Here is a 72,089-nt window from a genome sequence, read left to right on the forward strand (position 1 = left end):
ATATAAACTTTTAACAATATCATGACATTCATTAGATGAAGTCACAAAGTATATCGGTTTTTAGATATTCTAAAAATAACCGTGCAATATCACTTTTCTATCCGCCGTTTTCATTCGACTTTTGAAAATATAGTTTAACATGTGAATATTCTTGAACGAATCAAATTAGTCAAAATATACAAATTAATAATATAAACCTTTATAATTAGGTAATATTTGTATTTCAATATGAAATATTATATAAATATAAGAAGATGTGGTATGAGTGCCAATATGTCTGATTTGTACTTTTATTACCATAAATTGAAACTGATCTTAAACTGTTTCTTCAATAAGTCCCGATCAACGGACCCATACTACTCATGCTTTTTGTCTATACTTCTCAGTCCAACGGACCCACACTACTCTGGGTTTTTACCCATACTTCTCAGATAGACGGACCTATATAACTCTGGGTTTTTATCCATGCTTCTCAGCTTAACGGACCCATACTAATCACATCAATGTACTCAACCTACTAAGACCAAAGAACCTATACTACTCAGACCAACGGACCCATACTACTCAGTGTTTAACCAATACTTCTCAGACCAAAGGACCCATACTACTCAGACCAACGGACCCATACTACTCAGACCAACGGACCCATACTACTCAGACCAACGGACCCATACTACTCAGTGTTTTAACCCATACTTCTCAGACCAAAGGACCCATACTAATGATACTACTCAGTGTTTTAACCTTTTTTACCTATACCTCTCAGATCAACATACCCATACTATTCATATCAATGGACCCAAACTACTAAGACCAACGGAACCATAACTACACATCTTAACGGGCATATACTCATCTCAAAGGACATCTACTCAGATCATTGGACCCATGCTACATATATCAACGGACCCAAATTACTTAGATAAACGGACACATATTACTAAGATCAACGGACCATTCTACTCAGATCATTGGATCCATAATACTCAGATCATTGGACCCATACTACACAGATCAACGAACCAAAACTACTCAGATCATTGGACCCATGCTACATATATCAACGGACCCAAATTACTTAGATAAACGGACACATATTACTAAGATCAACGGACCATTCTACTCAGATCATTGGATCCATAATACTCAGATCATTGGACCCATACTACACAGATCAACGAACCAAAACTACTCAGATCATTCGACCCATGCTATTCAGATCATTAGACTCATGCTACACAGATCGACAGATCCAAACTACTTGGATTATTAGACCCATGCTACTCAGATCATTGAGACCATGCTACACATATCAACTTACCCATAAATGTACTACTCAGATCAACGGACCCATATTACTCAAATCAACGGATCAATACTACTCAGATCAACGGACCCATACTACTACTCGAATCAACGGACTCATACTACTAAAATAATTGGACCAGTACTACTCAGACTAACAAACCCATACAACTCAGATCAACATACCCATACTACTCAGATTTATAGACACATACTACTCAGATCAACGGACCACTCAGACTAAAGAAACGATACTACTAGAGCAACGGGTCCATACTTCTCAGATCATCGGACCCACACTACTAAGAGCAGCAGACCCATGCTACTCAGATCAACGGGCCTTTACTACTGAGATCAACGGACCCATATTACCCTATTCAATAGACCATCTACTTCGATCAACGGACCCATACTACTCCGATCAACGGACCCATACTGCTCAAATCAACGGACCCATACTACTTAGTTCAACGACCCATACTTCTCAGATCAACGGACCCATACTACCAAGACCAACGGACCCATACTTCTCAGATCAAAGGACCCATACTACTCAATGTTTTAATCTATACTTCTCATACCAAAGGACCCATACTACTCAATGTTTTAATCTATACTTCTCAGACCAAAGGACCTATACTACTCAGACCAAAGGACCCATACTACTCAGTGTTTTAACCCATACTTCTCAGATCAAAGGACCCATATTACTCAGTGTTTTAACCCATACTTTTCAGACCAAAGGACCCATACTAATGATACTACTCAGGGTTTTAACCTATACTTCTCAGACCAAAGGACCCATACTACTCAGGGTTTTTACCCATACTTCTCAGACCAAAGGACCCATACTACTCAGTGTTTTAACCCATACTTCTCAGACCAAAGGACCCATACCAATCAGTGTTTAAACCTATACTTCTCAGACCAAAGGACCCATACTACTCAGTGTTTAAACCTATACTTTACAGACCAAAGGACCCATACTACTCAGTGTTTTAACCTATACTTCTGAGACCAAAGAACCCATACTACTCAGTGTTTAACCCATACTTCTCAGACCAAAGGACCCATACTACTCAGAGTTTTTTTACCTATACCTCTCAGATCAACATACATATACTATTCACATCAATGGACCCAAACTACTAAGACCAACGGACCCATAACTACACATCTTAACGGGCATATAATCATCTCAAAGGACATCTACTCAGATCAACGGACCCATATTACTCAAATCAACGGACCAATACTACTCAGATCAACGGACCCATATTACTCAAATCAACGGACCAATGTTGAATATATGCCTCAACATTTCTATATGTTAAATATATATACATATCTGGGGTTTTGCTTTTTCTTTTGTGTTTATTTTTTCTCTATTCTATATTTTGTCATATATCATTAAGAATTAATAATAATCATTGTAATAAATTATTTGTAATTATACTGCTCTCTTAGGGCGTCCTTGATTGACAATAAAAATATTGTATTGTATTGTATTGTATAATACTACTCAGATCAACGGACCCATACTACTACTCGAATCAACGGACTCATACTACTAAAATAATTGGACCAGTACTACTCAGACTAACAAACCCATATAACTCAGATCAACATACCCATACTATTCAGATTTACAGACACATACTTCTCAGATCAACGGACCCACACTTCTCAGATCAACGAACCCACACTTCTCAGATCAACGGACCCATACTTCTCAGATCAACGGACCCACACTTCTCAGATCAACGGACCCACACTTCTCAGATCAACGAACCCATACTTTTCAGATCAACGGACCCACACTTCTCAGATCAACGGACCCACACTTCTCAGATCAACGGACCCACACTTCTCAGATCAACGGACCCACACTTCTCAGATCAACGGACCCACACTTCTCAGATCAACGGACCCACACTTCTCAGATCAACGGACCCATACTTCTCAGATCAACGGACCCATACTTCTCAGATCAACGGACCCACACTTCTCAGATCAACGGACCCACACTTCTCAGATCAACGAACCCATACTTCTCAGATCAACGAACCCATACTTCTCAGATAAACGGACCCACACTTCTCAGATCAACGGACCCACACTTCTCAGATCAACGAACCCATACTTCTCAGATCAACGGACCCACACTTCTCAGATCAACGGACCCACACTTCTCAGATCAACGGACCCACACTTCTCAGATCAACGAACCCATACTTCTCAGATCAACGGACCCACACTTCTCAGATCAACGGACCCACACTTCTCAGATCAACGGACCCACACTTCTCAGATCAACGGACCCACACTTCTCAGATCAACTGACAAACCCTACCCAGATCATTGAATCCATACTTCTCAGATCAACGGACCCATACTTCTCACATCAACGGACCGCTCAGACTAAAGAAACGATACTACTAGAGCAACGGGTTCATACTTCTCAGATCAACGGACCCATACTACTAAGAGCAGCAGACCCATACTACTCAGATTTACAGACCCATACTACTCAGATCAACGGACCACTCAGACTAAAGAAACGATACAACTAGAGGAACGGATCCATACTTCTCAGATCATCGGACCCACACTACTAAGAGCAGCAGACCCATGCTACTCAGATCAACGGGCCTTTACTACTGAGATCAACGGACCCATATTACCCTATTCAATGGACCATCTACTCCGATCAACGGACCCATACTACTCCGATCAACGGACCCATACTGCTCAAATCAACGGACCCATACTACTTAGTTCAACGACCCATACTTCTCAGATCAACGGACCAATACTACCAAGACCAACGGACCCATACTAATGATACTAATCAGGATTTTAACCTATACTTCTCAGACAAAATGACCCATACTACTCAGGGTTTTTACCCATACTTCTCAGACCAAAGAACCCATACTACTCAGAGTTTTTTTTACCTATATCTCTCAGATCAACATACCCATACTATTTATATCAATGGACCCAAACTACTAAGACCAACGGACCCATAACTACACATCTTAACGGGCATATAATCATCTGAAAGGACATCTACTCAGATCATTGGACCCATGCTACACATATCAACGGACCCATACAGTGGCGGATCCAGAAATTTTCATAAGAGGGGGCCCATTGACTGCCTAAGAGGGGGCCCGCTCCAGTCATGCTTCAGTGATTCCCTATATAATCAACCAATTGTTTCCCACAAAAGGGGGGGAGGGGGGGCGGGCCCCCTGGGCCCCCCTAAATCCGCCTCTACCATACTACTTAGATAAACGGACACATACTACTAAGATCAACGGACCCATACTACTCATCTCAACGGGAATATACTCATCTCAACGGACATCTACTCAGATCTTTGGACCCATGCTACACATATCAACGGACCCATACTACTTAGATAAACGGACACATACTACTAAGATCAACGGACCCATACTACTCATCTCAACGGGCATATACTCAGATCATTGGAACAATGCTACTCTGTTGATCGGATACTCTGTTCTTGGGAACCATTCTACTCAGATCATCAAACCATTATTAATCAGATCATTGGACCCATATTACACAGATAAACGGGCCCATATTACTAAGATCAACGAACCCATACTACTCAGACCAAAAAAATAAAGAATAGAGAATAATGGGTTGCGAAAATATAAAGAACAGAGAAAAATGGGTTTCTCAGAGATTAATAGTTTTTTTTGCACCTGTCCTAAGTCAGGAATCTGATGTTCAGTAGTTGTCGTTTGTTGATGTGGTTCATAAGTGTGTCTCGTCTCTCGTTTTTTATATAGATTAGACCGTTGGTTTTCCCATTTGAATGGTTTTACACTAGTAGTTTTGGGGGCCCTTTATAGCTTACTGTTCGGTGTGAGCCAAGGCTCCGTGTTGAAGACCGTACTGTGACCTATAATGGTTTACTTTTATACATTTTGACTTGGATGGAGAGTTGTCTCATTGGCACTCATACCACATACAGGGTGTCGATATTAAAGAAATTGCTGGTGATGATGACACTACAGGTTTTCAAAGGGCACAAAACGTTCTTAAAATAAAACTTAAGAAAAGATCGGACAAAAACCATATCAAGAAAAACATATCAAAACAGTTATATGCAATAAAAAAGAATTACAAAGAATTGTCACAAAGGGTCATCAATTACATCATGCAGAATTTTTCATACATGGTTGCGCAAAATAAAAAAAAACACAGAAGGTGTAACAACTGGCTTGAAAGCAATGGTAGGACATATTTTTGGTGACCATAGCTTCTGTAATACCAAGTGGTGTGTCTTCCTTGAACACCCTTTGGCAAAATTTAGTAAGTTACCATACGGCAAACCACTTCAAAATCCAGAGCTGAGGAAGGAACTGGATAGAATTTTTATTAAAAAATTATCAATTCAAGCAGAAAAACTTGCAAATCTTGCTAGCACTCAAACAAATGAAAATCTCAACAAAATGTTAGCAACAAAAGCACCTAAATATAAACATTATTCTGTATCTAACAGTCTGAGTTACAGGTTTATTGCAACAGTGGCACAGAAAAATGAAGGCCACAGATATGTGCATGAGGTAATTAAATGAACTATTTAGAGCAACATCTGTAATTCTTTATTAAATTTTTCTAAAGTTGTATCCAGACTTTGACAGAACCACAACATCACATTCACATAAACATGGTAAACCCAAGGTTTCAGAAATTCATGAAATTTGGTACCCATCAAAATAAATGAATCCTTAATATTATAATATTTTAATAATATTTATGTAGAGTCGGCAAGGTATACAAACAGAGACATATATCGTCTTCAAATTTTAGTCATAACATTTCAGTCAGTGAGTGTGTACAATATTAAGATTAAAGTTGAGAATGGCACATGTATACTGTTGTAATTATTAAATATTTTTTCTGACATGCATTTTAACAGGTTCATGAATCAATGGGGCTCTCACCAGGCAATTTTACCATAAAGCGTGCTACCTTCATGGATAAGATCAGAAGAAAGTACAGTAAATTACAGAAGACGAGGAAATATAAAAGGAGAAGAATTGAGCTTAAGTCGGAGAAATGTAACAGCAATGGTATAGCAGAAGTTCTAGAGGGAACAACTTATGAAACCAATATTGGTACATGCATCTTCTTTCTGTTTTTATACGACCGCAAAAAATTTTTTTTGGTCGTATATTGGTATGACGTTGGCGTCGTCGTCGTCACTGTCGTCCGGCGTCGTCCGAAGACACATTGGTTTTCGCACTCTAACTTTAGTTTAAGTGAATGGTTCTCTATGAAATTTTACCACAAGGTTGATTTTGGGGGTTATGGTACCAACAGTAAAGGAATTAGGGGCCAAAAAAGGGCCAAAAATAAGCATTTTTGTAACTTCCAGACATAACTTGTGTGTTAGTGTATGGATCTCTCTGACATTGTACCACAAGGTTCCATATCACAAAAGGAATGCTGGGATTGATTTTGGGGGTAATTGCCTCAAAATTTTAGGAATTAGGGGCCAAAAAAGGGACAAAAAACAAGCATTTTTCTAGTTTCATGACAATAACTTGTGTGTAAGTGTATGGATCTTTCTGAAATTGTACTACAAGGTTCCATATCACAAAGGGAAAGCTGGGTTTGAGTTTGGGGGTAATTGTCTTAAACGTTTAGGAATTTGGGGCCAAAAAGGGGCCAAAAAGGGGCCAAAACAAGCATTTTTCTAGTTTCCAGACAATAACTTGTGTTCCAGTGTATGGATCTCTCTGAAATTGTACTGCAAGGTACCATACTACAAAGGGAAGGCTGGGATTGAGCTTGGGGGTGATGAATCATAAGGGGGTTCAAAAAATTTTGGGGGAATTTTTTTTGCCTTTTTTTTCTTTAAAATTTTCCATTTTAAATTGGTTATTTCTGATTTATATATAAAAGCAAATAATAATGATATGGTTTGAATAGGTAAATTAAATTTTTTTAAGTTCTTAGACCACTTTCATTCTGTGTCAGAAACCTATGCTGTGTCAACTATTTAATTACAATCCAAATTCAGTGTTGTATCAAGCTTGAATGTTGTGTCCATACTTGCCCCAACTGGTTTTCAGGGTTGGACCTCTGCGGTCGTATCAAGCTGCGCCCCAGCAGAGCATTTTATTAGCTTGTAGTTGGGTGTGAGCTAAGGGTCCATATTAAAGGACGTACTTTGATCTATAATAGTTTACTTTAATAAATTGTGACTTGGATGGACAGTTCACTCATACCTCATCTTCTTATATCTATTGAGTTTGATTAACAGATCATTTTAAAAATTTCAGCTCGTCAGTCAGATATTGTACAGATAGCAGCTTTAACTGAGAATGAAACTTTCTCAGCCTATGTTATGCCATCAAAGAAGATAACACCACAGGCATCTGATATAACAAAACTTGCATTCTTTGATGGGCAAATGTAATATGATGAAGTTCCTGTGGAAAGTTCACCACCATTTGAAGTCTTTACTAATCTTATTGCTTTTTTGTCCAAGTTTCCTTCTAAACCAACACTTGTTGGACACAATATAAAAACGTTTGACTGCCATATACTGTATAATCAATTGAATAAATTGAAGATGTGGGATGAATTTTGCCTGTATTTTAATGGGTTCATTGACACAAGAATATTGTTTAGGAGTGAATATCCAGGTCGTCAAAGTTACAAGCAGTGTGATTTAGTGTCAGATTTTTTAGGGGAAAGCTATGATGCACATAATGCTTTGTATGACTGTAAATCTTTATTTAAACTGGTGCGATCACATGGAAATTTAGCTTCTCATTTCTGTTAGTATACATTTGATGGAATGTACCCAAAATATTGCCAAAATGACTTATCTTTCAAAGCTCTTGTTGAAAATAAAGTAATGTCAAAACAATTAGCCAAAAAGGCAGCTTCAACTGGGTTGTGCAAGAAGCATTTTATTTTGTCAATTCAAAGAAATGGTATTGATGGACTGAGGGCACTTTTGTCTCAAAAAAATAGTTCAGGTGTAGTACGTGTTACAACATCAAAATCTATCATTCAGAAGGTGTATGATTGTTTTGTTATATGAAATGAAGAGTAAATTGTTTTAGATTCCATATGAATCTGATTATATATACATTGTAGAATTTAAATGGAACAATTATGGTGAATGCTACTAGAGATTAACGGAAATTTTAATCTACAGACATACTTGCTTCTGTGACCAAGCTTCTATTATATCTATTAGCAATAATTGTTATTATCAAAGAAACCTATTTCTTAGGATGCTAAATCTTTGACCTTATGGAGAATCAGGTCAATATATATAATATAAAGATTTAAATACTACATTGCACCATAAATGTTAAAGTTAATATTTGTTTGTGAGCTAAATTTTTGGATAAGAGATTAGAAAATTTTGACTGGTCCTGTAGTCTACTACGCATACCTTATTTTTTAGCAATTTGATTGATCCGTCCATGCTGAATGTCAGGAAATAGAATTTAAGTAGTAAAATTTTTTATAAAATTTTATAATGTTGTCTATAGTTCTTTAATTGTATGAAGGATTTAAAGTCAAAGATGACATTTTGTTTTACCACAGTAAGAATGATCATATTGTGTACCACACATATGTTGTGTGATCCATATTAGTGAATGTAATTTGTTAGACTTGAAAAAGACCACTTAAACTTATATCTACCTGATATATAGTTTATAACATGTTTATAGTTTGTACTGTCATTGTATAATATCACTACTTATTTAAGGATTTGTGAGCTGTTGCCATCAGTTTGTGTCAATTTTTGTCTTCTGTTCACATTTCATATCTTAATTTAGGAGGCAAATTTCAATTAATTAAAAATGGAATATTCTATCTTGTTACGACACTTGTTGGTAAAATTTTATCCAAAATTAACATGATTATTAACGAAATTTGTAAAATAGATATTTTTTCAGAATGATACTATTAAATAATGACTTGTGAGAATGATTTGTTATAAAAAAAATGTTTTAAAGAAAATTTATAGAAAAATTATATGAGAAAATACATGTTCATGTGAGTATCTGGTTTGTTATTTGACCAAGCTTGTACATGAAGGGTTATGATGTAGTACTGTTCTTGCATATATGTCTGTTAATATGTGCTGGAATTTATTTTGCCTTTTGTCATTTTATCAAATAAAGAATTCAAACACTATGCAAAGATCAATAAGAGTTGATGTGGTTTAAATTTTATACAGGTTGCAAATATTTTTCTTTTCATTAACAAGTTTTGTCAGATTTATCTTGACTGATGGTTTTTAAATTTACTGTTCCTACTGACATTTTAGTTTTCAATATGTAATACAATAAGTGTTTGTAACAACTGTGATAAAAAAAATTACGTGACAGATAATGAAAATTGCAAATGTTAATTTGGATTCAAACATTATATATTCATATATATATATATATATATATATATATATATATATATTTACAATATGATACATAATGGACTAAATTACCAGTCTATTAATTAATAAAAATTGCTTATAGTTCATGCTTGTATTTCTTTCTGTGTATTGTGCAACAGAATAAGTGCAATATTATATATGTCTTGGATACATAATACAGATCCCTTTCATCAGATTGAGCTCATGTGTTTGTTTCAATTTGTTTTAAATTTGGCATGGATGCAAAGGATAGGGAATAAAAGTCAACAAAGCCATTTGACATCTTTCTTTCTAGCAAACAAATTTTAATTTTAACCTTTTAATCTCTTTTTTACTCAAATAATGAATTTCAATTTATGTGTCTAGTAGAAGCTGCAGTTTACTGATTGACATATAGAGGACCTTTTCAAATTATTGATCAACCTGTAAAAAGAATGTGTGTTCAGCAAAATAAAAAGATGTGGTTCGATTGCCAATGTAACAACTCTCCTTTAGAGAACAAATGACGCAGAAACAGCTATTGGTAACCATCAAGTCTTTAACAATAACCAAAGCCCATACCACATGGTCAGCCATAAGTCTTTGTTTGCTTTCTTTTGTGAAAATGTTTAAATGTATACATTAATTAAATTTGTATTGTAAAAATAAGAACGTGTGATATCCTTGACAATGAGACAACTATTCAGGCGTAGAAGTCAGCTACTATATGTCACCTTATGGCATTTATCTTTAGCAAAATGGCTTGTACTAAAATCTGTAACATGGTAAAAACGGTAAGTTGGTGACTAGTACTCAAAATATGTTTTGGTCAATTGTGCAAAAAGAGATAATAATCCTCAAAATCCACATATTGTACATCAAAATTAGCATTTTCCCTCAAAATACATGATAACGAAAACTGACATGAAAACAAGGTAAAAAGATGACAACTAGAAAACCACTTGCACATTTTTATGAGACACACGGAGAGATTGATGCACGCAGAAAAAAAGGGGGTTGGTTGATTTATATGTAGGTAATCACTGAAGCATGACCAGTGCAGACCCCTACTTCTGGATCTTCCACTGCATGCATGCCTCTAGAGCAACTCCACTTTACGGGATCAGAAAGTTAGTTTTTACAACATATTGAAACTTTTTGACATCTGGATATGATTTTGAATGCCTAACCCTACCTGTACGTCATTGTTCAAAATTTGTGATTTTTTTTTAAACCGAGAAGAAGAATCTACAAGATCAAAATAATTGTTGGTGTATAAAACCAAGTTTTGATAACATTTTCTAAATTGTATATAAATTTGGTTGAAATTCAAGTATAAAAATTAGTTTCTCAAAATTTGTGATTTTGTGTTAAAAAAATTGGATTTTACCCAAATTTTGGTCCAGATATCTCAAAATAACTTATGGGGCATTCCTTTAATATAATTTTGCAGAGAATAACAGATTGTGAAATCAATTTAAGCAATAAAGACTTATAATTTGTACTACATAAAAATGCTCAAATTTACATGTTTCTCTATATATATATGTTCTAATTTCGAAGTGCATAAATTGATTTATTTGGTTGCTATGGAGATATCATTGGTTATCATGGATTTTTGTAGTAGAAATCTGTAACACAAAAGTGTTTCAAATAATAATAAGGACCTAGAATTTACCTAATTTAGTTCTATTAGTAATGAGTATTTATATTAATCTTTTCCCGGGAAATCTGGATACAGTTATCTCCCCTTCCTGAAAATCCGAAAATATTCAAGCAAATGATGAAATATTTCTTTAAAATGCACGGTGACCCTATGTTTTTTTATTATTTTTTTTTTATCTATATCTTTGCTACAATTCTAGAGAAAATAAGAAAAATCTGTCTCATGGATTTTTTTTCTGAACTAGGGAAAATTTACAAATGCCGATTTCCCTGTAATATCTATGTAAAAAACCTCGAAAATACACAATACTTTGGATAAGGGTACTGACCAAACAAGCACGGTGACCCCTATTTTTATTGTTTTTTTCAAAAGAGTATTTTATCAACTGCATTTACACAAAATATAAAAAAATTCTGTCTTAAGAAATATTTAGTGTTGATCCACCTTAACACTCCAGCCTTTCACTTTGAGATAAGTGCAAAGAGTGATAAAAATTAATGCATGCAGCTTCCTCCCACTGCTCCCTCCATTTTTAACAACTCCTTCCCTTGAAATTTAAATAAGAAATAAGATGACTCAAATGTTTGTGTTATTTCGCCAAGGTTCACGTTATAACGCTAACATAGGAAGAAACACAAAAAAAAATTGCATGGCGCTTATACGTTTCCGCACTAACGTCTATTAAAGTTGATCTTTTGTTATTGGTTCAATAAACATATATTGCATTGCATTGATGGGTATTGTATTACATACTAGATACCCGTATGTAGAAATGACTGACTTGTCGACAATCGGTAATGTTTATAAAGGAAACGAAAATGGAAATTCTTTTTAACCAAGAGGACTATTTTTAAAGGTAATTTTAGTTAGTTCTGTTAAATATATATATGTATACTATATATAAAATGACAGTTGTTTTCCATTTGTTTGATGGGTTTGAGCTTTTGATTTTGCCATTCAGTGATAAGGGACTTTTCGATTTGAATTTTCCATGGAGTTCGGTATTTTTGTTATTCTACTTTTCATTATTCAGACAGTAATATAAGTATAGTAAAATCTATATTTGTGTGTTACATTAAATGACCTTTATGAAAAGAAAATAATATTGTAGATTTTCGTGAACATGGGCGTATCAGGGATGCATCTTATGTTGAAAAATATGTTTTTAGTTCTTTTTTTAAATTTTTTGACAGCCTACTTTTTTAATACACTCCTCCGTATCTTCCTCCCTTTATGAAAGTCTTGGATCTGCCACTGGTGAAAGATATCATATGTTTCACGTATATATGCCCCCTTTGAGGACCTCATTCTGAAATATAAGAAGACAACTTTTCAAGTTACTATTTTACCAAGTTTTTTAATTCAATTCATAGTAAACCAAACAGAAAAGCTGGACGTCATAATACAAACTTGCTAAGCCTTGTAAGATGCACATATTTACTAGTTTAAAATAAACTTATAAACAAGTCTTACAGGTTTTTCAATCGTCTTTGTTTATCGCCCCGTAAATGATTTGTAATAGCTATCAGTGCTCTTTCAATGGACAGCTAACAAAGGTAAATCTATTTAAAGGTCCATCTAACAAAGAATTAAACATAACTTCCTTATTCATTGTACACGGAAATGTACCATTGATTATACCATTTGAAGGATCCAGTCATGTGGCCTAGACATAAATTATTTTCCTGAATGTGACCTACCGAATTAGACTTATTACCTGATTTGTACTAACATGAGCAACACGACGGGTGACACATGTGGAGCAGGATCTGCTTACCCTTCCGGAGCTCCCGAGATCACCCCCAGTTTTTTGTGGGGTTCGTGTTATCTTTAGTTTTCTATGTCATGTTTTGTGTACTATTATTTGTCTGTTGGTCTTTTTCTTTTTTAGCCATGCATGACGTTGTCAGTTTGTTTTCAACTTATGAGTTTGAATGTCCCTCTGGTATCTTTCTCCTCTCTTTTATTGATTTATTTTCTCTGCATGACAACATATATTTTCTGTGTAATACTTCAATAAATTTACTACAAACAACATTTTTTTTACGATTAACAATCAATTGCTAGTTTATTATCGACAGCGGTCACTGATAATTTATTTGTATGTATAAGTATTGCCGATTGACAACCAAATGTCAGATTTTTTTCTTCATTTTGTCTATGTGATCTTCATACTGCAAAGCAAGTAATTTTTTGGTATGCATCATTTTTCGTTTTCTTTCAAGAAAACTGTTCACATGATCATATTTAGTACTAGTATATTGGACAATTCAGAATCATTTTATATCTTTAAAGGGGTGGATGTATTTTTCTGAGGGATATCAAAAGTCATTTCTTAGCCCCGATTGGCTCATAATATACCTCTGAAGTGTGCCCATTTTTGTTTCGTATGGTTTTTTTGTTGTCTTAATATGTAAAATTGAGGAATTGCTGGCACAATTTGGCATTTGAGGGGTTTAAAACAAGGCATGTGAGAGATTGAAATGTGCCTGAAATTTTTCTTAGGGGGTCTTTGACAAGGTATAATCACCCCGGCTTTTCATATATTCAACGGGAAGTCCAATTACGAATTGTAAAAGGAAAATTGTTTCTATGCAGCCTTTTTGTTTACCATATAAGACTATGGAGCAGTCAATATACAAGACTCGGAGCGGGCCCAGGATTTTTCAAAAGAGGGGGCGGCGTTATTTCAGAAAACGGAATCTATCTACTACCGACGAGCGGAAATAGACCCTATCACTATTTAGGAATCTGCGACACTTGCAGGTGCTGATCCACTGAGTCATTTTTAAAAGGGGGTTCCCAACCCAGGATAAAAAGGGGGGTTCCAACTATATGTCCCCATTCAAATGCATTGATCGTCAAAAAAAGGGGGATTCCAACCCCCGGGCCGGAACCCCCCCTCCCCCCCCCCCCTTGATCCGCCACTGACTTGAACTGTTGACGTCATACAACAATCACGTTACCTTTGTGGCGCTAGACATTTTTTATTGTCACGTCAAAATTTTTACGGGAATATGATGTCCAGTAATGACGGACAAAAAGCGATAAGGTGTATTAGAGCGGTATCGGGTCCGTTCGCGCCCAATACACGTTCGCACCCTACACGTTCGCACCCCACACGTTCGCCCCCTAGGTCCGTTCGCACCCTACACGTTCGCACCCTTTTTTTAATTCAAAAACCTGATAAATTTTTAGATGTTTTGTAAAATATTTTTATTTTCATAAATAAAAATTCGGGAATTTTTAAATGAAATATTTTTTTAAATTGAAATGATGATTAATTATTAAATGTTAATTATGTATGATTACTGCTAATTGGTATTTATACACAGCCTAATATGATGTTATTGTTGAGTGTTTAAAAATCATGATTGTTGTCATGGTTGTTTTAACTTGCTTTAAATGTAAATGTAAATACTGCATGTATTTAGCTTGGTATGAGTAAAACTTTGAAGATTTTAAATAAAAAAACATGAAAGATAATTGTTTTTAACAGCTTGGCTCCTTTGATCTCATGTGTGTCAGAATCTCACTTTATTCATAAACAATGAAAAAAAATATTTATAGCAATACACTATCCAAAACATGATTACGAATTATTCAACACATAAAAAAAAACGTTGTCAGAATCCCATTTCCTTTTGAAACAATAAAAAATAAATATTTATAGCAATACACTTACCAAAACTCGTTTACAAATTATTAAACACAAAACCAATAAGAATTGGACGCGAACGTGAAGGGGGCGAACGGACTTTGGGTGCGAACGTGTAGGGTGCGAAAGTGAAAGGGGGCGAACGTGCATGGGGGCGAACGTGATTGGGCGCGAACGGACCCGGATTCTATTAGAGCGGAACTTTTTTAACGATTTTTTGTTAAAAAAATCATTTAAATCGTGAGAAACAATGAGAAAATTTTTGAAGATCAAAGTGCATCGTACGTCCTCTACGTATCCCTGGATCAACCGGTACGACTGCAACCTGTCTGCTAGTCCCAGCTGTCTGACTTGTAAATAATTTTATCAAAAAAAATTCCGGAAACAAGTCCTGAAACGAGTTGTATATTATGCGTTTATAGATATTAGTTTCCCGCCGCCTGTCAAAGTATGTTTCCTGTTACGATTGTGAAAGGAAATGGTAAAAATTGACCATTTTTGTCGATTATACTCAAAGATGCATATACAATATGTTGTAAATACACAAAGAAGTATGTTAAAATAAAACGTGCAAGTTGAAATGTTGGTCCCAGGTGGTCCAGTGAAATATAATATCATTGACAACCCTGGGTAGGTGTACTCCAGCAACAAAAGCCACAGCTTACTCCATGTTAGTAAGACCAACTCTGCAATATGCTTCCCCAGTATGGGATCCTCACCAAATTACCATCATACGTGACATAGAGCAGGTACAGAGACGAGCAGCTCGATTTGTTTATAGTTGCTACCATGACAACTATCCTCCTGGAGAGGGGTTCTTATTGTCGAGTTACAAAAGTCGAGTTGTAAGTTACGAAAGTCGAGTTGTGAGTTACGAAAGTTGAGTTGCGAGTTACAAGTTACGAAGGTCGAGTTCGAGTTAAGAAGGTCGAGTTGCGAGTTACGAAGGTTGAGTTGCGAGTTAGGAAGGTCGAGTTGCGAGTTATGAAAGTTGTTGCGATTTACAAAGGTCGAGTTGCGAGTTACGAAGGTAGAGTTGCGAGTTACAAATAGATTGTGTTTCTCTTATTTCTTAAGAATTATATGTATATAAACGGTTGTATACATTGTATATAAATAATACTCAAAATTGACAAAACACTTCAAATGGTCTGCAATTTTATTAGCTATGGTCTACATGTTTCACCTGCAGGGCAGGCGTCATCAGGACAATTTTCATACAGAAATTAATTACTGAAGTACTCAAAGTGGTACATTGAATTTGACGTTGTCATGGTGAGAGAAACAATGAAAAGTGAAAGTAGCCATAAAGAGTTATAAATAGATAAGATAAATATAGAAAAATAAAGTTTGTTTACAATGTAAATTGAGTTCGTTTTACTTTTATATGATACATGACATTGTTCTAAAGGCTTGGTATCTGAATGGACGATCTTCCAATGGTTCCTACCACTTCGCAAGGCCTCTCTTCCAACCTGGCCATTGTTGGAATTTACTACTTCCTGGCACGTCGGCAACAATGGGAAGATTTTGGTCGCCGCTAATGGAAAATGAAATTGTCAAAACTTGTTCCCTTGTTAATTATTTGGTATTTATATAATTTTTTGATCGTCTGCTGTAGTTGGTCTGTTTATCGGCATGGTTGTAAATTTATAGTTCATTTATGATCGGCACCCGCGTGGTGTGTGGTCCGTTTCTTCTGCTATCATTCATAGGGCCGCAATTAAAAATATCTTTGTTTCCCCTTACCCTACCCACCATTTTGGAAGTGGGTAGGTAGGTAGGCTTTTTTTTTTTTTTTTTAGAGAAAATCCCTGAAATATATCTAACACACAGGAAAACACAGAAAAACAACAAATTGAACTTTATTGATACTAAAACAACATACTGTATAATGTATTATGCATGACTAGAATACCTTACAATTTCAGACTAGAAAATGTTTGTAAATATCAATGTCTTTGTGACTTAAGAGTAGACCACATATAAATTGAGACACGGTTCTATATTTTTCTTATAGTTTTATTAATTCAATTGAAAATATAAAACCCCAACGAAACTGCTACCTAGTAACATTCGATGCAAAAAATATGTACACTTGTTTTTCATTTAAGGAAATACTAGAAGCCACAAACCGTGATCCAAGCGAGTATGACTACGCCTATTCAGGCTTCTTCTAGAAAACTATGAATTTATTTTTAACAATAAACTTTACATTTGAAACCTTGGGCATGCCTTTGTGCAGATCAGCATTCACTGAGTTAAACGTTAGCAGACCTTACAATGTTTGTTAATTCTTGAACACATTTTACAATGCTTTCAACACAGAGAAACAAAATGATAATGATAGTTGAAGTCCACCTACAAATTTTCCTGTAATGAAACAATATTCTTAGACACTGTCATAATTATACAAAGGAGAAAGATTCTTTATCGAAGGCATAGTATGATACAAGACATTAAAACCAATATCAAACCAACTGAAACATATCAATATCTGCACAGACACAGCTCACACCCAAAAAGTGTTTTCATTGAAAGGATTTATCAAGGGTGAAGTATTGAGGTATCTCAGAAACACAATCAGCAAAACTGATCTTAAAAAAACGCTCAAAAGAGGATATCAAATATCTGAAATCAACTATTTTTTTTATCAAACACAAAATACAGAAAGGGAAAACTTGCTAACACATCGCCCAGCGAAAGTGGAGCAGCCGCTAGTAATGTTAACAAAATTCAACCCATCTATACAGAAACTAAAAATATAATAATGAAACACTGGCATCTTATTTCACAAAACCCTGAATGTGTGACCATATTTAATCATCAGCCCATTATAGCTTATAAAAGACATAAGAACTTACAAGAACTTTTATCAAAACATTAGCTGGTATAGTCATCTCGACTTTTCACAACACAATATGATACTGAGCTCGAAAAAAATCAACTACTATTTTATCCAAAGACAACTGGTGTATGGTCCAATATCACTTACGAAATGAAACAAAATAGCATAAATAGCACGCCAATATACAACTTATTGAGTCGACCACTGATGAAGGCGAACTCAGGGATTTACCACAAACACGGCAGAAACACCGGGCCTAACATTTAAGCTCAAGGGTGAGCTCAGATGCGCAATCGTAACTACTCGGCCATTCTCGCTACGCATTTTGTTATTGGAGGCGTAGCTAGAATGGAAGAGTAGTTATAATTGCTCGGATGCATTTATTTAAAACATTCCATTCCAATTTCAGTATCCTTGCATACGTTGTTTACCCATTGCTGCAAACACACGGGCGACAATGATTTCGCGGAATGTTGAAATTACGGACCATTCAAGGAAACGAAATTAAAAAACGAACTTTTGAGCGAAACAAAAAAAAAAAAAGCAACAACGTGATTTTCGAAAAAAATTATTTCAGTCGGCGAATTTTTAGAGGGTCGGTCGGGTAAGGGGAAACAAACTTAATTTTAATTTTGGCCTAGATGTACATGTATGTAAGGTGGTATCGGAAATCTTGGTAATCTTGGTTTAGTTGTTGTTTTGTCGCACATATGGAATAATCCTTGGTCCATGTATAAGCTGGTGGACCATAGCTAATAAAATTGCAGACCATTTGAAGTGTTGTTGTCAATTTTGAGTATTATTTAAATGGTGCATTCATTTGCATAATTTGACAACCCTGCATACCAAGGTATCCACTTCAGGGATTCTATCGAAATGATTCACACAGGCGTTGGTTCACCAAACGGAGTTTAATTGTATATAAATGTTCTTGTCGTCTGATTTTTTAAACAGAATTTTCCGGTTTACTTTGCATTTAATAATCAAAGCATACATGTACCCGAACTTAGTTATACACTGCATGAGGAAGGGTCCTGGTATTTTGATTGCAGGATTTGAAAGAGTTATGTGATACTTATTTATAAGAGTCTATATGCTGCAAAGTCACGCACGCTTAAATTTCTTTCATGAGAGCGACATTGTTCATTTTCTAAAATAAAACAGGATATACTGTAGATACATGTATAAGACAAAATGTATACTGTACTGAACATATCAAGCATAAGAAAATTAATCATGTAGACAAAATTTTTACTGTGCGTGCTGTTGTGCGTTTGTTTTTTCTACATTGGCTAGAGGTATAGGGGGAGGGTTGAGATCTCAAAAAACATGTTTAACCCCGTCGCATTTTTGCGCCTGTCCCAAGTCGGGAGCCTCTGGCCTTTGTTAGTCTTGTATCATTTTTGATTTTAGTTTCCTGTGTATAATTTGGAGTTTAGCATGACGTCCATTATCACTGAACTAGTATACATATTTGTTTAGGGGCCAGCTGAAGGACGCCCCCGGGTGCGGGAGTTTCTCGCTGCATTGAAGACCCATTGGTGGCCTTCAGCTGTTGTCTGCTCTATGGTCAGGTTGTTGTCTCTTTGACACATTCCCCATTTCCATTCTCAATTTTATATCTGAATACTATAACGCAAAAATAAGCAGCTGCTATAGATGTCTTTTTATGGCATTATGGTAACTTCCTGGCATAGATCATAATATGGAGCTTTTTTTTAATTTGGAAAGATGTTATTCTACAATAAGCTATTATACCGCTGTTACAAAAAATAAAGGAACAGTTTTAAGGAATGTTATGGCGTGTGTTTTTTACGGTTTGAGCATGGAAGCCTTGTCTGTCACGAGTTTACTTTTTCACCTACATGCAGCCGTGATACAAATGTTGTAGTTTCAGATATCAGCTGGGTATTGTACATTTTTGTATGATTAACCCGTTTTTTCAGAGAGAAGTTACATATTCCAAAACTTGGTCTTTTGTCTCTTTTACAAAAGTATATTTGACAGCTACATGTATAGAATAAAGAATGGAAACGGGGAATGTGTCAAAGAGACAACAACCCAACCAAAATATACAAGTCAACCCAAGGCCACCAGGTATCAGGTCCGTTAGCGCCCAATACACTTTCGCACCCTACACGTTCCAGGGGTTAAAAAACTTTGTTACAGCTGACTAGCCCAGGACTTATTGGTAGCAGGATTTTACTAGCCCTGTTGAAAGAGCTGCTATCCCATCAAAACTACCTGCTAGCCCGAGTATACCTTACAAATTTAGAGTTTGCTGCATAATATAAAGTGGGTGTCCCTTGTTTTGAAAGCGGCATTATACATGGTATTTAATAAAATAAATCAAATATATGTTTGTTTTATTAATTATGACAAGGATCTTTAGACCTCTCTTTGGATTTCTGTTGTACTATGGGTTGTTCAATATTTTCGGCCACAGAAAACATGTTCATTGGTACTGTCATGTGAAACCAGTGGTTCAATTCAGATATATTTGTTGTTCCCACATACAAAGCAGACTTTATTAGCGTGATCGGAAAAATAACGGCAATATTTACAAAACATTGTCTCTGGTTTATCATCAGCAACAGACGACCTTGACCAAGGGAATCTTTCTGTCCATGACACTTTAAATGTTCTTTTCTGCTTTTCCAGGGCGTATTTGGCATTTTTTGGGGTATGAATTTTCAGCCTCTTTACCCTCTTCATCTACCGTTTTTTCGTTTTGAAACTGACAAAGTTCCTGGGGTGCCCGTACTGAAATATTTAGAAATATTTTGTTGCATTGTTTCGTGCTCAACAGCTGTCCGACAAGACAGGTCAATATCGATCAATGCCCCCAGTACCATTAATTGAAAATCTCGGAATAAGCAATGTACTATACCTTCTGTACTGAGAAATCAATATTGAAAGTACGAGAATTGTGATCAATACACGATACTGGTCCACCAAGAGTTAGTTGTATTATTTTTAAAACATGTACAGACGCTAGTGGATTTTTTAACCCCTGCATTCGCACCCCACACGTTCTAATGTAGTACTAGTGTTTTAATACTAATTCTAGGAAGATGCTTTTGAAATTTTGAGTTACTACTATTATGATTAGCTTACAGCTTGAATAAAAATGGACTGAATGTTCATCGATAATTCAAATGAACTCAACTTCATTTTGAAAATGGCTATCACAAACACTACTTCGCGGATCTGGGCTGCGCAGAAAATAAAATCAATACACATCTACCAGTTTCTACGTTATGCTTTTATCGGTATTCCCCAGACATGCGTGAGATCCATATATGTGTGCTTCCCGACGGGAGTACAATAATCCCAGTTTCAGGGGTTTCCTCCCGCCCTCCAGTTGAAGAGAAATATCCTGTTTAAAATATTTCATGAATGCACGTTTTGTGATGCTATTTTTACTACGATTTTTACAAATGTTTATAAAAGACGTAAAAGCACGAGTGTATCGAAAGTATCCTGGTATCTCATCTCAGCCCACAACACACGCGGACTATAACAACCTCGGCCTATTACATAATCGGCCTCACAAAATCGGACTATAACAAAATTTGTATATATACTTTTTGTCGAGCCTGCGACTTTTGTCGCAGAAAGCTCGACATAGGGATAGTGATCCGGCGGCGGCGTTAGCTAACTTCTTAAAAGCTTTATATTTTAGAAGGTGGAAGGTCTGGATGCTTCATACTTTGTATATGGATGCCTCATGTTACGAAGTTTCCGTCAGTCACATGTCCAATGTCCTTGACCTCATTTTCATGGTTCAGTGACTACTTGAAAAAAAAATTAAGATTTTTTGTAATGTTAGATTCTCTCTCTTATTATAAGTAATAGGATAACTATATTTGGTATGTGCGTACCTTGCAAGGTCCTCATGCCCGTCAGACAGTTTTCACTTGACCTCGACCTCATTTCATGGATCAGTGAACAAGGTTAAGTTTTGGTGGTCAAGTCCATATCTCAGATACTATAAGCAATAGGTCTAGTATATTCGGTGTATGGAAGGACTGTAAGGTGTACATGTCCAACTGGCAGGTGTCATCTGACCTTGACCTCATTTTCATGGTTCAGTGGTTATAGTTAAGTTTTTGTGTTTTGGTCTGTTTTTCTTATACTGTATGCCATAGGTCTACTATATTTGGTGTATGGAATGATTGTAAGGTGTTCATGTCTAGCGGGCAGGGGTCATCTGACCTTGACCTCATTTTCAAGGTTCAGTGGTCAAAGTTAAGTTTTTGAGTTTTGGTCTTTTTTTCTAATACTATATGCAATAGTTCAACTATATTTGGTATGTGCGTACCTTGCAAGGTCCTCATGCCGGTCAGACAGTTTTCACTTGACCTTGACCTCATTTCATGGATCAGTGAACAAGGTTAGGTTTTGGTGGTCAAGTCCATATCTCAGATACTATAAGCAATAGGTCTAGTATATTTGGTGTATGGAAGGACTGTAAGGTGTACATGTCCAACTGGCAGGTGTCATCTGACCTTGACCTCATTTTCATGGTTCAGTGGTTATAGTTAAGTTTTTGTGTTTTGGTCTGTTTTTCTTATACTGTATGCCATAGGTCTACTATATTTGGTGTATGGAATGATTGTAAGGTGTACATGTCTAGCGGGCAGGTGTCATCTGACCTTGACCTCATTTTCATGGTTCAGTGGTCAAAGTTAAGTTTTTTGAGTTTTGGTCTTTTTTTCTAATACTATATGCAATAGTTCAACTATATTCGGTGTATGGAAATATTTTATGATCTATTTGGCAGTCAAGCAGGTTTTATTTGACCTTGACCTCATTTTCAAGGTTCATTGCTCAGTGTTAAGTTTTTGTGTTTTGGTCTGTTTTTCTTAAACTATAAGCAATAGGTCAACTATATTTGTTGTATGGAAGAATTGTTAGCTGTACATGCCTGCCTAGCATGGTTCATCTGACTTTGACCTCATTTTCATGGTTCATTTGTCAATGTTAAGGTTACTTGGTTAATGTTAAGTTTATGTGACAGTTGTAATAAAGCTTTATATTTAGGACTATCAACATAATATCAATGATTAGTAAAGAAGGCGAGACATTTCAGCGTGTGCACTCTTGTTGTTATTAAGTCTCCCAAACAAAGTTTTTGCTCAGTTCTTATTATTTTTCTTCTTTGGTTCTATTTAGGGGTATTTTGAGGGCCTACAGAAGGAAGGGTTTTACTATAGAACCCTATGGGATTTTTTTTTTTAATTTTCAAATGGCTATAACTTGAAAACAGTAAGTGATAGACACACGCGGTGTTCAGTAATGATCACAGGACAATAAAACAAATCAAATAAAATATAGATTGAGTCCCTGGGGTCACCCCACCCCCTTCTGTTTGAGAACTTGTAAACGGTCGAGATCCCCACCCCTAAACGATATATATTCATGTATGGGACAATAATACAAATTAAATGAAATATAGTGGGAGTCCTTCTGGGTCACCCCACCCCCTCCTGTTTGAGAACTTGTAAACGGTCGAGATCCCCACCCAGAAACCATATATATTCTTGTGTGGGACAATAAAACAAATCAAATGAAATAGAGGGGAAGTCTCTGGGGGAGACTCCCCACCCCCTCCTGTTTGAGAACTTGTTAATGGTCGAGATCCCAACCCCTAAACCATATATATTCTTGAATGGGACAATTAAACAAATCAAATGAAATATAGGGGAAGTCCACAGGGGTCACCCCACCCCCTTCTTTTTGAAAACTTGTAAACGGTCGAGATCCCCACCCGAAACCATATATATTCTTGTACGGGACAATAAAACAAATCAAATGAAATAAAAGGCGAGTCACCTGGGGTCACTCCCACCCCTTTCCTGTTTGAAAACTTGTAAACGGTCGAGATCCCCACGCCTAAACCATATATATATATATATATATATATATTCCAGTTCATGATTTCAAGAAGATTTGAATGACATACAGGGTTAATCCCTAGGCGTCACTTATGCATATCACTTTACTTGACCATACCAATTTGTACTGGACTTTGCCCAATGTCAGGCGACCATGGGAATGACTCATTATGGGAGCTTTGTTTGGGAGACTTCCTAACAGCATCCTGTTACAATTATTTTTTGTATTAAGTAATTTTTTTTAAAAGTCAGAAAAAAACGTTAACCGCACAATCTACACATCTACAACCTATTTGAAATAATACACATCTACCGTTGCAAACTTTCCACAGGTGCTATCCAGGACTTTGATTTTATATGAATATACCAAAAAAAATATATTTTCCTGAATAAAAATTGTTTTGTGTTTTCAATTTGATGATTAATTATTAAATGTTAATTATGTACAAATGTATGATTACTGCTAATTGGTATTTAGACACAGCTAAATTTGGTATTATTGTTGTGTGTTTGAAAATCATGATTGTTGTTTTAACTTTCTTTGATGTAAATACTGCATGCATTTAGCTTGGTATGAGTAAAACATTGAAGATTTCAAAAGAAAAACACGAAATATAATTGATTTTAACAACTTGGCCCCTTTGATCTCACTTTTTTTTGAAACAATGAAGAAAAAAAAATTATATCACAACACTAACCAAAACATAATTTAAGATTTATTCAGCACAAAAAAAAAAAAACAACTTGAGAATCTCACTTTATTTTGAAACAATGAAAACATAAATTTATAGCAATACACTAACCAAAAGATGATTAAGATTTATCCAACACAAAAACAAACGTCAGAATCTCACTTTATTTAGAAACAATGATTTTTTTTATATAGAAATACACTAACCAAAACATGATTAAGATTTATTCAACACAAACAAATGTTGTCAGAATCTCACTTTATTTTGAAACAATGAACAAAAAAAATATTTACAGCAATACACTTACCAAAACTCGATTACAAAATTATTAAACACTAAACCAATAAAAAGGGTGCGAAAGTGAAAAGGGGCGAACGTGAATGGGCGTGAACGTGTTTTGGGGCAAACGGACTCCGATTCGGGCCACCAATGGGTCTTCAACACGGCGAGAAATCCCACACCCAGAGGCAGCCTGGAGCAGGCCCCGGAACACAATGTAACTAAATCAAGGAAATGACGCCATTCTATGCTCCGAAACATATAGCTGAACCAAAATTAAAAAAATATACAAGACAAACAAAGGCTAGAGGTTCCTGACTTAGGACAGACGCAAAAAGGCGGCGCGGTTAGACAGGTTTTATGAGCGCTCAACCTTCCCTCTTCACCTCTAGTCAATGTAGACATATATAACTTAAACGTCCACAATTTTGAGTGTCACTGCCAGAGAGTAAATTTTGGGGGTCCCTAACAAATATTGCTCTGCAGCTGCCCCAAAGAGCCCACTCCTAACGAAATCTGCAGAAGGGGTCTTTTACATATATGTACTATAATTTAGTTGCTATCTCCCTTTATGTTTAATATAAGTTGCTAGCTATGAAATTTAATAATAAACTACTATTTCAAAAGGCTATCTGCTTCTTCAGAAAATAACCATACTTTATATATGTCAACAATGTATTAGTTTGTGATTAGATCTAGTTTAAGGTGAACCACTAGTGGTTGGTCAATGATATTTGGCCCTGCCCCCCTCAGTCATAGTCTATTGACTTTAATCTTTTGCTTAGTTTACATGTATTAGTTTGTGATTAGGTCAGTTTATGGGGAACCACTAGTGGTAAGTCAATGATATTTAGTATGCAGTTGTATAAGCACTGGTACATCTCATCTCCATGGAGATTATTTGGCTCCGCCCCCTCAGTCATGGTTTATTGACTTTAAAACTTTTGCTTAGTTTACATGTATTAGTTTGTGATTAGGTCAGTTCAAGGGGAACCACTATTTATTCTCAGCTCTTTTGAAAATCCTCCTCCCCTTCTGTGTCTGGAGCGATTTTGTTATACATGTTATTTGGCTACCCTCAGATAATCATTCCGTACACAGAATCTGAAATGGGATTTAGTGTAAAACCCATACCACAAGCTATAAAAGACAGACATAAGAAAATGTAAAACAATTCACATGAGAAAACCCAACATCATGATTTATTGTTTTTTAGCTCACCTGGCCTGAAGGGCCAAGTGAGCTTTTCTCATCACTTGGCGTCCGTCGTCGTTTTTGTCGTCGTCCGTCTTCGTTAGCTTTTTACAAAAATCTTCTCCTCTGAAATCACTGGGCCAAATTTAACCAAACTTGGCCACAATCATCATTAGGGTATCTAGTTTAAAAAATGTGTCCGATGACCCCACCAACCAACCACAGTGTTCCAGCTTGAATCTCAGGGCAGAAGGGTGCTTGTTGTCTGAAAGGGCACTTTAGCGTTATAACCCAGATTTTAAGGGCAATGTTGGACAGTGTATAAATTACCTTGAATATTGCTAGGCTCAGCTGGAGAACATTAGTTGTATTTAAACCATATTCAGAAATTAATGTGTTCTTGATGTTGGTTCCAGTAAGAATTTTTTTTCATCAAATTATCATACCATGAAGCAAAGCATATCATTTTGATGTCTAAACAAACTTGTACATTTGGTATGGAAAATAATCATCAGAAATTTCAATGTTTTATAACTGATACCAAAATAAACAATTAGTTTTGAAATATGGAGTTATACATGCAAAATTGAATGTTGAATGTAATTAAGTTATCTACATTTAGATTACTTGTTCAAACATATAGTATATATGTTATTGAGAGTTATTTATTAATATTATCATTTGAATTGTTACAAAAAAGTATTTTTAAGTGCACACCAAAGTGCTCCTCAGTAAGGAGTTTTATAAATATAACAGGTGAGACAGGAGATGATCATATTTTATATTGATGCAATAATATATTGCAGAAGGTATAAACAGTTACTTTTTTCTCCATCATTGTTAAAAATAAATTTGTTGAGTGCTCCAATGTCAGGAGGATCATAAAATACAAGAAGTATTAAAAACAGGAAGTGAATCTTGTTATGTTCAAAGTACAAATTTCTTTGATTCCTCTTTAAATTTCATACTCATGGTTATGAAACAAAACATTTTTTACCAATTAAGTCAAAACTATGTATGCCTTTTAAATTATTTAAGATTTTTTTTTTATGTAATGCCTACTGAAATAAATTTTTTCAGGTGTACATGCTGTACATAAACATTACAAGGACATTTCATTCTGTAATTAAATATCTAGTATTTGTTCAGTTATCTTAAGTCCACTAATTAGCAGTAAACAATCATTAACAAAGGTGATAAAACTGCCAAAGCACTAGGTATTTAACTTAATCCCATTGTCAGTTAATTAGTGTTACACAATCAGGTAACAATTTTACTGGAAACGTCGGTAGGCATGAAATTTGGAAATTTTATTTTTTTGAAAAGGCAGAGGGGTGCATTCTTTTACTTTGGAGGGCAGAAGGGCGGGGGTAAGGGCACCAAGGGCGGGCCACCTTTCTATTTAGGGCAGGCGGGAACACTGAACCAAGATGGCCACCATGGCTAAAAATAGAACATAGGGGTAAAATGTAGATTTTGGCTTATATCTCTGAAACCAAAGCATTTAGAGCAAATCTGACATAGGGTAAAACTGATTATCAGGTCAAGATCTATCTGCCCTGAAATTTTCAGACAAATCTGACAACCTGTTGTTGGGTTGCTGCCCCTGAATTGGTAATTTTAAGGAAATTTTGCAGTTTTTGGTTATTATCTTGAATATTATTATAGATAGAGATAAACTGTAAACAGCAATAATGTTCAGCAAAGTAAGATCTACAAATAAGTTGTCATGACCAAAATTGTCAGTCGACCCCTTTAGGAGTTATTGCCCTTAATAGTCAATTTTTAACAATTTTTTGTAAATTTTTGTAATCTTTTACAAAAATCTTCCCCTCTGAAACTACTGAGACAAATTTAACCATACTTGGCCATAATCATTATTAGGGTATCTAGTTTAAAAAAAATTCCCAATGACCCCGCCTTCCAACTATCATGGCCGACTTGGTTAAAAATAGAACATAGGGGTAAAATGCAGTTTTTGGTTTATATCTCTGAAACTAAAGCATTTAGAGCAAATCTGACAGGTAGCAAAAATGTTCATCAGATTTAGATATATCTGCCCTGAAATTTTCAGACGAATCCGACAACCCGTTGTTGGGTTGCTGCCCCTGAGTTAGTAATTTTACAAAAATTTTGCAGTTTTTTGTTATTATCTTAGATATCATTATAATATCTAATATCTAATACTATTAATTTTGATTTTAACCTTATTTTACATGATTTCCAAAGCATCAGTAAATACAGGTGAGCGACACAGGCTCTTGAGAGCCTCTAGTTATGATGAGTTTTAACAGATGTAGAAGACGTTGACTGGTGGAGCATTGACTTTTGATTTGTCAAAATTGTCATATGCTTATTCAAAAAGTGCACTCAACACAGCAGCTTGAGGAAGATTTGTAAATAAAAAAACTGTAACGTAAGGCATTCTTGAGATAAATCTGAGGAGTTTAGACTGAAAAGGAATTAATAAACAGTGATATGTTTATCGTCTTTCAGGTAAACATACCACATTTGTAGCCAGGGTGTGAGATGTAGACAAAGTCCCCCCTTTGTGAAAAACAAAAATATAATTAACCCCTTATAAAATGGAAATTCAGATTAAAAAGTTTGACTATTAACATTTGAGCAGCATGACCAAAATGACTCCATTAGAGAATAGTCTGGCTAATAACAGGCTTTCATGTACCAAGTCAGGAATATGACAGTTGTTTTCCATTCGTTTATTATCACAAAACACATATCAAGTTTGAATTTTGATGGCGTCACTTTTTCTGTTCTAGAGTTATGCCCCTTTACAAATGGAAACATTTCTGAACTTTTATTTAAATTTGATGGGTGGTGGTTATTTAAGAAAGATTGCTTGAACATTTAAAGGAAATAACCAATTAAAAATTTTTGCATGGTGGGGTCAAATAAAAAGTGCATTCCGACTTATGTCCCTTCGTAACATTATATATGCAAGCGGGGGCATCATCTGTGTCCCATGGACACATTCCCCATTTATTTCAAACTATTATGAATTAATTTTTTAAAACTCTTACACTGAGCTTTGTATGGAACTATGAAAGGTTTAGACCTCTTTTTTTTTTTTTTTTTCATTTAATGACAATTTTATAAAAATTCAGAGAAAGTTAACAAATATTTAAACAGATGTGATGTAAACTGAAATTGAGATATTTTATAATTTCAGTTTGAAGATCTATTTGTATTCATCTATTCAAGGTCGTGTCAATTTATAACTATAGGTAAGTGAACATAATAGTCAAATTGAATTGGAACGATTAATAATTTAGTTTATCAAAAAAACTACAATGTTCCTGTGAATATTAAAATTCTAAAAGGGGAGATAATCAAGAACTAGCTGCATGGTTCATTCTAGTAAGTAGCATTACACCAGTTCAGTGCTTTTTAATTCTTTTTTAACAGTATTAACACTTTTCACTCTGCAACTTCTATACAAAAATAACATGAAGTAATTACATATTTAATTTCATTTAAGAGTAAAAAGCTGATAAAACATTGCAATCATTTAAAATAGGAATTGTATATAACAATAGAGTTGTTAACTAAGAAATCAGCTGTATGAATGAAAGATGGGAGGGAGATAGTGTTCTCACTAAGGCAGTCAATGAGTCATGGATTCATGAAAATTGGTCTGGACTCATCATTTTCAAAACTGATGAATCTCAAGATGCATAAGGATCATAAAATATTGTATCAACTAAGCATGCATATCATCATATCATTTTTATAGCAAATTTAAAAAAAAGAATAATCAAATTTGATGTCATTTCCTTTCTCTATTTTGTCATGAAGACAAACAATAATTATGTAGCAATAGAATTTCATCTCACTGTTGAAATCACCATGGTCATAAATGAAGGTTCGCTGGACTTGCCTTCAGAAGTCCTTTGTCAGAATCCTAGGAGGTCTATGTCAAATCAGACAGCAACCAATCAATGAGAGATGTCAAAATGGTATTCATTGAGTCTTTATTACATGTTATTATTTCTACTTTAATACAAACATTTATATTTCCAGATTGAACATCTATTATTGATATTTATTTATAGACCCTTGTCCAGTCAATGTGACCCTCGTCCAGTCAATGTGATCCTCGTCCAGTCAATGTGACCCTCGTCCAGTCATTATCCTCGTCCAGTCAATGTGATCCTTGTCCAGTCACGTTGTTATTATAGGTAAGTGTACATTATTTGTGAACTATATATATCCATCTGGTTAAACATTTATAATGGAAAATCCCTTTATTATCAGATTTAAAAAAAAGATTTTTGCTTGATTTAAAATCGGCATCCAATGAAATTGCTTAGGGCTTTTCCAGAATTATTTGAATGGGAGTGGCAGGGGTGGGAGGGTGGGGACTTTTATTCAAATTTGATGCGTGGTGGTAATTTTAGACAGAAAGACTTAACAATTTTATTATTAAAGTAATCAATTAAAATTTTATGCATGGCGGTGTTAATTTAAAAGTGCATTCCTATGACCCCCCTCCCTTTTCCCCCTGCTAACCAAGATGGCCGACATGGCTCAAAATAGAATTTATGGTTAGAATGCAAGTTTTGTCTATTATCTTGAAAACTGCTATAGGTTGAGAAATTCTGACAGGCAGAAATGTTCAGAATGTTTACATCCACCTACTGTCCACTTGAATCGATCAAAACTGGCCTACAACTTCTTATAGAAGTTATTACCCTTGAATAACCAATTGTACCATTTTTTCTTGCAAGGTCTACATGTCTGTCACACTGGATTCACCTGACCAGGAGTTCATTTCATGGATCAGTGATCAAGGTTAACATTTCATGATGAAGTCCATATCTCAGATACCATAAGCAATAGCATACCTGCCAACTTTTCAAAATCTCCATGGGGGATTTTAAGCGCAAGACGATATAATGCTCCTCTTTTATTGTGATAAGTGTTTTTAATCTACTACTATATTGTTTGAATGAGCATGTATGTGCTTAAATACCCTTCCTACTCATTTGAATGCCTGTTTTGAGGTGTTCAGTTTATATAATAAAGAATTTCAAAATTCAGGTCAACACCTCTCATGGGGGATATCCCCCATAAATCGGGATAGTTGGCAGGTCTGCAATAGGTCAGCTATATTTAGTGTATGGAATGCTTGTATGGTGAACATGTTTGTCTGGCAGGATTTTCAGACCTTGATCTTATTTTCATGGTTCATTGGTCAGAATTAAGTTTTTGTGGTTTGGTCAGGTTCTCAGATACTATAAGCAATAGATCAGCTGTATTTTGGTTTATTGTATGCTTGTAAGGTAAACATGTTTGTCTCATGTGTCTATCTACATGGTTTGTATGACCGTTACCTTATTTTCATGGTTCATTAGTCAGTGTTAAATTTTTGTGGTTTGGTCAGGTTCTCCGATACTAAAAGCAAAAAATCAGCTGTATTTTCCTTTATGGTATGCTCGTAAGGTAAACATGTCTGTCTATCCACATGGTTTATATGACCGTTACCTTATTTTCATGGTTCATTAGTCAGTGTTAATATTTCATGGTTATATAAAGATAAGATGTGGTATGATTTTACATATTTTACAATCATGACAAATCTTTGAAAATTATATAAATTCAAAGTTTTTAGTATTTGTTAGTTGGTACATGTATTATCATTTGATATAAAAATAAGGAGATGTAGTATCATTGCAAATGAGACAACTATCCACCAAAGTAAAAATACAGAGATGTTGTATAATTGCCAATGAGACAACTATCTTCCAAAGTAAAAAAAGGAGGTATGGTATGATTGCCAATGAGAACTATCTGCCAAAGTAAAAATAAAGAGATGTGGTATGATTGCCAATGAGACAACTATCTGCCAAAGTAAAAATAAGGAGATGTGGTATGATTGCCAATGAGAACTATCTGCCAAAGTAAAAATAAGGAGATGTGGTATGATTGCCAATGAGACAACTATCTGCCAAAGTAAAAATAAGGAGATGTGGTATGATTGCCAATGAGACAACTATCCACCAAAGTAAATATAAGGAGATGTAGTATGATTGCCAATTCCAATGAGACAACTATCTGCCAAAGTAAAAATAAGGAAATGTGGTATGATTGCCAATGAGAACTATCCGCCAAAGTAAATATAAGGAGATATGGTACGATTGCCAGTTAGAACTATCCGTCAAAGTAAAAATAAGAAGATCTGCCATAGTAAAAATAAGGAGATGTGGTATGATTGCCAATGAGAATTATCAACCAGAGTAAAAATAAGCAGATGTGGTATGATTGCCAGTGAGAACTATCCACCAAAGTAAAAATAAGGAGATGTGGTATGATAGCCAATGAGACAAATATTCGCCAAAATTTAAATAAGGAGATGTGGTATGATTGCCAATGAGACAACTATCCACCAAGTAAAAATTAGGAGATATGGTATAATTAGGGCCCCATGGAATGGAGGACCCCCTAAAGTGATCAGTCTGTCCGTCCGTCCGTCCGTCCGTCCATCCATAACAAATTGTGTCCACTCTATATCTAGAGAACCGTTATGATTTCAAAGTTTATACTTGACATGTATATTAACCAACACCAGAGGGTGTGTCATAATGTATGTACAACTTCCTAGGTCAAAGGTCAAGGTAAAAAAATTTGGTTTTAGTTGACAATCCCATGTCCTATGGTAAAGATCGTGTCCGCTCTATATCTTGAGAACCGTTATGATTTCAAAGTTTATACTTGATATGTATATATATAAACCAACACCAGAGGGTGTGTCATAGTTTATGTACAACTTCCTAAGTCAAAGGTCAAGGTCAAAAACTTTGGTTTCAGTTGACAACCCCATGTCCAATGATAAAGATACAAATTTTTTACCACACATTATTCACAGCAGGGCCCACAGAGATGGCTCCCATCTCAATGATATCTAGTTGCCAATGGGACAACTATCTTCCAAAAGTAAAAATAAGGAGATGTGGTATAATTGCCAATGAGAACTATCCCCAAAAGTAAAAATAAGGAGATGTGGTATGATTGCCAAAGAGACAACTATCCGCCAAGTAAAAATTAGGAGATGTGGTATAATTGCCAATGAGACAACTATCTTCCAAAGTAAAAATAAGGAGATGTGGTATGATTGCCAATGAGAACTATTTGCCAGAGTAAAAATAAGGAGATGTGGTATGATTGGCAATGAGACAATTATCCGCCAAGTAAAAATAAGGAGATGTGGTATGATTGCCAATGAGAACTATCCGCCAAAGTAAAAATAAGAAGATCTGTTATAGTAAAAATAAAGAGATGTGGTATGATTGCCAATGAGAACTATTCGCCAGAGTAAAAACAAGGAGATGTGGTATGATTGCCAATGAGAACTATCCGCCAAAGTAAAAATAAGAAGATCTGCTATAGTAAAAAAAGGGGATGTTGTATGATTGCCAATGAGAACTATCCGCCAAAGTAAAAATAAGAAGATCTGTTATAGTAAAAATAAAGAGATGTGGTATGATTGCCAATGAGAACTATTCGCCAGAGTAAAAACAAGGAGATGTGGTATGATTGCCAATGAGAACTATCCGCCAAAGTAAAAATAAGAAGATCTGCTATAGTAAAAATAAGGAGATGTGGTATGATTGTCAATGAGACAACTATCCGCCAAGTAAAAATAAGAAGATGTAGTAATTGCCAATGAGACAACTATCTTCTAAAGTAAAAATAAAGAGATGTGGTATGATTGCCAATGAGAATTATCCGCCAAAGTAAAAATAAGAAGATCTGCTATAGTAAAAATAAAGAGATGTTGTATGATTGCCAATGAGATATTCGCCAGAGTAAAAATAAGGAGATGTGGTATGATTGCCAATGAGAACTATCTGCCAAAGTAAGAATAAGAACTGCTATAGTAAAAATAATTGCCAATGAGACAACTATCTTCAATAGTAAAAATAAGGAGATTTGGTATCATTGCCAATTAGTAAGGTGCCCAATGTCCAAAATGTCTTCTGGTTAAAGAGTTTAAATCAACGGATAAAACACGGCTAATTGTTTTTGCAAATTATAGAAAAATCATTATATTTTACAATCATGATTGTCGTCGTAAGTTCCCATGGTCACGATTTTCCAAATTTTGTGTTTTAACAGGGTACCTCCAGATACTGTATTGTACATGGAATCTTTAACATGAAAAATAAATTTATTACGCTCTTTGTTGGTGGTTAAAATAGTACTTTTAATATAGTTTATACATAAAATATACGATATAACAAAAGCGGAAAGTATTTAAGTGATTTTAGTGTAATTATTTCAGCATTTTAGCAAGACTAAAATTTTCCTGATATTTACCACCTTTTTATAGAAAGCAAAATTATTACGTGTATCTTCACAATATTTTTTACTCTGATTAAAGCAATAAGACACGGTGCATGTGTGTGCCAAATTTCATGTGTGAAATAAAAGTAGTTTTGAAGAAATTAGCAATTAAAAACACAAATTAAGTCAACATTTTGTCATTGATTAAACACAGATTATCCTGTGGTATTAATCATTTTGTTGCTTACACTATTAGGTCATTAACAAGGACAGTGGTCACTCAATACATTTCTCATTTTTGCTTGTTGTGTGGTTGATTTATTTGTTTTGAATAGCTAGCTAACTTCGTAAATTGTTATTTTCTTTGGAGGAATATGTTTTGTGTCTGTTTTTCAATACTTTAAACTTTTTATTGAATAGATTTTTTTTTTACAATTGTAGTATAAGAATCAAATCGTTCGGTTCCGTTTCACACCTGGAATATGGCACATCAATTAAGTCTATGTTATGGTCTTGCATGATGTTTTCGACCTAAATCCCCCTCGGTGTGAACGACAACAAAAATATATCACCGTTCGTGCTATAAATTATACACCAGCAGACACAACTGCAATAATTTCAAAGCTGAATTGGCAATAGGTTTGTCCGAGCAAACCAATGAAGCCAATGACCTATATGTGCCAAGCTGGCAGCAGGAATTTTTTTTCGGATTGACCATTTGCTTTCATCTGTTGCTACGCATGCTTATTTTTTTCCGTGGCTTTGCTCCGGGAAAATTCATTTTCACTTTTGTACACATTTATATCCTCAACTATCCTGCATTTCATGTTGCAAAGTCATTTATTTTCAGTTCATACCAAGCCAAGTTATTGATGTTCAAAATCCTACTCCCCTCCCTCCTTTTGGAATCAAACGGTCGTCCTCTTACTGAAAGCTAATGAAAGGACGTCATAAATTTATAGTCTGAGAAAAGTATAACCATAAACATCATTACCGTAAAAACAAGGATTCTACTGGTACAGCATTTTTTACTAACTGATTGAATTATGTCGGAATTCTTAGAGAAAAGCTAGGACTATACATTCTTTATATGCCTGTACCAAGTCTGGATCGAGCAGGTATTTGAGTGGTTGTCTTTTGTTCATATCTATCAATTTTGTTTTGGTAAATTGTTTTGTTATGAATTAGGCTGTTGGTTTTTTTCTAATGAATTGTTTCGATTTTTTTATATCTGGGCCTTTTATAGCCGACCATACGGTGAGTTTTTCTCCTTGTTGAAGGCAGTACGGTTGCCTAAAACTGCTTACTTCCACATATCCTTATTTTTATATATTACAAGTATTACATAAAATTAACACTATCAATGTTCCATGTAAATGAGGTAAGGTCAGATGAACTCTGCCACAAAGACATGTACACTTTGCTACCATTGCATACACCAAATATATTTGACCCACTACTTATATCACCTGAGATAAGGACTTGACCACTGAAACTTAACCTTGTTCACTGATCCATGAAATGAGGCCGAGGTCAGGGGATACCATGATTAACTCACTCTTCCAAAGTAAAAATAAGGAGATGTGGTATGATTGCCAATGAGAACTATCCACCAAAGTAAAAATAAGGAGATGTGGTATGATTGCCAATGAGAACTATCCACCAAAGTAAAAATAAAGAGATGTGGTATGATTGCCAATGAGAACTATCCACCAAAGTAAAAATAAGGAGATGTGGTATGATTGCCAATGAGAACTATCCACCAAAGTAAAAATAAGGAGATGTGGTATGATTGCCAATGAGAACTATCCACCAAAGTAAAAATAAGGAGATGTGGTATGATTGCCAATGAGAACTATCCACCAAAGTAAAAATAAAGAGATGTGGTATGATTGCCAATGAGAACTATCCACCAAAGTAAAAATAAGGAGATGTGGTATGATTGCCAATGAGAACTATCCACCAAAGTAAAAATAAGGAGATGTGGTATGATTGCCAATGAGAACTATCCACCAAAGTAAAAATAAGGAGATGTGGTATGATTGCCAATGAGAACTATCGGCCAAAGTAAAAGTAAGGAGATGTGGTATGATTGCCAATGAGAACTATCCGCCAAGTAAAAATAAGGAGATGTGGTATGATTGCCAATGAGACAACTATTTTGCAAAGTAATAATAAGGAGATGTGGTATGATTGCCATTGAGAACTATCCACCAAAGTAAAAATAAGGAGATGTGATATGATTGCCAATGAGAACTATCTGCCAAAGTAAGAATGAAGAGATGTGGTATGATTGCCAATGAGACAACTATCCGCCAAAGTAAAAATAAAGAGATGTGGTATGATTGCCAATGAGACAACTATCTACCAAAGTAAAAATAAAGAGATGTGGTATGATTGCCAATGAGACAACTATCCGCCAAAGTGAAAATAAGGAGATGTGGTATAATTGCCAATGAGAACTATCTGACAAAGTAAGTATAAGGAGATGTGGTATGATTGCCAATGAGAACTATCTGACAAAGTAAAAATAAGGAGATGTGGTATGATTGCCAATGAGAACTATCCGCCAAAGTGAAAATAAGGAGATGTGGTATGATTGCCAATGAGAACTATCCGCCAAAGTAAAAATAAGGAGATGTGGTATAATTGCCAATGAGAACTATCTGACAAAGTAAAAATAAGGAGATGTGGTATGATTGCCAATGAGACAACTATGCGCCAAGTAAAAATAAGGAGATGTGGTATAATTGCCAATGAGACAACTATCTTCCAAAGTAAAAATAAGGAGATGTGGTATGATTGCCAATGAGAACTATCCGCCAATGTGAAAATAAGGAGATGTGGTATGATTGCCAATGAGAACTATCCGCCAAAGTAAAAATAAGGAGATGTGGTATAATTGCCAATGAGAACTATCTGACAAAGTAAGTATAAGGAGATGTGGTACGATTGCCAATGAGAACTATCTGACAAAGTAAAAATAAGGAGATGTGGTATGATTGCCAATGAGAACTATCCGCCAAAGTGAAAATAAGGAGATGTGGTATGATTGCCAATGAGAACTATCCGCCAAAGTAAAAATAAGGAGATGTGGTATAATTGCCAATGAGAACTATCTGACAAAGTAAAAATAAGGAGATGTGGTATGATTGCCAATGAGAACTATCCGCCAAAGTGAAAATAAGGAGATGTGGTATGATTGCCAATGAGAACTATCCGCCAAAGTAAAAATAAGGAGATGTGGTATAATTGCCAATGAGAACTATCTGACAAAGTAAAAATAAGGAGATGTGGTATGATTGCCAATGAGACAACTATGCGCCAAGTAAAAATAAGGAGATGTGGTATAATTGCCAATGAGACAACTATCTTCCAAAGTAAAAATAAGGAGATGTGGTATGATTGCCAATGAGAACTATCCACCAAAGTAAAAATAAGGAGATGTGGTATGATTGCCAATGAGAACTATCCACCAAAGTAAAAATAAGGAGATGTGGTATGATTGCCAATGAGACAACTATTTTGCAAAGTAATAATAAGGAGATGTGGTATGATTGCTAATGAGATCTATCCACCAAAGTAAAAATAAGGAGATGTGATATGATTGCCAATGAGAACTATCTGCCAAAGTGAAAATAAAGAGATGTGGTATGAATGGCCAATGAGACAACTATCCGCCAAAGTAAAATTAAAGAGATGTGGTATGATTGCCAATGAGACAACTATCTACCAAAGTAAAAATAAAGAGATGTGGTATGATTGCCAATGAGACAACTATCCGCCAAAGTAAAAATAAGGAGATGTGGTATGATAGCCAATGAGAACTATCCGCCAAAGTAAAAATAAGGAGATGTGGTATGATTGCCAATGAGAACTATCCAACAAAGTAAAAATAAGGAGATGTGGTATGATTGCCAATGAGAACTATCCGACAAAGTAAAAATAAGGAGATGTGGTATGATTGCCAATGAGAACTATCCGCCAAAGTAAAAATAAGGAGATTTGATATGATTGCCAATGAGAACTATCCGCCAAAGTAAAAATAAGGAGATGTAGTATGATTGCCAATGAGAACTATCCACAAGAGTAAAAATAAGGAGATGTGGTATGATTGCCAGTGAGACAACTATCTCCACTATGCGTTTCCAGGGAAACTCAATTTGCGACAGTAAAACTACTGATGGACGTCAAGTTAGCCTGTAGTTAAGTTGATTGATAAAATCTTTGTCTACAGTACTCTTAAAATATAAAAATAATATTAAGATGTGGTTTGATTGCCAATGACAACACTCCACCAGAGACCAAATGACATAGAAGTTAACAAAACTATATGTCACCATGCATACGGCTTATGAGAATGAGCAAAACCCATACCGCATAGTCAGCTATAAAAGGCCTCGAAAAGAAAAATTTAAAGTAATTCAAACGAGAAGACTTAACAGCCTGACTTATGTACAAAAAAAAAATATGATATACAGCAACACAAGACTTCCATTGAATTACAGGCTACGACTTGGGACAGTCACATATAGAATGTAACGGGGTTAAATACATGGCTTCATGGTACGATGAATTGAAGTTTATTCTTAGCCATTATAAGGCTTGGCTTTTAGAATTCCTGTTTAAGATATTTTTAATAATCCAATACAACTATATCTACAATAATAAATTCAGATTGAGAAAATGGAAATCTTCTTGATCTATGTGAATTGACAAAGTATGAACATTCTGTTGGGTATTTTAATTTGAGATGATTAAGCATGTTACTCTTCCTCTCATATATTTATGTTAATTCCATTCACATAATTTGCATTTCCCGGTTTTTGAGTTGGGATTTCGTCTAAATTATGAGAAAGCCTTGGACGATGGAGTTGGCATATTTACGCAATATTAAATCAAAAATGAAATAATGAAGTAAACAGTAAAATTTAATCAGCTTATAATTGTTCAAAATACATACATGTATGACCTGTTGGTGACCTTCTGCTGTTGTCTGTTCTATGGTTGGGTTGTTGTCTCTTTGACACATTCCCCATTTCCATTCTCAATTTTATTTTATGATAATTATGTTTACTTTAGATCTTGCGGCAAGCTGATAGACAAGTTTGTGCTAATTAATTTTTTGAAATTGGAATGTTTTCAAGGTAATTGAAAAGCAAACAATATACTGGACAATGATCTGTCAAATTAAGTAGCAAGATGATTATTTAAAAATTTGAATATAATGACTGCAATACACAGTTTATATATCTAAATCTATAAAAATTGAAAAAGGTCTCGTTAACCAGTTAGCATTTTTGGTATTCAAATCCAATATGGCTGGATCACAACATCGACGATGCTTTGATTAATATTTATAATAATTGATTATAAATATTAGATTAAGAAATTTAACTTTTCAAGAAAATAGCTGAGTTTTTTTTGTATTATAAGGATACTGGTATGTCACAGTATAACAAGGTTGAGTGGTAAATACCCCAGTTTATTAAATGAACTACAATGTACATGTAATTGTTAAAATTATAAAAGGGGAGATAATCAAGAGCTAGCTGGTTCATTCTAGTAGTTTGCATTACACCAGTGCTTTTAATTCCTTTTTAACAGGATAAACATTTTTCATTGAGCAACTGTTCAACAAAAATAACATGACCTATTTACAAAATTAATTGCTTGTTAGAGTAAAAAACTAATAAACATTGCAATCATTACAATATAAATTGCATATAAAAATAGAGTTGTTAACTAAATAATCAGCTGTATGATTGAAAGATTGGAGACAGGGTTCTCAATAAGGCAGTCAATGAGTCATGAAGTCATGAAAACTATCTATGACTCATTTTCAAAACTGACGAGCCTAAAGATGCTCAAGGATTGTAAAATTTTGTAGATTAACTAAGCGAACATACATGTATCACCATTTTATAGCAAATTTGAATGTCTAAAAACTATCTAAATTTGATGTCATTTCCGTGCTCTTTTTTATCATGAAGACTAAAACGATAATTATGTAGCAATAAAATTTCTTCTCGCAGTTGGAACTCGCCATGGTCATTAATGACGATTCCCTGGACTCCCCTTCAAAAGTCCTTTGTCAGAACCCTAGGTCTGTGTCAAACAGACAGCAACCAATCAATGATAGAGGTCAAAATGGTATTCAACAATAGATTCCCTGGACTCCCCTTTAAAAGTCCTTTGTCAGAACCCTAGGTCTGTGTCAAACAGACAGCAATCAATCAATGATAGAGGTCAAAATGGTATTCAACAATAGATTCCCTGGACTCCCCTTTAAAAGTCCTTTGTCAGAACCCTAGGTCTGTGTCAAACAGACAGCAATCAATCAATGATAGAGGTCAAAATGGTATTCAACAATAGATTCCCTGAACTCCCCTTCAAAATTCCTTATTCAGAACCCTAGGAGGTCTATGTAAAACAGACAGCAACCAATCAATGAGACAGGTCAAAATGGTATTCAACAATAGATTCCCTGGACTTCCCTTCAAAAGTCCTTAGTCAAAACCCTAGGAGGTCTATGTCAATCAGACTGCAACCAATCAATGAGACAGGTCAAAATGGTATTCAACAATAGATTCCCTGGACTCTCCTTCAAAAGTCCTTTGTCAGAACCCTAGGTCTGTAAAACAGACAGCAACCAATCAATGAGACAGGTCAAAATGGTATTCAACAATAACAGTCAGGGGTACTACTTGTACAAGTAATTTTTATTTACTTGAAGAAGTAAATATTAATATACTTATATAAGTAAATTTGTAGGATACTTATACAAGTGTATATTATTTACTTGTATAGGTAAAAAAAAATTTGGCTTAGTTATGTCCCTTAGACATTCAGATATTTTTACTTATACAAGTAAAAAAGTCATCCTATCTTCTTTTCTTGAATTCTCAACACTTCTTTGCTCTAATAGAATTTTTGATTGTCTGTCCTTTGCAGATGTCTTTACTAATTATTTAAGCGTAATTTCATGGACAATGAAAATCTCATTTGTCTGTTATCTTCAGAACACTGCTCATTTACAAGCCCCCAAGGGGCAATTTTTGAAGGCCTCGCGCAAATACTTTAGATCTTTATGCAATCAGTTTCTTTGTTGAATTAATGAGATGAAACATTGAACTCTTAACAAAAAATTATGAGCTAACCTGAGAAAAATTGTTAAAGGCATGTTTTACATCTCAAAACTTGAGAATTTTTGTGGGATTGTAAAAAAAATGTACTTATACAAGTAAATTTTTGAGAAAATTAAGGGGAGATTATTCAAACATTATAATTAACTTATATAAGTTTATTTTATTTACTTCTTCAAGTAAATAAAGATTACTTGTACAAGTAGTACCCCTGACAATAAATTCCCTTGACTCCCCTCCAAAAATCCTTAGTCAGAACCCTAGGAGGTCTATGTAAAACAGACAGCAACCAATCAATGAGACAGGTGAAAATGGTATTCAACAATAGATTCCCTTGACTCCCCTTCAAAAATCCTTAAAACTCTAGGAGGTCTATGTCAAACAGACAGCAACCAATCAATGAGACAGGTCAAAATGGTATTCAACAATAAATTCCCTTGACTCCCCTCCAAAAATCCTTATTCAGAACCCTAGGAGGCCTATGTAAAACAGACAGCAACCAATCAATGAGACAGGTCAAAATGGTATTCAACAATAGATTCCCTGAACTCCCCTTCAAAAGTCCTTAGTGAGAACCCTAGGAGGTCTATGTCAAACAGACAGCAACCAATCAATGATAAAGGTCAAAATGGTATTCAACAAAAAATCATTGTCTTGATAAAATTTTCGGGCCTCGGTGGCTGAGTGGTCTAAGTAGTCGACCTACTGTTTCACTAGCCTGTCAACACTGAGGTTGCGAGTTCAATTCCCACATGGGGCAGGAGCACTTGACTCCAATCTTAATTCACAAGGATTGTCAGTTTTTCTACCGAAGGTTGGTGGTTCTCTCCAGGCTCTCCGTCTTCCTCCACCAATAAAAACTGACTGCCACGAAATAGCACAATTGTGTTGAAAGTGGCGTTAAACACCAATCAGTCGATCAATCAATTATAAAGTGTTATTATTATTTCTATTTGAAAAAGAAACATTTATCTGTTTATATTTCCAGATTGAACATCTGTTATTTGTATTTCATCCTTGTCCAGTCAATTAGATAATTGTCCAGTCAATGTAAACCTTGTCCAGTCAATGTGAACATTGTCCAGTCTAGTTGCTATTATAGGTAAGTGTACATTATATGTGAACTATATGTAGGACCATTTACTACTGAAATTTGTTTGAAATGTAAGAGTGTCTCAACTCTAAAAGGGAAGATAATCAACATATAGTTTTTCATTCAAAATACTGCAACATTAAACAAGACACAAAAAAGCCCAAAGAATAATTACAAAATTATATTCCTACAAATATAGATTGGTTGAACTTCAGCATTGAACTTGTGCTAAATTAAAAAAAATGTGAAAAATGATCTGCAAATAAGTTTACATGGTCGAAATCGTCAGACGACTCCTTATTGGAGTTAATGCCCCTTAATGAAGATTTTTGTCATTTTTGCATTTTTGCCTTATATCTGAAAAAACTATAATAGATACAGGGCTCACACTACTTCAGAATCATAGGGAAAAGTGACTTCTCTTTTTGAAACTGATAGGGAGAAGTGGTGAGATTTGAAAGAGAAGTTCTCCTTCGTGCGTGGCGCTACAATGTTTGGTTTTTACTATAGTATAAGGGGTTATATGTAACTTATATCTGAGTATACAATTAAAGAAACAGTTCAATTTCAAAGTTATTTAGGTTCTTGTGAGAAACTACCAACTAAATATCTAGCACTAAAAAGAATTTTTTTTTATGTCAGAAAGGAAAAGAAAGTATAATATATCAATTACAATTCAATTAAAAAACTATTCTGTTTATCATATGCATATTTATGAAATTCAGTGCTTCTCATCAAAAAGATATATAAATTTAACAAAGTTAAGCTGGATCATAATATATTGATATTAGTAAATTAGTCCTGGAGTTAAGCTACTTTAATCAATAAATTGAAACAACCCAGATACATGGAATTATATACATTAATCAAGTAGTTCAAAAGTCTGTTAATGCGTGTGGAATGTGTAATTTTTATACGACCGCATAATTTTTTTTGCGTCATAATGCTATGATGTCGTCTGCATCGGCGTCAGCGTTGTCCGAAGACACATTTGGTTTCCAGACAATAACTTTAGTTTAAGTGAATGGATCTCTATGAAATTTTACAAGAAGGTTCAACACCACAAAACAAAGGTTGGGATTGATTTTGGGGGTTATGGTACCAACAGTTTAGGAATTAGGGGCCAAAAAAGGGGCCAAAAACAAGCATTTTTGTAGTTTCCGGACAATAACTTGTGTATAAGTGTATGGATCTCTCTGACATTGTACCACAAGGTTCCATATCACAAAGGGAAGGCTGGGATGGAGTTTGGGGGTAATTGCCGTAAACATGCAGGAATTGGGGCAGAAAAGGGGCCAAAAACAAACATTTTTCTAGTTTCCAAACAATAACTTGTGTTCAAGTGTATGGATCTGTCTAAAATTGTACTACAAGGTTCCATACTACAAAGGGAAGGCTGCGATTGAGTTTGGGGGTAATAATTTTTTTTTTTTTCAAAATTTTTCAAATTTCAAATTTTTGAAAAGTTTCAAGAAGAAATCTTCATTTCACAGTATTGCGCAATAGTTTTTTTAAGATATTTGACCACATTTATTTTTTGTCAAAAACCTATGTTATGTCAAAAATTGGATCAAAATCCAAATTCAGACAGTATCAAGCTTGAATATTGTGTCCAAAAATGCCCCCAACTGTTCAGGGTTCGACCTCTGCGGTCGTATTAGGCTGCGCTCAGCAAAGCATTTTTGTCGAGCCTGCAACTTTTGTCGCAGAAAGCTCGACATTGGGATAGTGATCCGGCTGCTACAGTGGCAGCGGCGTTAGCTAACTTCTTAAAAGCTTTATATTTTAGAAGCTAGAAGACCAGGATGCTTCATACTTTGTATATAGATGCCTTATGTTACAAAGTTTCCGTCTGTCATATGTCCAATGTCCTTGACCTCATTTTCATGGTTCAGTGACTACTTGAAAAAAAAGTCAACATTTTTAGCTCACCTGGCCCAAGGGCCAAGTGAGCTTTTCTCATCACTTGGCGTCCGTCGTCCGTCGTCGTTGTCCGTCGTCGTTAACTTTTACAAAAATCTTCTCCTCTGAAACTACTGGTCCAAATTTGACCAAACTTGGCCACAATCATCATTGGGGTATCTAGTTTTAAAAATGTGTCCAGTGACCCAGCCAACCAACCAAGATGGCCGCCATGGCTAAAAATAGAACATAGGGGTAAAATGTAGATTTTGGCTTATATCTCTGAAACCAAAGCATTTAGAGCAAATCTGACAGGGGTAAAATTGTTTATCAGGTCAAGATCTATCTGTCCTGAAATTTTCAGATGAATCGGACAACCCGTTGTTGGGTTGCTGCACCTGAATTTGTAATTTTACGGAAATTTTGCCGTTTTTGGTTATTATCTTGAATATTATTATAGATAGAGATAAACTGAAAAGAGGGGACCAATTTATCAAACTTGGGCTGAATTATCCTTAAGGTATCTAGTATAAAGTTTGTGTTTTTTTGTCTATCAAAAAACATGACCGCCATGACAAAGAAAATAAAACATAGGGCAAAAAAAAAAGTTTATGGCTTATATCTGAAAAAAAAGCAGTTAAAGCAAAACTGACCTAAATAAAAATGATAAGCATGTAAAGATTTATCTGCCACAAAAATTTCAAACCAATGGGACAACCCTATTTGGAGTTATTGCCCCTGAAATAATAATTGTTATTAAAGTTTCTGTTTTTCGATTTTATCTAGAAAACTATTAAAGATAAAGAGAAATTTCAACAGCAAAAATGTTCAGCAAGTTTAAAAAAATCTACAAATAAGTCAAACTGAACAAATTTGTAAATTAATCCCTTATTGGAGTTATTGAAACTATGATAGATAGAGAGAAACCTTTAGTGGCAAAAATGTTCCACAAAGTAAGATCTACCAAAATTATAGGAGCTAGGTTAAAAGTGTAAACTGTAAAAATTATCAGCACGATAAGATGTATCCACCCTGAAAATTTGGTAAAAACTAACCACTTGTTTTTGCCTCTAAACTATCTATTTTAGAATTTACAGTTGGTGGCTGCTATCATAAAAACTATAGGAGTAAGGTTAAAAGTGTAAATTGCAAAAAGGGGCAACACAACAAAATGTATCTAACCTAAAAATTGGAGAAAAATCTGTCACCCTGTTTTAGAGTTATTGCCCCTGAAAAATCATTTTTTTACGACTGCAAAAAATTTGCGTTCCTATATTGCTATCACGTTGTCGTCGTCCGAAGACATTTGGTTAAGTGTACGGATCTCTATGAAATTTAAACAAAAGGTTCAATACCACAAAAGGAAGGTTGGGATTGTTTTTGGGGGTGATGGTCCCAACCAGTTTAGGAATTAGGGGCCAAAAAGGGGCCCAAAACAAGCATTTTTCTAGTTTCAGGACAATAACTTGTGTATAAGTATTTTGATTGCTCTGAAATTGTACCATATGGGTCAATTCTACAAGTAGAAGGTTGGTATTCATTTTGGGGGTAATAGCCCACACCTTTCAGGAATTAGGGGCCAAAAAGGGACCAAAACAAGCATTTTTCTAAGTTTTCAGACAATTACTTGTGTTTAAATGTATGGATGTCTCTTAAATTGTACCACATGTTACAAAAAGAAAATTTCTTCAAATATTATTTTTTTTGGAGGGGGGTAAACAAAAAATATTTTTTGGGGGGTCAATTTTTTTTCCTCAAGATTTAATAAATTATCAATTTTCCATTATTTTTTTGGAGGGTGGGTAAACAAAAAATTTTTTTGGGGGTGGGGTCAATTTTTTTCCTCAAGATTTAATAAATTATCAATTTTCCATTATTTTTTTGGAGGCTGGGTAAACAAAAAATTTGTTTGGGGGTGGGGTCAATTTTTTTCCCTCAAGATTTAAGAAAGTCAATTTTCCCAAAAAAAATTGGGGGTCACAAGTTATTTTGCTAATTCTTTGTATATAGTCTGAAAACAGATTTACTAAGTATTGCGCAACATCACAGTGTATTGCACAACAGCAAGAAATCTTCAATTGAATATAAATTCAAATCATATAACCAATTTCAAGTTCTTTGACTACATTTATTCTGTGTCAGAAACCTATAATGTGTCAAATATTTAATTACAATCCAAATTCAGACCTGTATCAAGCTTGAATATTGTGTCCATTTTTGCCCCAACTGTTCAGGGTTGGACCTCAGCGGTCGTATCCAGCTGCACTTGCGAAGCACATTTATTAAAAGTGTTATCCTGTTATTGATAAACGTGTAGGCCCTAGGTTAAAAGTGTAAATTACAAAAATGGTCAGCTTGACAAGATTTTATAACTCTGGAAATGTTGAAAAAAATATGTAAACCTGTGTTTTTGAGTTATTGCCCCTGAAAAATACATTTTTATACGCCCGTCAAAATTTTGACGGGATGAATTATGGTATACAAATGTCGTCTGTCCGGTGTAAACATGTTGACCGTAACTTGAGAACGAGAAATTTCATGAAACTTAACATAGTTGTTTCTTATGATGGTCAAACGATCTGTATACTTTTTGGTGAAAATAAGATTAAAACTTTTTGAGTTTTGGGACTTAGTAACTAAAACAGGTGTGTGTTTTTTTTTCACATGTCGCGCTGTATCTCAAAAACAATTTATGATTATTGCTTAAAACTTACACACTTCTTAGTTATATTAATCTTAAGATCTGTATACTTTTTGGTGATGATTCAAAATTTTATTTTAGAGATAATATTGAGTATTTTGTTAAAAAAGGGGGAGGGGTTTTTCACATGTCGCGCCATATCTCAAAAACAATTTATGATTATTGCTGAAAACTTTACACACTTCTTAGTTATATTAATCTGAAGATCTGTATACTTTTTGGTGACGATTCAAAATTTTATTTTAGAGATATTGAGTATTTTGTTAAAAAAGGGGGAGGGTTTTTTCACATGTTGCGCCGTATCTCAAAAACAGTTTATGATTATTGCTTAAAACTTTACACACTTCTTAAGTATATTAATCTTAAGATCTGTATACTTTTTGGTGATGATTCAAAATTTTATTTTTGAGTTATTGAGTATTTCTTAAAAAAAAGGGGGAGGGGTTTTTCACATGTCGCGCTGTATCCCAAAAACGATTTATGATTATTGCTTAAAATTTTACACACTTCTTAATTATATTAATCTTAAGATCTGTATACTTTTTGATTTTGATTCAAAATTTTATTGTTGAGATATTGATTTTTTTTTTTTAAAAAGGGGGGTTTTCACATGTCGCACCGTATCTCAAAAAAGATTTATGATTATTGCTTAAAATTTTACACACTTTTTAGTTATATTAATCTACAGATCTGTATACTTTTTGGTTTTGATTCAAAATTTATTTTAGAGATATTGAGTTTTTTGTAAAAAAGGGGGTTTTCGCGTGTCAGGCCGTATGTCAGAAACTATTTAAAATTATTGCATAAAAATTCACACACAAGTCGTGAAGACGACAGGCATATCATGCGCTCATGGCGCAGCTGTTTTTTCCATTTTTTTTCATTTTTGCCTGTTATTTGGAAAACTATAGGAGCTAGAGGTTAAAAGTGTAAACTACAATTACGATCAGCATGACAAGATCTTTTTACTCAGTTTTTTGTCGAGCCTGCGACTTTTGTCGCAGAAAGCTCGACATAGGGATAGTGATCCGGCGGCAGCGGCGTTAGCTCACTTCTTAAAAGCTTTATATTTTGGAGGGTGGAAGACCTGGATGCTTCATAATTTGTATATGGATGCCTCATGTTACGAAGTTTCCGTCAGTCACATGTCCAATGTCCTTGACCTCATTTTCATGGTTCAGTGACTACTTGAAAAAAAAGTTAAGATTTTTTGTAATGTTAAATTCTCTCTTATTATAAGTAATAGGATAACTATATTTGGTATGTGCGTACCTTGCAAGGTCCTCATGCCCGTCAGACAGTTTTCACTTGACCTCGACTTCATTTCATGGATCAGTGAACAAGGTTAAGTTTTGGTGGTCAAGTCCATATCTCAGATACTATAAGCAATAGGTCTAGTATATTCGGTGTATGGAAGGTCTGTAAGGTGTACATGTCCAACTGGCAGGTGTCATCTGACCTTGACCTCATTTTCATGGTTCAGTGGTTATAGTTAAGTTTTTGTGTTTTGGTCTGTTTTTCTTATACTGTATGCAATAGGTCTACTATATTTGGTGTATGGAAGGATTGTAAGGTGTACATGTCTAGCTGGCAGGTGTCATCTGACCTTGACCTCATTTTCATGGTTCAGTGGTTATAGTTGAGTTTTTGTGTTTTGGTCTGTTTTTCTTATACTGTATGCAATAGGTCTACAATATTTGGTGTATGGAATGATTGTAAGGTGTACATGTCTAGCTGGCAGGTGTCATCTGACCTTGACCTCATTTTCATGGTTCAGTGGTTATAGTTAAATTTTTGTGTTTTGGTTTGTTTTTCTTATACTGTATGCAATAGGTCTACAATATTTGGTGTATGGAATGATTGTATGGTGTACATGTCTAGCTGGCAGGTGTCATCTGACCTTGACCTCATTTTCATGGTTCAGGGGTCAAAGTTAAGTTTTTGAGTTTTGGTCTTTTTTTTTCTAATACTGCATGCAATAGGTCTACTATATTTGGTGTATGGAACGATTGTAAGGTGTACATGTCTAGCTGGCAGGTGTCATCTGACCTTGACCTCATTTTCATGGTTAAGTGGTCAAAGTTAAGTTTTTGAGATTTGATCTTTTTTTCTAATACTATATGCAATAGTTAAACTACATTTGGTGTATGGAAATATTTTATGATCTATATGTCAGTCACGCAGGTTTTATTTGACCTTGACCTCATTTTCAAGGTTCATTGCTCAGTGTTAAGTTTTTGTGTTTTGGTCTGTTTTTCTTAAACTATAAGCAATAGGTCAACCATATTTGTTGTATGGAAGAATTGTTAGCTGTACATGCCTGCCTAGCATGGTTCATCTGACCTTGACCTCATTTTCATGGTTCATTGGTCAATGTTTAGTTTACTTGGTTAATGTTAAGTTTATGGGACAGTTGTAATAAAGCATATTATTAAGGACTATCAACATAATATCAATGATTAGTAAAGAAGGCGAGACATTTCAGTGTGTGCACTCTTGTTTTAACTACAAGTTTTGGAGTTATTACCCCTGAAATATTGATTTTTACAGGTTTTTGTTCCTGCCTGCGACTTCTCTCGCAGAAAGCTCGACAGGGATAGTGATCCAGTGGCGATGGCGACGCTAACTAACTACTAAATAGCTAAATATTTCAGAAGCTAGAATACTTGGATGTTTCATACTCTGTATATAGATGTTTTATGTTATGAAGTTTCCGTCTGTCATATGATATGATATGTCCATTTTCCTTGACCTCATTTTCATGGTTCAGTGACTACTTGAAAAAAAATTCAAAGTTTTTTTGTATTGTTAATTTCTCTTTTATTATGAGTAATAGGATAACTATATTTGGTATGTGCGTGCCTTGCAAGGTCATCATGCCTGTCAGATAGTTTTCACTTGACCTTGACCTCATTTCACAGATCAGTGAACAAGTTTTCTTGGTCAAGTCCATATCTCAGAAATAAGCATATAAGCAATAGGTCTACTATATTTGGTGTATGGAATGATTGTAAGTTGTACATGTCCAACTGCCAGGTGTCATCTGACTTTGACCTCATTTTCATGGTTCAGTGGATATAGTTAAGTTGTTTTGTTTTGGTCTGTTTTTCTAGTACTGTATGCAATAGGTCAACTATATATGATGTATGGAAATATTTTATTATGTACAAGTTAGTCTGGCAGGTTTTATTTGACCTTGACCTCATTTTCATGGCTCATTTCTTAATGTTAAGTTTTTTGTTTTGGTCGTTTTTCTTAAACTATAAGCAATGGGTCAACTATATTTGGTGTATGGAATGATTTTAAAGTGTATATATACTATATAGATATAAGAAGATGTGATATGAGTGCAAATGAGACAACTCTCCATCCCAGGCACAATGTGTAAAAAGTAAACCATTATAGGTCAAAGTACGGCCTTCAACACGGAGCCTTGGCTCACACTGAACAGCAAGCTATAAAGACCCAAAAATGACCAGTGCAAAACAATTCGAACAGGAAAACCTTTCTTGCAGGTACCATCTCAACTTGACATCTTTTTCATGGTTCATTGGTCATTATGATGTTTTCCTGGTTTAGTTTTTTCCTTAAATACTATATGCAATAGGTCAGCTATATTTGATCCATGGACTGATTGTAAGGTGTATATGTCTGTCTGACAGGGTTCATCTGTCCTTTACCCTTTTTTCATGGTTCATTTGTCAATATAAAATTTTAATGATTTGGTCTGTCTTGTATACTACTAGCAAAAGGTCAACTATATTTGGTGTATGGAATGATTGTAAGATGTACATGTATTTCTGGCTTGGTTTATCTAACCTTGACCTCATTTCTTTGATCATATTAAGTTCATGTGATACTTGTAGTAAAACTTTATACTAAGGAATATCAACATAAATGGTCAGTAAAGAAGGCGAGACATTTCAGTGTGTGTACTCATGTTTGTAGTTTTGGCTATTCAGGGGTTAAAAAATCCACTAGCCCGACGCCCGGGACTTGAGCATTTACGCCTCAGGCAATCAAAATTTTTAACCCAATATGCCCGACGGACTGGTAACAAAAAATTCTTGGCGTTTCCAAAATAGAAAGTGGAAAATCCCTTCATCACTATTCTATCTTAGCCAATCAGATTCAATTACGTCATCCGGGATTCCAAGAATTTGAACTGGTTTGTACAGGTCCTGTTGTACATATTTTAAAACTAGAACAAATAACTCTGGGTGGCCTGGTATCATGTATTGATCGCAATTTTCGTACTTTAAATATCGATTTCTCAGTACAACAGTACAGGGTATTGTAGATTTCTTATGCCAAGATGTTCAATTAACGGTACTGGGTGATGTATTGATCTGTATTAACATGTCTTGTCGGACAGCTGTTGAGAACGAAACCAATCCATGCAACCAAATATTTCTAAATATTTTAGTACGGGTACCCCAGGAACTTCGTCAGTTTTAAAACGAAAAACTGTAGATGAAAGGGGTAATGAGACTGACAATTCATCCCCAAAAAATGCCAAATACGACCGGGAAAAGCGGAATAGTGTCCCGGAAAGAAAGATTCCCACTGGGCAAGGTAGGCCGTGTTGCTGATGAAAAAACACCCAGAGAATATTTTCCCGAGCACGCCAATAAAAAGTCTGCTCTGTATGTGGGACCAACAGAATAAAATGCAGGTCAACAAAAATTATTAAATACAGTGTATAATGCTGCCTTCAAAACAAGGGACACCCACTTTGTAATTATGCAGCAAACTGATTTGTAAAGCATTCTCGGGCTAGCAGGTCAGTTTTGATGGGCTAGCAGTTCTTCCAACAGGGCTAGTAAAATCCTGCTGCAAATAAGTCCTGGGCTAGTTACCTGTAACAAAATTTTTTAACCCCTGCTGTTATCTAAAAACCTATAGGACCTAGGTTAAATATGTAAATTGCAAAAAATTATCAGCAACACAAAGAATAGCTGGTATGTGCATATAAAAATCGTAGTGAGCAAACTAGCGATATTTTCACCAGGTGAGCGACACAAATTTCAAATAGTGCAGAAAAGTTGAGATAGTCTTTTAGATGCTAGATTTACATGTTTTTGGATTAGATTAATATCTGAAAATATTAGGTCAGTAATTTTCAAGTCCATAATGATCATGTATTTTCAATTGGCATTAACAATTATAACTCAATGATAACTACAACAGTATATATTTGAAATATTTTTTTTTTTCTATTTTTAGGATATAATGGAAAATTGGAATGAGGTAAGATTTACTTTTAAGTCCAATTGTCATGTGCACTTTTATTTCCATTTTCTTACCAAAAATACATGTATGTGACGATTTGAGATACAAACTAGTAGAATTCTACGTGACCTACAAAAAAGATATTACAAGATCAAAGATAAAACAAACACAACAAAGATTGGGACAAAGAAAAATGTACTACAAACATTTGACTAAGGTGTTGCTAATAACAACTCATAGCAAAGATAGGCATAAACTGCATGAAATTTCTTGCCTGTTTTATTTTTATGCCCATTAAGTTTTTTTTTTATTAAGTTTTACCCTTGTTCGTCCGTACGTCCGTCCGTACGTCCCAAAATTGGTTACTGTTTTCTAACTTTAGTTTGCCTCAACCAAATGATATGAAACTTGTTCACAATGCTTATTACCCCAAAACACAGATCGAGTATGAATTTTGGTGGCATCACTTTTACCGTTCTAGAGTTATGCCCCTTTACAAATGGAAAAATTGCTGAATTTTTCGTTTCCGTTCTCTAACTTTAGTTTGCCTCTACCAAATGTTATGAAACTTATCCACAATGTTTATTACCACAAAACAGAGATCAAGTTTGAATTTTGGTGGCATCACTTTTACCATTCTAGAGTTATGCCCCTTTCCAATGGAAAAATTGCTGAAATATTAGTTTTTGTTCTCTAACTTTAGTTTGCCTCAACCAAATGTTATGCACAATGCTAATTACCATGATACACAGATCAAGTTTGAATTTTGTTGTCGTCACTTTTACCGTTCTAGAGTTATGCCCCTTTACAAATCTCAAAATTGCTGAAATATTTGTTTCTGTTCTCTAACTTTAGTTTGCCTCAACCAAATGTTATGAAACTTATGCACAATGCTAATAACCACAAAAAACAGATGAAGGTTGAATTTTGGTGGCGTCAATTCTACTGTTCTAGAGTTATGCCCCTTTAAAAATGGAAAAATTGCTGAATTTTTCGTTTCTGTTCTCTAATTTAAGTTTACGTCAACTAAATGTTATGAAACTTATAAACAATTCTTATTACCACAAAACTCAGATCAAGTTCAAATTTGGATAGTGTCACTTTTACAGTTCTTGAGTTATGGCCCTTTATAACGTTATATGAAAGCGGGGGCATCATCTGTTTCCCATAGACACATTCCCCATTTATTTTTTATAAATCATTAGTAACTTGCCAGAAATCCTCTGAGGTCATGGTGTCAGTAACTTGGAGCTGATTATCATGCATAATTTAGTGGCAGTTTAGTGTTTTAGGTTTTTTCATTTTCAGAAATGTATCGAATGTTTTTTAAATATAAGTGTATACACTCTCTTAAGGTTTATTCTATATCTAGTACCTTCAGAATGCTTGTTTACAATGTCAAATACATAACCCTATTGAGTTGTTAGAGAAACTATTGGACAATTTTTGATAAATTAAAAATACAGAAGTTCTCTCCTCTTGCAATTGTTGAGTTCGTTAGTTGAAAAAAAACATATCTATTTTATGGTATAAAGTGTAAATTGACACAACGCACATTGTCATAACAAATTGTTATCCAAAAGTTTTTTTTATGCCCCATCAACTGAAAGTTGGGGGCATATTGTTTTACCCCTGTCTGTCCTTCCGTCCCATTATGGGTATATAGTTATTCCAAATAACTCCTCCTACAGTTTGAATGCTAGGAAGTTTTAACTTTGCTGGCTGTTTGAACATATATTGAAGGTGTGCATGTCGTCAGGGTTTAGATTTTGATTAATATTTGCTCTTTTGGGAGATAGTTGAACTCTATCATTTTTGGAGTATATATTTGCATATTTAAGAGGCGCATAGCGTTTCCAGATAACTCCTCCTACAGTGAACCATAGACCTATGTGCTCTCATGCTCAACTTTGTGTATGTTAAAATAACACTTTGCATCTGTGAGGGCATCATTTGTGTCTCCCAGACACCATAATATCTCAAGGAAAGGATAAGTTTGACCCGAACTTATCAAGTCATTTTCCGGTTTGCTGTTGAAACAAAGAAAACACTTGTTTCTATAATGCAAAATACACTAATACAATCCGATAAATCAATTTACAGATTGCCATCATTTTGATGATATTTAATTTTTATTGTAAAATGTCAGCTGCTCCACACAATATGAAGCCTCTGAACTCATTCGCTGTGCTCCCATGAAAAAAGCTTCATATTGTGAATCACAGCTGATTCTTAACAATGTCAATATGCAGGCAACCTGATAATCGGTACATATCCTCTCTGCCTGAATGTTATTTGAAGTGAGGATACCCCCGATTTATATAGTTATTTGTCATGCAGGATAATAAATAATTATTGCTTTATTTAACAGTTGTTTTATTTATTTTTCATTACAATCTATTAAATGTAAAATCTATGTTTTGCTTACAGAAACTTCTTGCAGATGCTGAGAATGGAGATATAGAAGCTTTAAAACTAAGCCTAGTGAATAAAGCAGACATTGATTATCAAGATGTAAGTAAAACAGTCTCATTAGGTACAGTAGTAACATCCAAATTAGTACTAGAGCAAATTAATTATGTACAGTAAAAAAAAACCACACAACTACAGATAACTTCAGAACATAGTAGATCTTACTTGAGCAATATAAATCACATAACTACATGTTACTTCAAAATACAGCAAATTGTAATAGAATGAAATACAATTGCATGTTACTTCAAAACCTGACAGTTGAACATAAACAGTATAAAACACTTACTTTAAATAACTTTAACCTTGCTGGTTAACAATACAGCAGATTAATACAGTATAAATCACAACTGCAAGTCACTTCAAAACATGACAGTAAGAACATTGACAGAATAAAACACACAACTGTTAGTCACTTCAAAACATGACAGTAAGAACATAAGCAGAATAAAACACACAACTGTTAGTCACTTCATAACATGACAGTAAGAACATAAACAGAATAAATCACACAACTGTTAGTCACTTCAAAACATGACAGTAAGAACATAAACAGAATAAAATACACAACTGTTAGTCACTTCAAAACATGACAGTAAGAACATAAACAGAATAAAACACACAACTGTTAGTCACTTCAAAACATGACAGTAAGAACATAAACAGAATAAAACACACAACTGTTAGTCACTTCAAAACATGACAGTAAGAACATAAACAGAATAAAACACACAACTGTTAGTCACTACAACACATGACAGTAAGAACATAAACAGAATAAAATACACCACTGTTAGTCACTTCAAAACATGACAGTAAAAACATAAACAGAATAAAACACACCATTGTTAGTCACTTCAGAACATTTCAGTAAGAACATAAACAGAATAAATCACACAACTGTTAGTCACTTCAAAACATAGCGATAAGAACATACACAGAATAAAATACACAACTGTTAGTCACTTCAAAACATGACAGTAAGAACATAAACAGAATAAAACACACAACTGTAAGTCACTTCATAACATGACAGTAAGAACATAAACAGAATAAAATACACAACTGTTAGTCACTTCAAAACATGACAGTAAGAACATAAACAGAACAAAATACACAACTGTTAGTCACTTCAAAACATGACAGTAAGAACATAAACAGTATAAAATACACAACTGTTAGTCACTTCAAAACATAACAGTAAGAACATCAACAGAATAAAACACACAACTGTTAGTCACTTCAAAACATGACAGTAAGAACATTGACAGAATAAAACACACAACTGTTAGTCACTTCAAAACATGACAGTAAGAACATAAACAGAATAAAATACTCAACTGTTAGTCACTTCAAAACATAACAGTAAGAACATCAACAGAATAAAACACACAACTGTTAGTCACTTCAAAACATGACAGTAAGAACATAAACAGAATAAATCACACAACTGTTAGTCACTTCAAAACATTTCAGTAAGAACATTGACAGAATAAAACACACAACTGTTAGTCACTTCAAAACATGACAGTAAGAACATAAACAGAATAAATCACACAACTGTTAGTCACTTCAAAACATGACAGTAAGAACATAAACAGAATAAAATACTCAACTGTTAGTCACTTCAAAACATAACAGTAAGAACATCAACAGAATAAAACACACAACTGTTAGTCACTTCAAAACATGACAGTAAGAACATAAACAGAATAAATCACACAACTGTTAGTCACTTCAAAACATTTCAGTAAGAACATTGACAGAATAAAACACACAACTGTTAGTCACTTCAAAACATGACAGTAAGAACATAAACAGAATAAATCACACAACTGTTAGTCACTTCAAAACATGACAGTAAGAACATAAACAGAATAAAATACACAACTGTTAGTCACTTCAAAACATGACAGTAAGAACATAAACAGAATAAAACACACAACTGTTAGTCACTTCAAAACATGACAGTAAGAACATAAACAGAATAAAACACACAACTGTTAGTCACTTCAACACATGACAGTAAGAACATAAACAGAATAAAATACACCACTGTTAGTCACTTCAAAACATGACAGTAAAAACATAAACAGAATAAAACACACCATTGTTAGTCACTTCAGAACATTTCAGTAAGAACATAAACAGAATAAATCACACAACTGTTAGTCACTTCAAAACATAGCGATAAGAACATACACAGAATAAAATACACAACTGTTAGTCACTTCAAAACATGACAGTAAGAACATAAACAGAATAAAACACACAACTGTAAGTCACTTCATAACATGACAGTAAGAACATAAACAGAATAAAATACACAACTGTTAGTCACTTCAAAACATGACAGTAAGAACATAAACAGAACAAAATACACAACTGTTAGTCACTTCAAAACATGACAGTAAGAACATAAACAGTATAAAATACACAACTGTTAGTCACTTCAAAACATGACAGTAAGAACATAAACAGAATAAAATACACAACTGTTAGTCACTTCAAAACATGATAGTAAGAACATAAACAGAACAAAATACACAACTGTTAGTCACTTCAAAACATGACAGTAAGAACATAAACAGTATAAAATACACAACTGTTAGTCACTTCAAAACATGACAGTAAGAACATAAACAGAATAAAATACACAACTGTTAGTCACTTTAAAACATGACAGTAAGAACATAAACAGAACAAAATACACAACTGTTAGTCACTTCAAAACATGACAGTAAGAACATAAACAGTATAAAATACACAACTGTTAGTCACTTCATAACATGACAGTAAGAACATAAACAGAATAAAATACACAACTGTTAGTCACTTCAAAACATGACAGTAAGAACATAAACAGAATAAAATAGACAACTGTTAGTCACTTCAAAACATGACAGTAAGAACATAAACAGTATAAAATACACAACTGTTAGTCACTTCAATACATAACAGTAAGAACAAAAACAGAATAAAATACACAACTGTTAGTCACTTCAAAACATGACAGTAAGAACATAAACAGAATAAAGTACACAACTGTTAGTCACTTCAAAACATGACAATAAGAACATTAGCAGAATAAAACACATAACTATAAGTCACTACAAAACATGACAGTAGGAACATAAACAGAATTAAACACATAAATATAAGTCACTTAAACATGACAGTAAGAACAGAAACAGAATAAAACACATAACTACAAGTCACTTAAACATGACAGTAAGAACATAAACAGAATAAAACACACAACTATAAGTCACTTTAACATGACAGTAGGAACATAAACAGAATAAAACACATAACTGTTAGTCACTTCAAAACATGACAGTAAGAACATAAACAGAATAAAACACATAACTATAAGTCACTTCAAAACATGACAGTAAGAAAATGCATAAAAGAATAAAAAACACAACTATAAGACATTTCAAAATAACCAATTATTACAGTACAAAAATACAAGTCAAGTCACTTAAAAACATCGCAGGTTGTAGATATAAAGTATAAAACACACAACTACAAGGTTGTACATAAAAAGTATAAAACACACAACTACAAGGTTGTACATAAAAAGTATAAAACACACAACTACAAGGTTGTACATATCACTCAATGTAAATCCGACCTGTGATCAAAATACAACAGTGAATGTGAAAGCTACCTGCAATCAAAGTACAACACTTAATGAAAAACCTACCTGTAATCAGAGCTCATTGGGGAATTTGAAACATACCTGTAATCAAAGCACATCACTAAAAGTGAATATGTGAGACATACCTGTAAACAAAGTGAAACATGCCTGCAATCAAACACATCACTAAATGTGACACATACCTATTATCAAACAAAACACTGAATGTGAAGGATACCTATTATCAAACATAACACTGAATGTGAAACATACCTATTATCAAACATAACACTGAATGTGAAACATACCTATTATCAAAGCACAACACTGAATGTGAAACATACCTATTATCAAACACAACACTGAATGTGAAACATACCTGTTATCAAACATAACACTGAATGTGAAACACTGTAATCAAACACAACACTGAATGTGAAACATACCTATTATCAAACACAACACTGAATGTGAAACATACCTATTATCAAACACAACACTGAATGTGAAACATACCTATAATCAAAGCACAACACTGAATGTGAAACAAACCTATTATCAAACACAACACTGAATGTGAAACACTGTAATCGAACACAACACTGAATGTGAAACACTGTTATCAAACACAACACTGAATGTGAAACATACCTATTATCAAACACAACACTGAATGTGAAACATACCTGTTATCAAACACAACACTGAATGTGAAACATACCTATTATCAAACATAACACTGAATGTGAAACATACCTATTATCAAAGCACATCACTGAATATGAAACATACCTATTATCAAACACAACACTGAATGTGAAACATACCTATTATCAAACACAACACTGAATGTGAAACATGAATGTTATCAAACACAACACTGAATGTGAGACACTGTAATCAAATACAACACTGAATGTGAAACATACCTGTTATCAAAGACAACACTGAATGTGAAACATACCTGTTATCAAACACATCACTGAATGTGAAACATACTTATTATCAAACACAACACTGAATGTGAAACAAACCTATTATCAAACACAACACTGAATGTGAAACATACCTATTATCAAAACACAACACTGAATGTGAAACATACCTATTATCAAATACAACACTGAATGTGAAACATGAATGTTATCAAACACAACACTGAATGTGAGACACTGTAATCAAACACAACACTGAATGTGAAACATGCCTATTATCAAACACAACACTGAATGTGAAACATACCAATTATCAAACATAAAACTGAATGTGAAACATGCCTATTATCAAACACAACACTGAATGTGAAACATACCTATTATCAAACACAACACTGAATGTGAAACATACCTATTATCAAACATAACACTGAATGTGAAACATACCTATTATCAAACACAACACTGAATGTGAAACATACCTATTATCAAACACAACACTGAATGTGAAACATACCTATTCTCAAAGCACAACACTGAATGTGAAACATACCTATTCTCAAAGCACAACACTGAATGTGAAACATGCATGTTATCAAACACAACACTGAATGTGAAACATACTTATTATCAAACACAACACTGAATGTGAAACATACCTATTATCAAACACAACACTGAATGTGAAACATACCTATTATCAAAGCACATCACTGAATATGAAACATACCTATTATCAAACACAACACTGAATGTGAAACATACCTATTATCAAAGCACATCACTGAATATGAAACATACCTATTATCAAACACAACACTGAATGTGAAACATACCTATTATCAAACATAGCACTGAATGTGAAACATGCATGTTATCAAACACAACACTGAATGTGAAACATACCTATTATCAAACACAACACTGAATGTGAAACATACCTATTCTCAAAGCACAACACTGAATGTGAAACATACCTATTCTCAAAGCACAACACTGAATGTGAAACATGCATGTTATCAAACACAACACTGAATGTGAAACATACTTATTATCAAACACAACACTGAATGTGAAACATACCTATTATCAAACATAACACTGAATGTGAAACATACCTATTATCAAAGCACATCACTGAATATGAAACTTACCTATTATCAAACACAACACTGAATGTGAAACATACCTATTACCAAACACAACACTGAATGTGAAACATGAATGTTATCAAACACAACACTGAATGTGAGACACTGTAATCAAATACAACACTGAATATGAAACATACCTGTTATCAAAGACAACACTGAATGTGAAACATACCTGTTATCAAACACATCACTGAATGTGAAACATACTTATTATCAAACACAACACTGAATGTGAAACATACCTATTATCAAACACAACACTGAATGTGAAACATACCTATTATCAAACATGACACTGAATGTGAAACATACCTATTATCAAAGCACATCACTGAATATGAAACATACCTATTATCAAACACAACACTGAATGTGAAACATACCTATTATCAAACACAACACTGAATGTGAAACATGAATATTATCAAACACAACACTGAATGTGAGACACTGTAATCAAATACAACACTGAATGTGAAACATACCTGTTATCAAAGACAACACTGAATGTGAAACATACCTGTTATCAAACACATCACTGAATGTGAAACATACTTATTATCAAACACAACACTGAATGTGAAACAAACCTATTATCAAACACAACACTGAATGTGAAACATACCTATTATCAAAACACAACACTGAATGTGAAACATACCTATTATCAAATACAACACTGAATGTGAAACATGAATGTTATCAAACACAACACTGAATGTGAGACACTGTAATCAAACACAACACTGAATGTGAAACATGCCTATTATCAAACACAACACTGAATGTGAAACATACCAATTATCAAACATAAAACTGAATGTGAAACATGCCTATTATCAAACACAACACTGAATGTGAAACATACCTATTATCAAACACAACACTGAATGTGAAACATACCTATTATCAAACATAACACTGAATGTGAAACATACCTATTATCAAACACAACACTGAATGTGAAACATACCTATTATCAAACACAACACTGAATGTGAAACATACCTATTCTCAAAGCACAACACTGAATGTGAAACATACCTATTCTCAAAGCACAACACTGAATGTGAAACATGCATGTTATCAAACACAACACTGAATGTGAAACATACTTATTATCAAACACAACACTGAATGTGAAACATACCTATTATCAAACACAACACTGAATGTGAAACATACCTATTATCAAAGCACATCACTGAATATGAAACATACCTATTATCAAACACAACACTGAATGTGAAACATACCTATTATCAAAGCACATCACTGAATATGAAACATACCTATTATCAAACACAACACTGAATGTGAAACATACCTATTATCAAACATAGCACTGAATGTGAAACATGCATGTTATCAAACACAACACTGAATGTGAAACATACCTATTATCAAACACAACACTGAATGTGAAACATACCTATTCTCAAAGCACAACACTGAATGTGAAACATACCTATTCTCAAAGCACAACACTGAATGTGAAACATGCATGTTATCAAACACAACACTGAATGTGAAACATACTTATTATCAAACACAACACTGAATGTGAAACATACCTATTATCAAACATAACACTGAATGTGAAACATACCTATTATCAAAGCACATCACTGAATATGAAACTTACCTATTATCAAACACAACACTGAATGTGAAACATACCTATTACCAAACACAACACTGAATGTGAAACATGAATGTTATCAAACACAACACTGAATGTGAGACACTGTAATCAAATACAACACTGAATATGAAACATACCTGTTATCAAAGACAACACTGAATGTGAAACATACCTGTTATCAAACACATCACTGAATGTGAAACATACTTATTATCAAACACAACACTGAATGTGAAACATACCTATTATCAAACACAACACTGAATGTGAAACATACCTATTATCAAACATAACACTGAATGTGAAACATACCTATTATCAAACACAACAATGAATGTGAAACATACCTATTATCAAACACAACACTGAATGTGAAGCATACCTATTATCAAACACATCACTGAATGTGAAACATACCTATTATCAAAGCACATCACTGAATATGAAACATACCTATTATCAAACACAACACTGAATGTGAAACATACCTATTATCAAACATAACACTGAATGTGAAACATACCTATTATCAAACACAACAATGAATGTGAAACATACCTATTATCAAACATAACACTGAATGTGAAACATACCTATTATCAAAGCACATCACTGAATGTGAAACATACCTATTATCAAACACAACACTGAATGTGAAACATACCTATTATCAAACATAACACTAAATGTGAAACATACCTATTATCAAAGCACATCACTGAATGTGAAACATACCTATTATCAAACACAACACTGAATATGAAACATACCTATTATCAAACACAACACTGAATGTGAAACATACCTATTATCAAACATAACACTGAATGTGAAACATGCATGTTATCAAACACAACACTGAATGTGAAACATACCTATTATCAAACACAACACTGAATGTGAAACATACCTATTCTCAAAGCACAACACTGAATGTGAAACATGCATGTTATCAAACACAACACTGAATGTGAAACATACTTATTATCAAACACAACACTGAATGTGAAACATACCTATTATCAAACATAACACTGAATGTGAAACATACCTATTATCAAACACAACACTGAATGTGAAACATGAATGTTATCAAACACAACACTGAATGTGAGACACTGTAATCAAATACAACACTGAATATGAAACATACCTGTTATCAAAGACAACACTGAATGTGAAACATACCTGTTATCAAACACATCACTGAATGTGAAACATACTTATTATCAAACACAACAATGAATGTGAAACATACCTATTGTCAAACACAACACTGAATGTGAAGCATACCTATTATCAAACACATCACTGAATGTGAAACATACCTATTAACAAACACAACACTGAATGTGAAACATGAATGTTATCAAACACAACACTGAATGTGAGACACTGTAATCAAATACAACACTGAATATGAAACATACCTGTTATCAAAGACAACACTGAATGTGAAACATACCTGTTATCAAACACATCACTGAATGTGAAACATACTTATTATCAAACACAACACTGAATGTGAAACATACCTATTATCAAACACAACACTGAATGTGAAACATACCTATTATCAAACATAACACTGATTGTGAAACATACCTATTATCAAACACAACAATGAATGTGAAACATACCTATTATCAAACACAACACTGAATGTGAAGCATACCTATTATCAAACACATCACTGAATGTGAAGCATACCTATTATCAAACACATCACTGAATGTGAAACATGCATGTTATCAAACACAACACTGAAGGTAAAACATACCTGTTATCAAACACAACACTGAATGTGAAACATACCTATTATCAAACACATCACTGAATGTGAAACATGCATGTTATCAAACACAACACTGAATGTGAAACATACCTATTATCAAATACAACACTGAATGTGAAACATACCTATTCTCAAAGCACAACACTGAATGTGAAACATGCATGTTATCAAACACAACACTGAATGTGAAACATACCTATTATCAAACATAACACTGAATGTGAAACATGCCTATTATCAAACACAACACTGAATGTGAAACATGCATGTTATCAAACACAACACTGAATGTGAAACATACCTATTATCAAACATAACACTGAATGTGAAACATGCCTATTATCAAACACAACACTGAATGTGAAACATACCTATTATCAAACACAACAGTGAATGTGAAACATACCTATTATCAAACACAACACTGAATGTGAAACATACCTATTATCAATGTTATCATGATTATACTGAATCTACACTAAATCATGTTGTTAATCAGACAGTTTTAATGAACAAGTATTTGTAATAATTATATCAAGTGGAATCTCATTTTACTCACTTTATTGTTCTGAATCAGAAAATATTACTCCTTTTCATGTTTCTTTAAAAAAATTATTTTATTAAAATGAATGATTATACTGAATCTACACTAAATCCTGTTGTTAATTAGACAGTTTTAATGAACAAATATGTGTAAGAATCATATAAAGTGGGGTCTCATTTTACTTGTTTTGTTCTACTGAATTCATTGATATAATTATTTTACACATTTCTTGAAAAAAAATTTTTTTTTAAGATATCAGGTTTAATGGAAGTTTTGACATATCACAACAAAACATGTTTATTTATTGTTTATATAGAATATAAATACAAGTGTGACTGGTCATTTTATTCAGTTTTGACCACTGATTCATGTGATATATATTTTGTTTATATTTATTACACAACATTGTCCAGTTTATCAGACAAGTTTTGATGTCAGTTGTATTATTCCAGGAGGATGGATGGACAGCATTAATGAATGCTGCCAGGGGAGGACACCTGGAGGTCTGCAGACTTCTCATTGATACAGGATGTAAGATCAACACCACACAAGTATGTTATCTACTTAGTCTGATCACATTACTATTAATCAACACAAAATCATGTTGTTAATTAGACGGGTTCAATGAACAAATATTTGTAATAATTATATCAAGTGGGGTCTCATTTTACTCATATTATTGTTCTGAATCAGAAAATATAACTCCTTTTCATGTTTCTTTAAAAAAATTATTTTATTAAAATGAATGATAATACTGAATCTACACTAAATCCTGATGTTAATTAGACAGTTTTAATGAACAAATATTTGTAAGAATCATATAAAGTGGGGTCTCATTTTGTTTGTTTTGTTCTACTGAATCCATTGATATAATTATTTTACACATTTCTTGAAAAAAATTTTTTTTTTAAGATATCAGGTTTAATGGAAGTTTTGACATTTCACAACAAAACATGTTTATTTATTGTTTATATTGAATATAAATACAAGTGTGACTGGTCATTTTATTCAGTTTTGACCACTGATTCATGTGATATATATTTTGTTTATATTAATTACACAACATTGTCCAGTTTATCAGACAAGTTTTGATGTCAGTTGTATTATTCCAGGGTAGAGGATGGACAGCATTAATGTGGGCTGCCATGGGAGGACACCTGGAGGTCTGTAGACTTCTCATTGATACAGGATGTAAGATCGACACCACAAATGTATGTTATCTACTTAGTCTGATCACATTACTATTAATCAACACAAAATCATGTTGTTAATTAGACAGGTTTAATGAACAAATATTTGTAATAATTATATCAAGTGGGGTCTCATTTTACTCGTACTATTGTTCTGAATCAGAAAATATTTCTCCTTTTCATGTTTCTTTAAAAAAATTATTTTATTAAAATGAATGATTATACTGAATCTACACTAAATCCTGATGTTAATTAGACAGTTTTAATAAACAAATATTTGTAAGAATCATATAAAGTGGGGTCTCATTTTGTTTGTTTTGTTCTACTGAATCCATTGATATAATTATTTTACACATTTCTTGAAAACATTTTTTTTTTTAAGATATCAGGTTTAATGGAAGTTTTGACATTTCACAACAAAACATGTTTATTTATTGTTTATATAGAATATAAATACAAGTGTGACTGGTCATTTTATTCAGTTTTGACCACTGATTCATGTGATATATATTTTGTTTATATTTATTACACAACATTGTCCAGTTTATCAGACAAGTTTTGATGTCAGTTGTATTATTCCAGGTTGGTGGATTGACAGCATTAATGATGGCTGCCATGAGAGGACACCTGGAGGTCTGTAGACTTCTCATTGATACAGGATGTAAGATCGACACCACAGATAGGGTATGTTATCTACTTAGTCTGATCACATTACTATTAATCAACACTAAATCATGTTGTTAATTAGACAGTTTTAATGAAACAAATATTTGTAATAATTATATCAAGTGGGGTCTCATTTTACTCATATTATTGTTCTGAATCAGAAAATATAACTTCTTTTATGTTTCTTTTGAAAAAATTATTTTATTAAAATGAATGATTATACTGAATCTACACTAAATCATGTTGTTAATTAGACAGTTTTAATGAACAAATATTTGTAAGAATCATATAAAGTGGGGTCTCATTTTACTTGTTTTGTTCTACTGAATCCATTGATATAATTATTTTACACATTTCTTGAAATTTTTTTTTTTTTTAAGATATCAGGTTTAATGGAAGTTTTGACATTTCACAACAAAACATGTTTATTTATTGTTTATGTACAATATAAATACAAGTGTGACTGGTCATTGTATTGAGTTTTGACCACTGATTCATGTGATATATATTTTGTTTATATTTATTACACAACATTGTCCAGTTTATCAGACAAGTTTTGATGTCAGTTGTATTATTCCAGGAGTATGGATTGACAGCATTAATGTTGGCTGCCGAGGAAGGACACCTGGAGGTCTGTCAACTTCTCATTGATACAGGATGTAAGATCAACACCACAGAAGTATGTTATCTACTTAGTCTGATCACATTACTATTAATCAACATAAAATCATGTTGTTAATCAGACAGTTTTAATGAACAAATATTTGTAATAATTATATCAAGTGGGGTCTCATTTTACTCATATTATTGTTCTGAATCAGAAAATATTTCTCCTTTTATGTTTCTTTAAAAAAAATATTTTATTAAAATGAATAATTATACTGAATCTACACTAAATCCTGTTGTTAATTAGACAGGTTTAATGAATAAATATTTGTAACAATCATATAAAGTGGGGTCTCATTTTACTTGTTTTGTTCTACTGAATCCATTGATATAATTATTTTACGCATTTCTTGAAATTTTTTTTTTTTTTTAAGATATCAGGTTTAATGGAAGTTTTGACATTTCACAACAAAACATGTTTATTTATTGCTTATATAGAATATAAATACAAGTGTGACTGGTCATTTTATTCAGTTTTGACCACTGATTCATGTGATATATATTTTGTTTATATTTATTACACAACATTGTCCACTTTATCAGACAAGTTTTAATGTCAGTTGTAGGATATGTTGTATATTATTGATATTGATAACAAAGTATTGTCCATAATATTTACATGTTATTTGGTTATATTATAGATGAGTGGATACACAGCTTTACATTGGGCTGCTATGTATGGATATCTACAGGTTACAAGATGTCTGGTAGAAGGAGGTGCCAGTCCCTTGGTTAAATCACATAAGGTAATATTTTATAGTATATGACCATTGTTCTACTATTAAGTAATGAATCACTAAAATGATGTATGAGATATATTTGGTCAAATTGATTCTTTTTCAAGGCAATAGTCAAAAGTCATCTGATCCTTTAAATTTAACTTAAGATATGAAAAAGTTTTATGGAGGGTGTGGATACAGACATAGGAGGGTGTGGATAGGGTATACAGATATAGGAGGGTGTATATGGGGTATACACATACAGGAGGGTGAGGATGGGGTATACACATATAGGATGGTGTGGATGGGGTATACACATATAGGAGGGTGTGGATGGGGTATAGAGGTTTAGGAGGGTGTGAAGGGGTAATACAGATATAGAAGGGGTAGATGGGGTATACACATATAGAAGGGTGTGGATGGGGTATAGACATATAGGAGGGTGTGGATGGGGTATACACATATAGGAGAGTGTGAATGGAATATACAGGAATAGGAAGGTGTGGATGGGGTATACACATATAGGAGGGTGTGGATGGGGTATAGAGGTTGAGAAGGGTGTGGAGGGGTAATACAGATATAGGAGGGGATGGATAGGGTATACACCTATAGGAAGGTGTGGATCGGGTATTCACATATAGGAGGGTGTGGACGGGGTATAGAGGTTGAGTAGGGTGTGGAGGGGTAATACAGATATAGGAGGGGATGGATAGGGTATACACCTATAGGAAGATGTGGATCGGGTATACACATATAGGAGGGTGTGGATGGGGTATAGAGGTTGAGAAGGGTGTGGAGGGGTAATACAGATACAGGAGGATGTGGATTGGATATACTGATATAGGAGGGTGTGGATGGGGAATACTGATATAGGAAAGAGTGGATGGGTAATACAGATATAGGAGTGTGTGGATGGGGTATACAGATAAAGAAGGGTGTGGATTGGGTAGGGTATAGATGGGGTATACAGATATAGGAGGATGGGGATTGGGTATACAGATATAGAGAAAAAAGTAGTATTACATCTTCCCGGCTTTAGGTTGGCCTTTTGTGTACCCAAGGCAGGTGAAGGAAGTCAACTTAGAAGCGCTGTGATTAGATGTAAGGGTACAATATATATTTTTATAAGTTTTACCCTTGTCCGTCTGTAAGTACGTACGTACGTACGTCCGTCCGTGCGTCCCAAAATTGGTTTCTGTTCTCTTAACTTGAGTTTGCCTTAACCAAATGTTATGAAACTCATAAACAATGCTAATTACCACAAAACTGAGATCAAGTTTGAATTTTGGTAGCGTCACTTTAACCGTTCTAGAGTTATGCCCCTTTATAAATGGAAATGGAAAATTTTTAGTTTCCGTTCTCTAACTTAAGTTTGCTTCAACCAAATTTTATGAAACTTATAACAATGCTTATTACCAATAAATACAGATCAAGTTTGAATTTTGGTAGCATCACTCTAACCGTTCTAGAGTTATGCCCCTTTATATAAATGGAAAAATTACAAAAATTTTAGTTTCCGTTCTCTTACTTGAGTTTGCTTCAACCAAATGTTATGAAACTTATACACAATGCTTATTACCACAAAACACAGATCAAGTTTGAATTTTGGTGTCGTCACTTTAACCGTCCTAGAGTTATGCCACTTTATAAATGGAAAAATTGCAAAATTTTTAGTTTCCATTCTCTAACTTAAGTTTGCCTCAACCAAATTTTATGAAACATATACACAATGCTTATTACCACAAAATAAAGATCAAGTTTGAATTTTGGTGGGGTCACTTTAACCATTCTCCAGTTATGCCCTTTATAAATGGAAAAAATGCAAAATTTTTAGTAAAGCACAGATCAAGTTTGAATGTTGGTGGCGTCACTTTTACTGTTCTAGAGTTATACCCCTTTATAAATGGAAAAATTGCAAAATTTTTATTTTTTTCTAAATATCAATTAATTTTTGAAATTGGAGTTATATTCCTTTGTCCATGATTATAGTTGAATCAACTACAATCAATGCTTTATACAAAGCAATGTTTAATTTTTACTTCCACTGATAAAACACAGATCAAGTTGAATTTGGGTAGTGTCACTTTAATCATTATTGAGTTATGCCCCTTTGTAAATCAAAAGATTGCAAAATTTTTAGTTTCCATTCTGTAACTTAAGTTTGCCCCAACCAAACATTATGAAACCTATACACAATATTCATTACCACAAAACTAAGATCAAGTACAAATTTTTTGTTTTCGTTTTCGAACTTTAGTTTGCCTCAACCAAATGTTATGAAACTTATACACAATGCTTATTACTACATAATACAGATTAAGTACAAAATTTGGTGAGAACACTTTTACCATTCTTGAGTTATGTCCCTTTATAAACATAAAAATTGCTGAATTTTTAGTTTCCGTTCTCTAACTTTATTTTATTTATCTATGAATAACTGCAGTGTGTATATTTTCAATATAAATTTTGAAACCCATTTAAATATTTTTTCACCCCGTTTTCACCCGGATTCTTTAGCCTTCAGACTGATTTCCTTTGAAATACCGGCAAATTCGTAATTCTTCCTTTACAAGAAGTTCAACTAGCTGTGTAAACTCAAATTAAGTGACCCATTTCAGTGCATGGCTTTATTTGACAGCTTTGGTGTCAAACACACTGTTAATTAACACCAATTACCTTAGCTTTAGGTCAAAAATAATTTGTGTATTTCAAAGTTGTTTCACAAAAAATTTAATTACTTCACCTTTTTGTCACCTTTCACAATATACTCCTTAAATTTGTGTTTATTTTTGTAAAAAAGGTTAAATCTAAAACAAATTGAATGCAAATACATATGAGAATATTACTTATTATTTTTCTACCTTAGAACAATTAGAAAATAAATAGTTGAAAATTATTAGGGCCTCGCCGAATGGCAGACGCCCTATAGTGATCAATCTGTCCATCCGTCTGTCTGTCCTTCCGTCTGTAACAAATTGTGTCTGCTCTATATCTAGAGAACTGGAATGATTTCAAAGTTTATACTTGACATGTATATAAACCAACACCAGAGGGTGTGTAATAATGTATGTACAACTTCCTAGGTCAAAGGTCAAGGTCAAAAACTTTGGTTTTAGTTGACAACCCCATGTCCTATGGTAAAGATCGTGTCCGCTCTATATCTTGAGAACTGTTATGATTTCAAAGTTTATACTTGACATGTATATAAACCAACACCATAGGGTGTGTCATAATTTATATACATCTTCCTAGGTCAAAGGTCAAGGTCATAAACTTTGGTTTCAGTTGACAACCCCATGTCCAATGATAAAGATACAAATTTTTTACCACATGTTATTCTCACCGGGCCCACAGAGATGGCTCCCATCTCAATGATATCTAGTTTTTTTCATCTCTACTTCCTTTAAATGTTTAACTTTTTTTTATTATACTCTAATATCAACTACCGTGTGAGGGCTGTATAGCCAGTCAAGGTCTTTAATAACCCCCATCTTCATCTCTAGAAATAATGTATAAAACTCTACAGATAGACATGATAGATGCATACTGAGCTCCTTGTGACTTGTGAATTGAATATAATCAAGGAAATTGTTAAAGTGTTAAACATTAATCTATCATAGCCAGAAGTGCATTGATAATAATAGTTCAAAATTATTTTCAGTTAATACTTTACCATTACTTTTCATGGTTTGGAAATTGCTTGTTTTAAAATATAAAAAAATGTCCCCTAAAATACTTAAATTCAGCTGGAAAAAAGTTCGTAAGCGTTATGACCTGAGATTTTATTAGGGTACAATATATATATATATTTTTTTTTATCTATGAATAACTGCAGTGTGTATATTTACAATATAAATTTTGAAACCCATTGAAATATATTCTAGAGAATTGTTCGAAAAGACTTCCAAAATTTCATAAATTTGGTGTAAAATGAAGGTGGGCATGGATAACATAAACAAGCTCCATTGGAAGTTGGTCATGATACATTTGACCTCAATTTTTAAAACAGAATAATAAAGTACTAACACCACATATAACTGTTTTGTCCAGGTTTTTATTATAAAAAGTGGTAAATTTAGAAAATGTTAGTATTGTCGCCTATGGCAGAATAAATACTACCGTTTTCCCTATAGGAGGGTGTGGATGGGGTATACAGATATAAGAGGGTGTGGATTGGGTATACAGATATAGGGGGGTTTGGATGGGTAATACAGATATAGGAGGATGTAGATGTGGTATACAGATATAGGAGGGTGTGGATGGGGTATACAGATATAGGAGGGTTTGGATGGGTAATACAGGTATAAGAG

At 34.0% G+C, this 72,089-nt stretch overlaps 1 protein-coding gene and 3 long non-coding RNA genes across 5 annotated transcripts in view; 3 read left to right on the forward strand and 1 right to left on the reverse strand.

Moving 5' to 3' along the window:
* The first annotated feature begins 5,865 nt into the window (after positions 1 to 5,865).
* On the forward strand, positions 5,866 to 9,864 carry LOC127731885 (uncharacterized). The gene is made up of 3 exons (XR_007995885.1): positions 5,866 to 5,912; positions 6,269 to 6,467; positions 7,638 to 9,864. It is a non-coding gene; the product is annotated as an uncharacterized LOC127731885 (long non-coding RNA).
* Positions 9,865 to 21,769: 11,905 nt separating this feature from the next.
* LOC127731892 (uncharacterized) lies at positions 21,770 to 49,525 on the reverse strand. The gene is made up of 3 exons (XR_007995894.1): positions 49,468 to 49,525; positions 22,280 to 22,867; positions 21,770 to 21,839 (listed from the first exon to the last, which is right to left on the reverse strand). It is a non-coding gene; the product is annotated as an uncharacterized LOC127731892 (long non-coding RNA).
* On the forward strand, positions 21,839 to 49,474 carry LOC127731881 (uncharacterized). The gene is made up of 3 exons (XR_007995879.1): positions 21,839 to 21,967; positions 22,115 to 22,304; positions 48,463 to 49,474. It is a non-coding gene; the product is annotated as an uncharacterized LOC127731881 (long non-coding RNA).
* A 17,352-nt stretch (positions 49,526 to 66,877) lies between the features above and the next one.
* The window catches only part of LOC127731864 (uncharacterized), a 74,371-nt gene continuing 69,159 nt past the window's right edge, over positions 66,878 to 72,089 (forward strand). The window contains exons 1-2 of one of the 2 annotated variants that reach the window (XM_052240729.1): positions 66,878 to 67,073; positions 67,702 to 67,806. In XM_052240729.1, the coding sequence (XP_052096689.1) occupies positions 66,954 to 67,073; positions 67,702 to 67,806 (225 nt within the window). In that variant the 5' untranslated portion in view covers positions 66,878 to 66,953. Of the gene's footprint in view, positions 67,074 to 67,701; positions 67,807 to 71,283; positions 71,536 to 72,051 lie in introns of those variants that run through there. The other variant, XM_052240730.1, reaches the window with a different exon arrangement.

Source organism: Mytilus californianus, unplaced genomic scaffold, assembly GCF_021869535.1.
Source record: "Mytilus californianus isolate M0D057914Y unplaced genomic scaffold, xbMytCali1.0.p SCAF_21, whole genome shotgun sequence".
Taxonomy (NCBI): domain Eukaryota; kingdom Metazoa; phylum Mollusca; class Bivalvia; order Mytilida; family Mytilidae; genus Mytilus; species Mytilus californianus.